This window comes from Musca vetustissima, unplaced genomic scaffold, assembly GCF_032173495.1.
Source record: "Musca vetustissima isolate MV318-11 ecotype Yass unplaced genomic scaffold, APGP_CSIRO_Mvet_v1 utg17160, whole genome shotgun sequence".
Classification (NCBI taxonomy): Eukaryota; Metazoa; Arthropoda; class Insecta; order Diptera; family Muscidae; genus Musca; species Musca vetustissima.
In genome coordinates this window covers 12,252-84,340 of record NW_026878655.1, presented here as the reverse complement: position 1 = coordinate 84,340, position 72,089 = coordinate 12,252, and the positions used below count along the sequence as shown (strand labels likewise).

At 34.1% G+C, this 72,089-nt stretch overlaps 1 protein-coding gene across 1 annotated transcript; it reads right to left on the bottom strand.

Moving 5' to 3' along the window:
- Positions 1-30,086: 30,086 nt before the first annotated feature.
- Positions 30,087-68,803, bottom strand: LOC133323431 (cullin-associated NEDD8-dissociated protein 1). Its single transcript, XM_061532357.1, has 5 exons — positions 67,434-68,803; positions 65,216-66,175; positions 64,903-65,146; positions 30,279-30,425; positions 30,087-30,214 (listed from the first exon to the last, which is right to left on the bottom strand). Exons 1-5 carry the CDS (start codon positions 68,712-68,714, stop codon positions 30,087-30,089), a joined length of 2,760 nt encoding a protein of 919 aa, XP_061388341.1. The 5' UTR covers positions 68,715-68,803.
- Positions 68,804-72,089: the final 3,286 nt, after the last annotated feature.

Sequence of the window (72,089 nt, the reverse complement as noted above, 5' to 3'; positions counted from 1 at the left end):
CGGCTGAAATGAAGCTCCCACTGAACATAGTGGCCGATGGAGAATTGATTCCGACCACCAACTACCCCAAGATACTGGGAGTAACGTTCGAAAGCCTTTTAAAGTCGTCTGCGCAAGCCACTGCTTTAGGCGATAAGCTGAGAAGTAGGAACAAGGTCCTCAAGTCGCTAGCCGGCAGCACTTGGGGCGCTGACCAAAAAACCTTGTTGACCTCTTATAAAGCAATAGGCCGGTCAGTGGTAAGCTATGCGGCTCCAGTGTGGTTCGCGAATGTTAGTGATAAGCAGTGGAAGAATATCTAGACCTGCCAGAATGCTGCCCTGAGAACTGCAACAGGGTGTCCCTCATGACTCCTGTGGACCATCTTCATGAGGAGAGGAATATCTTACCCGTCCATCGTCATAATTATATGTTGTCGATGCAGTACTTGACTGGGTGCTATCGTCAGGTAAGATCTTCATGATCTAGAGAGAGAGATCCAAAGGTACAAACGTGAACCCCTAGATCAAGAAGCCTATCAAGCAGGTCTGAATGGTATTCACACGGACGCAGTCGCTAGACAGTAGAGCAATATCGTGTGAATACCATAATTGGAGACCACCCCCCATCCATCGCAGCAGTGGAGAAGCACCTGCCAAGGCAAACACGAGTAGTCTTAGCTCAACTAAGAACCGCCTCAATTCATATTGGGCAAGAATTGACGGCACGATACGTTGCACCTCTTCAACTGCCCAGCCGACTCATCTATCGCCGAATTCACTTTGGACGCAACCCGTTGAAGTTGCAGTTGAAGTTGCAGTTGCAGGTTCGAATTAAAACAAAATACTAAACTAAATTTTTTTAAACCGAGAATGGGGGGTCCCCTTAAAGTTGCAAAAACCAAATGGTGTATGCAACGGTTTAAAAACATAAGACACCAATGAATCCAAGTCTGCCATGCCATTTTTTATATGCAATTTTTCATTGATTTCAGAATGGTATGTGTATGTTTTTTAATATGTACAACTATCTATATTTTAGCATCTCTTGTATGTACCTAAAGTGGCGAAGGGTAACGTCCGACATTTGAATTTTCCTTACTGGTTACTGTTTTTTTTTTTTTTGTTCTTGCAATATGTACAAAAAATATAAATAATATCAAATTAAAAATGCAGTCTGAGGATGCCAGAATGCATGAAGAAATTTTTAAGTCTTTAAAAAATGACAATATATGCACTTGTTGGTCAATTGTGACTGAAGTCAAAAATGAACGAAACGAAGATGTTTCCTTATACGGTCGACTCCGCTTTACTGTAAGTCGCTTAACTGAAAAATATCGGATAAGTGAAATTGATTTCCTGTATATACATGATCTATGGGTCGTGAGGAGTGTTTCTGTGTAGTTTGAAGTTCATCCGAAAGATGGCGCAATATTTAGTATTTTTGTGTTTTTTTCACCGTCACTCAGGAACTACTGCACCGATTTTGACCAAACTATATATATATATATATATATATATGCTCTATGGGCGTGATGAGTGTTTCTGTTTAATTTTAAGTTCGTCCGACAGATGGCGAGATATTAGCTTCTTTGTATTTTGCCCGATTAGAGGTTGGGTGCTTAATCGACGTTTGCCGACGTTAAGTATTCCTACACCGATTCATACATAACATGTTTTCGTGAAAAGCGCGTGGGAGTCAGACGAAAAAAGTATAATTAATAAGTTAGTAAGTAAAATTAACCTTAATCAATTTACAAAAATTATGTAAGATGATATGATGAGACCGATTTGAATCCAATTTTTCTCAGTTATCTGTAATTGAAGTGGGAAGGTTTTTATGAATGCAAATTTCGAGAAAAAAAACATATCTTTAAGGAACGGCTGGACCGATTTTCAATGGTAGACAATAAAGTGGTACTATACCGAAAATTTACAGAGAAGTTCTTTACCCTACAAGAAATGCCGAATTAAAGACAATTTATTGTTACTACTTTCGAAATACCTAAAATCAGACTATGCCAAAATATAGACCGAAGATAAAGAGGTTTAAAACGCCAAGTAATGGTGAGCCAATTTGCCTACGTTATAAAACCAACACATGACATATATCCACACGATATCTGAATCATTGTCTGAAACTTGAACGTCTTCTAAATAGGAAACGAAACCAGCTTTGTTTGTTATAAAATGTCAATACATATACATACGTTGTTATGTCCATGAAAAATTGGCTCCATAAGATTACAAATACCTCTACAATTTAGCTACCTATGGAAGGTATTATTGAACATTTTCTTATATTCGGGAAGTATATATATAAATTCGAATCCTACATGGAGACGATTGCGCATTAGATGCTCTATGTTTCTAATTTATATGTGCCTTTATTGTTCCTCAATTTATTTTTAATTAGAATCACATTTTCGTACGGTTGTTTTTAATTGCAGTGGGAAGAGTTGAGAAAAACATAAAAAGTCGGAGATTGGAGTATCAAGTGTTGTTTTACATACACCTTTTATAACTCAAGAACGTCTGCACCAATTTTTATGATTCAAAGGACTTATTAATCGTATGTGATCAAAATAGGAAAAGTAATTACGTCATCAATACTAAATTTTGAGATAAAAGTAGTTAGATCAAAACTTGACCTTCTCCTGAAAAATGTTTGGTGGAATAAGTTTGATCAATTGATAAACTGATATACCACACATACTGACATAATTTAATATTTAACAATATTACTTAATATACTGGAGTATCAGTAAATAAAGGTTTACCGTCGTTAGGAAAATATTATGCATTTTTTTAACTGTGGAAATTCGACGTACATTGTTCGGTACAGTCGACTCCGCTTTACTGTAAGTCGCTTAACTAAAAAATATCGGATAAGTGAAATAGATTTCCTGCACCATTTCATTTTAGGTTAATCACCCACAATTTACTCAGGATAAGTGAAACTTCGCATAACTAAAAATATCGGATAACTAAAATAACTTTTGGAGACAAATATTGCAATTTCCTTTGAAATCACTCCGCATTACTGAGAGTCATGAATATGAAAAATAATTACAGAGTAGTTTGCAAAGCCCACCATTACAGATATTTTTCTGCAATTATTGATTATTACCGACATATGGAACGTGTGTGTCAACTACATATAAATTTGACGTCGAAGAACGTTAAGTTTGCCCATCCAAACTTCGAAAGGAACTCAAAAACACCGTTCCACATTTCAATAATTTAAGAAAATAGGAGTCGACTGTAAATATTTTCTGAAATATATTTTCCATTAATTCGTTAATTTTTACCAACCCAATATTGATGCAATTCTGATAAGGCAAAACAACGTTTGCCGAGTCTGCTAGTAAAAAATAATTGAAAATATTAAAGTTTTTTAGAAATTTTGTATTTGCCGAGCGTCCTCTAGTGGTGAAAGATAGTACTACAAATGAGCACAGGCCAAGATGTTACGGAATGAAAAACGCGAAAATGTATTAAAACCAAAGGCAAAATTTTATATTAATCAAGGTCACAAAAATATATAACTTCATTACTCTTAACCCTACGGTCATTTTTATTTTTTTTATATTATATATATTACTTTAATGTATATGTAATTTTGAGTTCCTACATCTAGATCAGATCCGTATATTTAAAACAAAAATCCTCACGATAGTCCAATTTTTTAATGAATTACAGAACTATCTTTGGATGGGTACAAATGTACCACGGTTATTGATCTTCGTAGGTAATAACTTTAAAAATTTGTAAAAATTATATATGTATATGGAAAATATTTATAATTTCTTTCTTTGATTATGTGTGAAAATACCTCAAAATTTGTTCCAAATATTTCCATTATTAAAAATTTTACAGCATTTTTATTCAAAAACAGTTACAAATGTACCCGGTTATTGATCGTAGGGTTAATGTAATGGGTAGGGGAGACTGGGGCACCTTCGGCATCGGGGCACCTTCGGCAATCGCGTTTTCGATATGAAGCTCTCACCGTACATCACTAGTTTCGATACATAGGTATCGAATATCGAAATAAATAACTGACACAAAGTTTGAAATTTCTAGCTAATAAGCTTATTTAGATACATAGGTTTTTGTATTTTTATAGATGTTTCTGCAATATTTCAATTCCATTTCGTATGTATTTCGTGTATAAAACTTTTTAAATTTTTAAGACAATATTATTAAAAAGTTTTTAACTACGATGTGTATTAATATAAAAATATTTAAAAATATAATGTTTTTACAAATCTGATCGAAAAAAATGAAAAAACCTATAAAAAGTACATTCAAAGTACATTCGGCATTTTAAAGTGGGGCACATTCGGTCATATACAGATTGTGCAATATTATTTCCTTAAAATGTTTTTGAGTTTGTCTTTAAAACTAATCCTTTAATATGGCTCGAAATTGCATATATAAGATCAAACGTGCTTGTATTGACGAAAATGTGATAGAAACCCCCTATTTCTGATGGTGTGTGCGACCTTGAGATGTAAACGTCCGCCGCTAGAAAATAAAGCCATATAATTCAAACATTGTGTGGCGTATTAAAACCAAACAGAGCCTTTAGAGGATCAGAATTTCAACCAGACTGATAGCGATGACAATTACCCGGGTATACCTATGGTGCCGAATGTGCCCCATCAAATGCCGAAGCTACCCCGGGTTGGGGCACATTCGGCGAATTTGACTTTTTTTACAAAACTGTAAAAATTTTTAACTAATACTATTTTTTATATCTTTTTGGTACTATTTTTTTATAATTAAGAGTCAGAGGGCAATAATCAGCCATAAAGTTGTTATATATGTTGAATAAGTACTGAGATATAGAGCTCTAAAAAAAAGTGCCGAAGGTGCCCCAGTCTCCCCTATATATTAATTGTATTAAAGATAGTACTACAAATGAGCACAGGCCAAGATGTTACGGAATGAAAAACGCGAAAATGTATTAAAACCAAAGGCAAAATTTTATATTCATCAAGGTCACAAAAATATATAATATTTTAATGTTTCGGGAGTTATGAGGTGCCGAACCTCAGCATCAAGGAATTTGAAACACCGTGACTGGTTCTATGTACCGGATTGACTCGGAGATGGACTCCGACCAGAGGCTGCCACCTCAACAATTACATGTACGTGTACGTCATTTTTGTCTTGGGAGCGGCATTATATCCCGGAATACCTGCTCCGAACCCTACTGGTCCGCGTAGGGATTGAAATTAATCCCGGACCTTGGTTCTGCAGTGTTTGCAGAAACCGCTTCCACCATAGATCAATCTCGATGAGATGCAATGGATGTGGAGAATGGGTGCATTTTCGAGGTTGCTCTGGAATGAACAGGATCCATGAGTACTGCGAAAAGAGTTACGTCGCTTCATGCTGCGCTAGCACGTCTCCCAGTGTGACTCAGGAGTCGTCGTCCGATTCATCATCTGAATCGTCGGAGTACGAGACACCCCCGCAGTCTCCTCAACAGCAAAATGCGCAGCATTTAACACCACATATTGCTGTTCCGCGCCCAGAAAATGCGTCGTTTTTGCAGTTCAACTGCGATGGTCTTCGCAACAAAATCAGCGAAATTGTAGAATTTATGAGTCGAAGGAGAATAACGGTCGGCGCGCTCCAGGAAACCAAGCTAACCGATAACTGTAGCTTGCAGCGTTGCGATGGTTACAACGTTGTGCGGAAGGACCACCATACATCATTCTGTCCACTACAGACCTATCTCGCTTGAGCTAGACTCTAGTGACCCATATATGGAATGTATGGGGGTAGCAGTCATGTGTGGAACTGCCGAGGTAGAGTTGCTCAATGTTTTTATACCGCCGATGAATAGCTGTACGCCGCGTTACTTACCGGATATCAGTTCGCTTCAAGAAGGTAATAACCGCCTGGTACTAGGGGATTTCATTGAAGTCAACAGATTAGTATGCGAGCACAAAAGGAAAAAGTTGCAAGACCACCTGAAGCAATGTAGCAGTGCCACCGGAACAAGTAAATTGTGGGCAACGGTCCTTCCTTTAAGGAAGGATGACAAGACGGCTGTTACATTCAACGACGTAACTTTGACAGACCCGAAGAGGTGCGCGAGTTATTTTAACGGGAATTCATAGAGCACCCCGAGAGTGACAGGGCGAAAAGGAGTGTGCTACGTCGCATAAGGGCACTCCATGTTGAGGAGGATCTACCACAATTTACGAAGGATGATGTTGCAGATGTCATTAATAACGCTAAATCATCCAAAGCGTTGGGACCGGACAGAATTTCCATGGTAATGCTTAAGCAGCTGGATGAACCCGGAGTTGAGTACTTAACATCAGCCCTCAATTTGTCGTTAGCCACCCACATAGTTCCTGAAGCCTGGCAAGGATGCCAGCAAGGGTGAATCGTACAGGCCGATTTCACTCCTGTCACCGGTAGCGAAGACACTTGAGGCGGTTACCCAACACCAACATGGATTCCGTAAGATGCACAGCACAACAACAGCATTACACGCCATTTTCACCCATATTAGCAGAGGACTCAGCCAGAACAGGCCGTGTAACCGAATAGTTAATGTTTCACTTGACCTATCGAAGGCCTTCGATTGGACAAATCTCCGACCGTGTTTGAAACGTTGGATAATCGACTATATGTGTGGACGCCAGTCGTATGTGAGTTTGATATTCCAAAACCACCGGACGGCATAGAGATCGTAATGTATGCGGATGATTGTACGATCATGGCGTCGGTCCCATTATTGATGATATATGTGAGAGGCTAAACGTCTACATAGCCGATCTTGTTAATTTCTTCCATCTGAAGAATATGAAAATATCCGCCACCAAATCAAAAGCCACACTGTTCACCACTTGGACGGCTGAAATGAAGCTCCCACTGAACATAGTGGCCGATGGAGAATTGATTCCGACCACCAACTACCCCAAGATACTGGGAGTAACGTTCGAAAGCCTTTTAAAGTCGTCTGCGCAAGCCACTGCTTTAGGCGATAAGCTGAGAAGTAGGAACAAGGTCCTCAAGTCGCTAGCCGGCAGCACTTGGGGCGCTGACCAAAAAACCTTGTTGACCTCTTATAAAGCAATAGGCCGGTCAGTGGTAAGCTATGCGGCTCCAGTGTGGTTCGCGAATGTTAGTGATAAGCAGTGGAAGAATATCTAGACCTGCCAGAATGCTGCCCTGAGAACTGCAACAGGGTGTCCCTCATGACTCCTGTGGACCATCTTCATGAGGAGAGGAATATCTTACCCGTCCATCGTCATAATTATATGTTGTCGATGCAGTACTTGACTGGGTGCTATCGTCAGGTAAGATCTTCATGATCTAGAGAGAGATCCAAAGGTACAAACGTGAACCCCTAGATCAAGAAGCCTATCAAGCAGGTCTGAATGGTATTCACACGGACGCAGTCGCTAGACAGTAGAGCAATATCGTGTGAATACCATAATTGGAGACCACCCCCCATCCATCGCAGCAGTGGAGAAGCACCTGCCAAGGCAAACACGAGTAGTCTTAGCTCAACTAAGAACCGCCTCAATTCATATTGGGCAAGAATTGACGGCACGATACGTTGCACCTCTTCAACTGCCCAGCCGACTCATCTATCGCCGAATTCACTTTGGACGCAACCCGTTGAAGTTGCAGTTGAAGTTGCAGTTGCAGGTTCGAATTAAAACAAAATACTAAACTAAATTTTTTTAAACCGAGAATGGGGGGTCCCCTTAAAGTTGCAAAAACCAAATGGTGTATGCAACGGTTTAAAAACATAAGACACCAATGAATCCAAGTCTGCCATGCCATTTTTTATATGCAATTTTTCATTGATTTCAGAATGGTATGTGTATGTTTTTTAATATGTACAACTATCTATATTTTAGCATCTCTTGTATGTACCTAAAGTGGCGAAGGGTAACGTCCGACATTTGAATTTTCCTTACTGGTTACTGTTTTTTTTTTTTTTTTTTGTTCTTGCAATATGTACAAAAAATATAAATAATATCAAATTAAAAATGCAGTCTGAGGATGCCAGAATGCATGAAGAAATTTTTAAGTCTTTAAAAAATGACAATATATGCACTTGTTGGTCAATTGTGACTGAAGTCAAAAATGAACGAAACGAAGATGTTTCCTTATACGGTCGACTCCGCTTTACTGTAAGTCGCTTAACTGAAAAATATCGGATAAGTGAAATTGATTTCCTGTATATACATGCTCTATGGGTCGTGAGGAGTGTTTCTGTGTAGTTTGAAGTTCATCCGAAAGATGGCGCAATATTTAGTATTTTTGTGTTTTTTTCACCGTCACTCAGGAACTACTGCACCGATTTTGACCAAACTATATATATATATATATATATATATGCTCTATGGGCGTGATGAGTGTTTCTGTTTAATTTTAAGTTCGTCCGACAGATGGCGAGATATTAGCTTCTTTGTATTTTGCCCGATTAGAGGTTGGGTGCTTAATCGACGTTTGCCGACGTTAAGTATTCCTACACCGATTCATACATAACATGTTTTCGTGAAAAGCGCGTGGGAGTCAGACGAAAAAAGTATAATTAATAAGTTAGTAAGTAAAATTAACCTTAATCAATTTACAAAAATTATGTAAGATGATATGATGAGACCGATTTGAATCCAATTTTTCTCAGTTATCTGTAATTGAAGTGGGAAGGTTTTTATGAATGCAAATTTCGAGAAAAAAAACATATCTTTAAGGAACGGCTGGACCGATTTTCAATGGTAGACAATAAAGTGGTACTATACCGAAAATTTACAGAGAAGTTCTTTACCCTACAAGAAATGCCGAATTAAAGACAATTTATTGTTACTACTTTCGAAATACCTAAAATCAGACTATGCCAAAATATAGACCGAAGATAAAGAGGTTTAAAACGCCAAGTAATGGTGAGCCAATTTGCCTACGTTATAAAACCAACACATGACATATATCCACACGATATCTGAATCATTGTCTGAAACTTGAACGTCTTCTAAATAGGAAACGAAACCAGCTTTGTTTGTTATAAAATGTCAATACATATACATACGTTGTTATGTCCATGAAAAATTGGCTCCATAAGATTACAAATACCTCTACAATTTAGCTACCTATGGAAGGTATTATTGAACATTTTCTTATATTCGGGAAGTATATATATAAATTCGAATCCTACATGGAGACGATTGCGCATTAGATGCTCTATGTTTCTAATTTATATGTGCCTTTATTGTTCCTCAATTTATTTTTAATTAGAATCACATTTTCGTACGGTTGTTTTTAATTGCAGTGGGAAGAGTTGAGAAAAACATAAAAAGTCGGAGATTGGAGTATCAAGTGTTGTTTTACATACACCTTTTATAACTCAAGAACGTCTGCACCAATTTTTATGATTCAAAGGACTTATTAATCGTATGTGATCAAAATAGGAAAAGTAATTACGTCATCAATACTAAATTTTGAGATAAAAGTAGTTAGATCAAAACTTGACCTTCTCCTGAAAAATGTTTGGTGGAATAAGTTTGATCAATTGATAAACTGATATACCACACATACTGACATAATTTAATATTTAACAATATTACTTAATATACTGGAGTATCAGTAAATAAAGGTTTACCGTCGTTAGGAAAATATTATGCATTTTTTTAACTGTGGAAATTCGACGTACATTGTTCGGTACAGTCGACTCCGCTTTACTGTAAGTCGCTTAACTAAAAAATATCGGATAAGTGAAATAGATTTCCTGCACCATTTCATTTTAGGTTAATCACCCACAATTTACTCAGGATAAGTGAAACTTCGCATAACTAAAAATATCGGATAACTAAAATAACTTTTGGAGACAAATATTGCAATTTCCTTTGAAATCACTCCGCATTACTGAAGTCATGAATATGAAAAATAATTACAGAGTAGTTTGCAAAGCCCACCATTACAGATATTTTTCTGCAATTATTGATTATTACCGACATATGGAACGTGTGTGTCAACTACATATAAATTTGACGTCGAAGAACGTTAAGTTTGCCCATCCAAACTTCGAAAGGAACTCAAAAACACCGTTCCACATTTCAATAATTTAAGAAAATAGGAGTCGACTGTAAATATTTTCTGAAATATATTTTCCATTAATTCGTTAATTTTTACCAACCCAATATTGATGCAATTCTGATAAGGCAAAACAACGTTTGCCGAGTCTGCTAGTAAAAAATAATTGAAAATATTAAAGTTTTTTAGGAATTTTGTATTTGCCGAGCGTCCTCTAGTGGTGAAAGATAGTACTACAAATGAGCACAGGCCAAGATGTTACGGAATGAAAAACGCGAAAATGTATTAAAACCAAAGGCAAAATTTTATATTCATCAAGGTCACAAAAATATATAACTTCATTACTCTTAACCCTACGGTCATTTTTATTTTTTTTATATTATATATATTACTTTAATGTATATGTAATTTTGAGTTCCTACATCTAGATCAGATCCGTATATTTAAAACAAAAATCCTCACGATAGTCCAATTTTTTAATGAATTACAGAACTATCTTTGGATGGGTACAAATGTACCACGGTTATTGATCTTCGTAGGTAATAACTTTAAAAATTTGTAAAAATTATATATGTATATGGAAAATATTTATAATTTCTTTCTTTGATTATGTGTGAAAATACCTCAAAATTTGTTCCAAATATTTCCATTATTAAAAATTTTACAGCATTTTTATTCAAAAACAGTTACAAATGTACCCGGTTATTGATCGTAGGGTTAATGTAATGGGTAGGGGAGACTGGGGCACCTTCGGCATCGGGGCACCTTCGGCAATCGCGTTTTCGATATGAAGCTCTCACCGTACATCACTAGTTTCGATACATAGGTATCGAATATCGAAATAAATAACTGACACAAAGTTTGAAATTTCTAGCTAATAAGCTTATTTAGATACATAGGTTTTTGTATTTTTATAGATGTTTCTGCAATATTTCAATTCCATTTCGTATGTATTTCGTGTATAAAACTTTTTAAATTTTTAAGACAATATTATTAAAAAGTTGTTAACTACGATGTGTATTAATATAAAAATATTTAAAAATATAATGTTTTTACAAATCTGATCGAAAAAAATGAAAAAACCTATAAAAAGTACATTCAAAGTACATTCGGCATTTTAAAGTGGGGCACATTCGGTCATATACAGATTGTGCAATATTATTTCCTTAAAATGTTTTTGAGTTTGTCTTTAAAACTAATCCTTTAATATGGCTCGAAATTGCATATATAAGATCAAACGTGCTTGTATTGACGAAAATGTGATAGAAACCCCCTATTTCTGATGGTGTGTGCGACCTTGAGATGTAAACGTCCGCCGCTAGAAAATAAAGCCATATAATTCAAACATTGTGTGGCGTATTAAAACCAAATAGAGCCTTTAGAGGATCAGAATTTCAACCAGACTGATAGCGATGACAATTACCCGGGTATACCTATGGTGCCGAATGTGCCCCATCAAATGCCGAAGCTACCCCGGGTTGGGGCACATTCGGCGAATTTGACTTTTTTTACAAAACTGTAAAAATTTTTAACTAATACTATTTTTTATATCTTTTTGGTACTATTTTTTTATAATTAAGAGTCAGAGGGCAATAATCAGCCATAAAGTTGTTATATATGTTGAATAAGTACTGAGATATAGAGCTCTAAAAAAAAAGTGCCGAAGGTGTCCCAGTCTCCCCTATATATTAATTGTATTAAAGATAGTACTACAAATGAGCACAGGCCAAGATGTTACGGAATGAAAAACGCGAAAATGTATTAAAACCAAAGGCAAAATTTTATATTCATCAAGGTCACAAAAATATATAACTTCATTACTCTTAACCCTACGGTCATTTTTATTTTTTTTATATTATATATATTACTTTAATGTATATGTAATTTTGAGTTCCTACATCTAGATCAGATCCGTATATTTAAAACAAAAATCCTCACGATAGTCCAATTTTTTAATGAATTACAGAACTATCTTTGGATGGGTACAAATGTACCACGGTTATTGATCTTCGTAGGTAATAACTTTAAAAATTTTTAAAAATTATATATGTATATGGAAAATATTTATAATTTCTTTCTTTGATTATGTGTGAAAATACCTCAAAATTTGATCCAAATATTTCCATTATTAAAAATTTTAAAGCATTTTTATTCAAAAACAGTTACAAATGTTCCCGGTTATTGATCGTAGGGTTAATGTAATGGGTAGGGGATACTGGGGCACCTTCGGCATCGGGGCACCTTCGGCAATCGCGTTTTCGATATGAAGCTCTCACCGTACATCACTAGTTTCGATACATAGGTATCGAATATCGAAATAAATAACTGACACAAAGTTTGAAATTTCTAGCTAATAAGCTTATTTAGATACATAGGTTTTTGTATTTTTATAGATGTTTCTGCAATATTTCAATTCCATTTCGTATGTATTTCGTGTATAAAACTTTTTAAATTTTTAAGACAATATTATTAAAAAGTTGTTAACTACGATGTGTATAAATATAAAAATATTTAAAAATATAATGTTTTTACAAATCTGATCGAAAAAAATGAAAAAACCTATAAAAAGTACATTCGGGGTACATTCGGCATTTTAAAGTGGGGCACATTCGGTCATATACAGATTGTGCAATATTATTTCCTTAAAATGTTTTTGAGTTTGTCTTTAAAACTAATCCTTTAATATGGCTCGAAATTGCATATATAAGATCAAACGTGCTTGTATTGACGAAAATGTGATAGAAACCCCCTATTTCTGATGGTGTGTGCGACCTTGAGATGTAAACGTCCGCCGCTAGAAAATAAAGCCATATAATTCAAACATTGTGTGGCGTATTAAAACCAAATAGAGCCTTTAGAGGATCAGAATTTCAACCAGACTGATAGCGATGACAATTACCCGGGTATACCTATGGTGCCGAATGTGCCCCATCAAATGCCGAAGCTACCCCGGGTTGGGGCACATTCGGCGAATTTGACTTTTTTTACAAAACTGTAAAAATTTTTAACTAATACTATTTTTTATATCTTTTTGGTACTATTTTTTTATAATTAAGAGTCAGAGGGCAATAATCAGCCATAAAGTTATTATATATGTTGAATAAGTACTGAGATATAGAGCTCTAAAAAAAAAAGTGCCGAAGGTGCCCCAGTCTCCCCTATATATTAATTGTATTGTATATTAAAAAATAATCCGTATTACAAATCAAGTCTTATATTTAAAAATATATATATATTTGTTATGTAATTTATGCATAAACATAAGATCGTTGGCTTTGCATTTGATACTTTTTTACTACACGTGGGGGAGAAAAACTTCTTTCAGCTGATGCTGCGGTTTCCGGTATCGTTATTAAGATTTGGAACAATATATCTATTCAGTCGAGTAAGAAATTTTTCATACAAATTTATGCTCGTATAGCGAATTACGGATATAACGAACTATTTATACGGTCCCAACTTTTAATTTTCTTAACGATAACAATCCGCACAAAAGTTAATTTATAGTACGTTTACATTAATTTATAGTACGTTTACATTTGTACAATTCCATTACATATTTGTCAAATAAATCCTCATAAAGTTGGTTAACCCTGCAAAATGTTTTAATGTACAGGTCGTTTTATACTCTAACGTTTGTAATCGTTACAAAGAACGTAAAGTTTAGTCGTCTCTCAACTCTCGTTGACTTTAGACTACGTGCGCGCCGTTTCGCTTTCTTTTTTATGCTTTTTGTTTGTTTTGCTTTGAACACTAATACACACACAAATACACACATTCCTTCCATCTAACCAATAACACAAACATTATTTTATTTGGTGATTTTGCTAAAATTTAATATTCCTAATTTCAACAGAATATACAATTTTCTGCGAAAATGGGTGATGAGGAGCCGCCTCCTCGTCTAGACCCGAGGAAAAGATTTGAGCTTTTTAGCAACCCTGGAAGCAAAAAGTTTAAAAATAATCAGCCATCTATGCAAAATAAAATGCCGCAGTGCTCTGCAAAAACAACACCAGCAAAAGAAAACACCACTCTCACACCATATGAAAATCAATATTCTAATGATACAAAGTCTATCTCCACCAACACAACTAACAACAGTCACTCCAACAATAACAATCCCTCCAATCCATCCAATATACCCATAAACACAAACAAAACAGATATTTACAGCTATGATTATTATGAAAACCAAACAATTCTTTACAGCCCAGCCCATCCAGGTCCATATTATGTACTTCTTACTTCTGATGAGCCCATTTGCCCTAGAAGAAAGAACTCAGAACTACATTTGTATGCCAAATTAGCCAGTGCCAACATAAATGCTCATTTTGTATCAAAGAATATTGCATATAAAACCTTCCGCCTGAGCTTCAACAATTATAACTCGGCAAATAATTTTGTTTTGGATCCAAATGTAAAATCTATTGGTTTGAATGCTTTCATTCCAGATAGATTTGTACAAAAATTTTACGTTATTAAATCTGTACCAGTAGAATTCACTGGCAAAATGATATATGATCAAATCAACAGCAGCGACAATGATTTCAAAGCTATATCAGTATATCGTTTCAAATACAAAAATGAAAATGGACAGTATGTACCGTCGCAAACCATTAAAGTTGGTATTGTAGCGGACTACGTTGTAAAAGAACTAAAAATGTTCAACTCTATAGTGGAGACGGATTTATATATTCCACTTGTACGCTTATGCAAAAATTGCGGTCGTTTAGGTCATATAGCCGTAAAATGTAGAGCCAAAAAAAGATGCCTTCTTTGCGGGATAAACATTGAATGTCCCATAAACTGTACAGAGCCAAAATGTGATACATGTTTGTCGACAATTAAATGCAAAACGTACTGCACTCTACCCAGATGTATACTATGCAACATGGAAGATCATAATGCCATGGATGTCAAAAAATGCAAAAGATACAATAATGAAAAAAATATTCTGGAGGCTATGGCAATCACCAACCTTTCAAGGAAAGAATGTATCCCTAAAGTTTCAAACAATTACTTTGAAATTTTAGATGAACCGAACTATGAAAATCAATTTCCCCAAATTTCGAGGACAAGCAGAAGACCAGTTACCTCCTTTAATGATGAACTCAACAGAAGGAGAACTAGAGTCAATTACAATAAAGTAGCAGCATCAATACCTCGTAGAGCACATATTATAGCTGAACAGGAAACGATTGTACCCTCTAAACCATCCTTTGAATTCTCAAATTTTTTCAAAGTTTCTGAGTATGAAAAAATATTATCCAAAATATATTATTCAAATGCCTTAAAAGCACCAGCAATAGATGGAACTTCCAGTTCTAACCAAACCGAACATGATAATCTTACAGCACAACATACAAAGTTTGAATAAAAATAAAAATTATCTAGAACTTTACTTAAACAAATTTTCTGTCGATATATGCATCTTAAGCGAAATTTTTAATGTAGATGAAAATGCATCATCATCTTACGTAAACAATTATGGATTATTCTGCAAAAAAAGAATCGACAATTATGGTGGCGTTGCCATCTTGCACAAAAAAACTATCAAAATGAAAAAATTACCTTTTGCATCGAACTTAGACATCTTAATATGTCAAACTACAAACCTGTCTCAAAATTTAACGATTGTCTCAGTGTACTTTCCGCATTCTGTTAAATCCAATGTTTTAAAAACTGAAATATCAAAACTACTAATTTTTCTAAATGGAAAGTCAAATGTTATAATTGGTGGAGATTTTAATGCAAGATGCAAAGCATATGGTGACGTTTTTGACACGGTTCGAGGATCCACTGTGCAAACTTTGATGGACAGTTCGGCATTCCGATGTGTAAATGATGGCTCAGCAACTTTTAAAAAGAATCTTTTTGACAACTCCTTCGGTTCCGTGTTGGATCTAACTTTTACAAATATGTCTTCAACCTTTAATTGGAATGTAAAAAACACAAGCATTGGAGGGAGTCATCACATGCCAATCCTTATAAACGTAGATAATTTTTCATCAAAGGAACAATACTTCCTAGCAAAAAAACATCTCTTCAAAAACTTATCTAATCTCAAAATTGATTCCAATATGAATGATATTCAATCTAAATTACAGTCAACAATTAAAAATTCTACTTTTCCGATTACTACCGAAAAAAAATTCAAAACTTGGTGGAATGATGACATTACTATACTCCTACGTAAAAAGGATGCTGCAGAACAGAAATTCAACAGATACAAAACCACTGAAAATGCTTTATGTGCTATCAACGCTATATCTAATTTCAAAAAAGCTGTAAAATGTGCCAAAAATCGCGCAAAACGTCGCAAACTTTCAGATTTAAGCCAGTTATCTAATTCAAAATCGCTTTTCCGTTACATAAAGAGCTGTAAATCAGTGTTCGAACCCCTATGTGGCTCTAAGTGGAACACAGACAATAATGAAGCCTTCTTACGCCATCTGTGTGAACAGGTTCCCATTAATAGACAAACTATATCCGTTTCCATTTACAATAATCAGTCTACAGAATTCTCCATGGAAGAACTAAACAACGTTCTAGCGCAAAAAACTAAGCCGTCTGCAGCTGGTCTGGATGGAATCACATATGAAATGGTCAATAAACTATCCCATGAGAGTAAACAGAACCTTTTGAATTCTTTTAATAATTTATGGAAAAGCTGCGAGTTTTTTAAAGAATGGAGAAAAATTAAAATTGTTCCCATACCGAAAAAAGGAAAAAATCTAGATATTTGTACAAATTTTCGGCCAATTGCTTTAATTTCTGTTTTGGCAAAGATCGTAAACCTCATGGTCAAACAAAGGCTCAACACATTTCTAGATGAAAATAATATTCTTCCACCTAGATCATATGCTTACCGCAAACATGTGTCAACTTCAACATGTATAAATGACATACTACATACAATAAACACCTCAAAAGAAAAAAATTACAAGGTTCTTGTTCTCTCGATGGATGTATCGAAGGCCTATGAATGTGTCGATATAAATTACCTGCAGATGATCCTAATAGAAATAAACATTCCGCTACAGATTAGATCATGGATTATAAATTTTCTCTGCAAAAGGACGCTTTGTATGGGTAACTCCACACTAAATATATACAATGGGATTCCTCAAGGCAGTTGCTTAAGCCCAACACTTTTTAACCTATACACATTAGGTCTTCATGGATTGGCTGACGAAAACACCAACATTTTTCAATATGCGGATGATTTTATTTTGCTGGTGGCAAGCCCCGACTTCGAGAGCGCCAACAATATTCTACAAATAAAAACTAATAATATGGTATCCTTGTTAAAAAAACTTAACCTCGATGTGAATGCTGATAAAACTTCCATAATGTATGTGGCTAAAGGAGGTCGGAAAAATCCTCATATTTTACTAAATGGAGTCCAAGTAAACGTTGTTAAGTCCATTAAATTTTTAGGAAGGCATATTAAAAACAGCCTATCACTCAAGGAACATTACGAAGAGGTGATGTTATCCTGCAGAAATACTGTTAATGCATTAAAAATGGTCACAGGTCCAAAAAGTGGAATTCATCCCGCAAAAGCTGTAAACCTGTCAAAAGCGCTTGTTTTTTCAAAGACCGAATATGCAATATCATCAATGGCTCACAGGCCAACGTATATAAACAAGAAGCTAACAAGTTTTCAAAATCAGTTGTTAAGGAGAAATTTGGGTCTAGTACCTTCCACTCCAAATCATGTTGTATGCGCTCTTGCTGGTACTCTACCAACCGATCTAAGAGCTCAACATTTGGCGGCTAAAGAATTAATAAGACTTAAAATATACAACTTCTCTTTGTACGAATACTTCACTTCAAATATATCGAAAAAAACCAGTCTTGGATATGTTTATACAAAGTTTCGCACAGTATTTGATAATCTCAAAATTGGTTACAATCTAAATCCGACCAACAAGGTGGTTTTCATTTTGGACATTTTTAACACTAAAAAACACAATACACCAATGGAGTACATTAAAGGTCACTACTACGAATTAATTAACGGCTTCAGATCGGAAGGCGTATCTATTTGGGCGACTGATGCTGCAGTTTTCAACAATAATACTGGTTGCGCTGTTTGCAACATATCCTCCAATCAAAATTTCGTTTTCAAAATTAATGAAAAACTTTCTTCTCTTACCGGTGAGCTATGTGCAATTGAAAAGGCAATAGATTTGATGATTGAAGACGGTGTCAGTACAGCTGCTGTATTTACGGACAGCAAAAATGCTTGTCTTTTGCTTAAAAATAACACATCACACAATTTCACTGTGTACAATATAATGAATAAAATCATAAATTCGCAATTAACAAAAATCTCATTCGTCTGGATACCTTCCCATGTCGGCATACCAATAAATGAAACTGCCGATTATTTCGCGAAGCATGCTGCTAATGCTGGTTCACCAATAAACTTTTGTCTGTCGGTCACAGATGCGTCGAAACATATTGAAGTACTCCTGTGGAACGAATTTATAGAAAATTACAAGGATATCTCACGTACTAAAGGAACTTACTTTTACCAATACTTCCCGGCGCCTGCTAAACAGCCCTGGTTCTTATCATCCAACATGAAACCTGAAAACATAAAAATTGTTAATCGATTGCTTACTGGTCATACTTACACCAAGAAATATTTCCACAGAATTGGAATTGTTGATTCAAATCTTTGTGAAACCTGCAACGAAATTGAAGATGAAAACCACATTATTTTTTCCTGCAAAAAGTATCAGAATCATAGGAACGATTTTGGATTGTTCAAGAAGTTTAACAACTTACCAGAAATCCTGATGTCCAAAAACCAAAAAAATATAGATGAATTAATCAATTTCATTGCGCTTTGTAAAATCGAAGTTTGACTCTTTTGTAAATAATCGTCATCTTTGCTTAAATTTCACTTTTATCTATTTTGATATTATTCTTTGCTTTTGTTTTTGATTTCTTATTTACGCCATTTACATTATTATACCTTTGTAAACACACACATACTGTAAACAAAAAGAAAAAAGAAAATAAAAGAGTACTGATACTTTGCAAGTAACCTATAACCGGTCATGGTGAATGGGCACGAAAGTGTTCTAACCACCAACATACTTGACGACGTAGAAGTACAAAAAAAAAAAAAAAAAGAACGTAAAGTTGATCAAAGAAGGGGAATCAGCTTAAGTGTTGTCAAAAAGGACACAAAAAAATGCCAATTTCGGAACTGAATTTGTATTTATTTGATTTTTGCCTGTACGTGTGATGATCGTTTGAATGATTTTTAAGTTTATTCTCATTCGAGTCGAGCTTAATAAATGCAATGAAAAGAAAATCCAGGGAAATACGCGATAAAAAAGTCGTATGTTGATTGATGCGAAATTGAATCTGCGAATTTAATTGAAATTGTCAAAGTTCGAGTAACTGAGTATTTTTTGTTTTCTTTGCATATAAGTTTAATATTCACAAAAATCAAAACAAAAAAATAAAATAAATAAAATTAATTAATTTTTGAATTGTCACAAAATGATTTTTTTTTTATTTTTAGTATGGTTAAGGGAATGCGCTTTTGCATTATGCGACGTTTTCTTCTACAATTTGTCTTATTATTGTTAAATATTGGTAGATTCCTCTGATAAGAGTTTCGAGTCTAAAAATTACCACATATATTGCAGTTACATACCTTAAAATTATCAACATTAAAAGGTATGCCAATCACGTATTCATTGAAACCAGTTGTTGGGCATGTGGTTTTCACATAAACCGTCTCAATCACTTTTTATAATTATGAATTTGTAAATGTCAAAGTGTGCCGCTCGTTGGACCTTACTATGCAAATACTTTTAAAATGGCTAGAAATGATGCAACATGCGACTTTTATGCGCATCCGATTTCAGTTATACGCATCTAATTCGCCGCATAACATGACACATTTTTTCGTGGATCCACGAATATGTCACGTAAGTTTAAAGCTCAAAAAACTGATTTTTTGTAACAATTTACGCATCAACGTTTCGTCTTTGGTCTGCAGTTACTAAGAAGCTACGGTGAGCACGTTTGAGATATATATATATATATATAATCCTACATTAAGTTTAGCTCATTAACTGGTTGCGCGTCCCCATTATAAGAAAAACTCAAAAAAGTATGTATGTAACCAAGGTATATTTAATAAGGTAGCCGCATCGGCCCAGCTGTTGCACAAATAAATTTCAAAAATGTTGTTGTAATGTTGAACCAAAAAATTAAAAAACAAAATTATGAATGAAAATCTACGAATTTCGAAGACCTTTTTTGTCAATACTTTTATTAACATTTTCTACAAGAATTTGTGTAAAAAAATCGTGTCAATCTGTTTGTTTTGGCAAAATATTTTTGACATTCTGCTGTGTTTGCAGAAACCGCTTCCACCATAGATCAATCTCGATGAGATGCAATGGATGTGGAGAATGGGTGCATTTTCGAGGTTGCTCTGGAATGAACAGGATCCATGAGTACTGCGAAAAGAGTTACGTCGCTTCATGCTGCGCTAGCACGTCTCCCAGTGTGACTCAGGAGTCGTCGTCCGATTCATCATCTGAATCGTCGGAGTACGAGACACCCCCGCAGTCTCCTCAACAGCAAAATGCGCAGCATTTAACACCACATATTGCTGTTCCGCGCCCAGAAAATGCGTCGTTTTTGCAGTTCAACTGCGATGGTCTTCGCAACAAAATCAGCGAAATTGTAGAATTTATGAGTCGAAGGAGAATAACGGTCGGTGCGCTCCAGGAAACCAAGCTAACCGATAACTGTAGCTTGCAGCGTTGCGATGGTTACAACGTTGTGCGGAAGGTTGAGGCTTGAGCTAGACTCTAGTGACCCATATATGGAATGTATGGGGGTAGCAGTCATGTGTGGAACTGCCGAGGTAGAGTTGCTCAATGTTTTTATACCGCCGATGAATAGCTGTACGCCGCGTTACTTACCGGATATCAGTTCGCTTCAAGAAGGTAATAACCGCCTGGTACTAGGGGATTTCATTGAAGTCAACAGATTAGTATGCGAGCACAAAAGGAAAAAGTTGCAAGACCACCTGAAGCAATGTAGCAGTGCCACCGGAACAAGTAAATTGTGGGCAACGGTCCTTCCTGGAAGGAAGGATGACAAGACGGCTGTTACATTCAACGACGTAACTTTGACAGACCCGAAGAGGTGCGCGAGTTATTTTAACGGGAATTCATAGAGCACCCCGAGAGTGACAGGGCGAAAAGGAGTGTGCTACGTCGCATAAGGGCACTCCATGTTGAGGAGGATCTACCACAATTTACGAAGGATGATGTTGCAGATGTCATTAATAACGCTAAATCATCCAAAGCGTTGGGACCGGACAGAATTTCCATGGTAATGCTTAAGCAGCTGGATGAACCCGGAGTTGAGTACTTAACATCAGCCCTCAATTTGTCGTTAGCCACCCACATAGTTCCTGAAGCCTGGCAAGGATGCCAGCAAGGGTGAATCGTACAGGCCGATTTCACTCCTGTCACCGGTAGCGAAGACACTTGAGGCGGTTACCCAACACCAACATGGATTCCGTAAGATGCACAGCACAACAACAGCATTACACGCCATTTTCACCCATATTAGCAGAGGACTCAACCAGAACAGGCCGTGTAACCGAATAGTTATGGTTTCACTTGACCTATCGAAGGCCTTCGATTGGACAAATCTCCGACCGTGTTTGAAACGTTGGATAATCGACTATATGTGTGGACGCCAGTCGTATGTGAGTTTGATATTCCAAAACCACCGGACGGCATAGAGATCGTAATGTATGCGGATGATTGTACGATCATGGCGTCGGTCCCATTATTGATGATATATGTGAGAGGCTAAACGTCTACATAGCCGATCTTGTTAATTTCTTCCATCTGAAGAATATGAAAATATCCGCCACCAAATCAAAAGCCACACTGTTCACCACTTGGACGGCTGAAATGAAGCTCCCACTGAACATAGTGGCCGATGGAGAATTGATTCCGACCACCAACTACCCCAAGATACTGGGAGTAACGTTCGAAAGCCTTTTAAAGTCGTCTGCGCAAGCCACTGCTTTAGGCGATAAGCTGAGAAGTAGGAACAAGGTCCTCAAGTCGCTAGCCGGCAGCACTTGGGGCGCTGACCAAAAAACCTTGTTGACCTCTTATAAAGCAATAGGCCGGTCAGTGGTAAGCTATGCGGCTCCAGTGTGGTTCGCGAATGTTAGTGATAAGCAGTGGAAGAATATCTAGACCTGCCAGAATGCTGCCCTGAGAACTGCAACAGGGTGTCTCCTCATGACTCCTGTGGACCATCTTCATGAGGAGAGGAATATCTTACCCGTCCATCGTCATAATTATATGTTGTCGATGCAGTACTTGACTGGGTGCTATCGTCAGGTAAGATCTTCATGATCTAGAGAGAGAGATCCAAAGGTACAAACGTGAACCCCTAGATCAAGAAGCCTATCAAGCAGGTCTGAATGGTATTCACACGGACGCAGTCGCTAGACAGTAGAGCAATATCGTGTGAATACCATAATTGGAGACCACCCCCCATCCATCGCAGCAGTGGAGAAGCACCTGCCAAGGCAAACACGAGTAGTCTTAGCTCAACTAAGAACCGCCTCAATTCATATTGGGCAAGAATTGACGGCACGATACGTTGCACCTCTTCAACTGCCCAGCCGACTCATCTATCGCCGAATTCACTTTGGACGCAACCCGTTGAAGTTGCAGAATTTGGAGGTAGAGGAAGCAGAACCAGACGATGAATGACAAACTATATGTATTCTGTTGCTACAACAACAACATGTTCACACAAAATTTTAGACATCTAACGTCAAAACAGCGATCTAATTAAATAAATTCAAACGGACGTAACTACAATAACTGCAAATAGACGTAACTACACTTCTGTAAAAAACTAATGCACGCAATATTGAAGATAGAAATTCTGAACATATATTAATGTTACTTCTGCGATGTTTGATATTGAAAATAAGCGGTACCCCAAAATGCGGTATTTTAAAGATTTTCTTAATTTTTTTTAATTAGGATTTTTTCCACTGGGTGGAGAGTACCCTGTGCAAAGTTCTATCGCTATCGGAGAAATATTTAATGTCTTTAGTCCAACATTATATAAAATAGGTCGAAACTGTATATGGGATCTATCAGGCATGCCACAGAAATTAATTCCGTTCGGAAGTGGAATTAATTCCGTATTTAGCTTCTTGAAAAATCGAAAAACGAAAAATTTTTTCGGAATGAAACCACTTTTGATTTTGAAAGTGGAATTGAGAACTAGTCACTTTTAAATACTCTGAAATTACTTTAGTAATAAATATATTGTTTTTAATAGTAATAAAAATATTATTTTTAGTAATAAATTCACATAAAAATTCACATTTTTGGGTTTATTATTTCAAAATTTTGTAAGTTTTAGTTATCAATAAATGAAACAACTTTTTAACAAAGTGTTGTCACATGTTTTTTCTTGAAAACAACCACCCTTTTTCTTTAATAATTTGAATAATTTTACAATCTGGCACTACGAATGATATACTAAAGTAAAATTAGAAAAAAGAAAAACAAAACAAAAGTTGTCATTCAAAGCATTTTGTACAAAATGTAAGTATTTTAAAATGTATAATTTGGAAATGTAAATTAACTATTTGTTAATTTAGGGGAAACACTGGGATGTAAAGACAAAATTTTTCCCGATTCTCTTTTACGTTGTTTTTAATCATATGGTTTTGTTTTGATTATAGCAATGTTGCCATATTTCAACTAAGCAAAGCGATTTGTTTCAGTTTTCGGAATCTGTGACATGCCTGTATATCTAAATCTGAACCGATTTAACGAAACTTAACACACCACTCTGGACTCAATTCAGTACGCTATGCAAAATTTTGTGCAAATCGAAAGAAATATAGGGGCTTTAATGCACCATTTACACAAAAACGGACAAAAATATGTGTGGGAGCTATGTCTAAATCTGAACCGATTTCAACAAAACTTAACACACGTCACTCCGGACCTTATTTGGTACGCTGTACATATTTTATCCTCAATCGGATAATTATTACTAGCTTTGTTGTACTACAATGTTTTGTCAACAGTGATAGTGTGGACCGATGTTCTGATTAGTTTCTTCTTATTGTATCGTTCAATATGTTTTTGTAGTCAAAATCGATCCCTGGATATGTTATGTGAAATATTGGATTAACCCCATACCAGGAAAAACAGTTTCACGCCGTTATCAAGTCACCTCTGCCTCCACCTCCGTGTTTTCAGGTGGCATTCATAAAACGACAATGAAACTTGGAAAAAATTTTGTAAAGCGACCTTCTCACGAAATTGGAATAGCGACAAATGCTGAGGCATTTCATTTGGCCTAGCCTTCGAATATTGTTCCGAGAAAATAATAGCTCGATTGAAATCCGAAACTATAACTGCAAATTCATTTGCGACTTCATACTATTATATGTCGTGTGTTAATAATAGCTCGATTGAAGACCGAATCTGTAACTGCAGATTCATATGCGGCTTCATAGTACATATTGTCGTTATAGCGGAGTTGGATACCGAATCTGTTACTACAGGTTCGTTTGCGTTTCCACTCCATACATTTTGTTGAAATGTTCACACTGCACAATAGGGATGCAAAAGTTGGTACAATTGTACTAATTTTAATTTTTTTGAGATTTTCACTTGGAAATTTATAGGGACATTCTTGAATTAGTGTAGGTTCGAATTAAATCAAAATACTAAACTAAATTTTTTTAAACCGAGAATGGGGGGTCCCCTTAAAGTTGCAAAAACCAAATGGTGTATGCAACGGTTTAAAAACATAAGACACCAATGAATCCAAGTCTGCCATGCCATTTTTTATATGCAATTTTTCATTGATTTCAGAATGGTATGTGTATGTTTTTTAATATGTACAACTATCTATATTTTAGCATCTCTTGTATGTACCTAAAGTGGCGAAGGGTAACGTCCGACATTTGAATTTTCCTTACTGGTTACTGTTTTTTTTTTTTTTTTGTTCTTGCAATATGTACAAAAAATATAAATAATATCAAATTAGAAATGCAGTCTGAGGATGCCAGAATGCATGAAGAAATTTTTAAGTCTTTAAAAAATGACAATATATGCACTTGTTGGTCAATTGTGACTGAAGTCAAAAATGAACGAAACGAAGATGTTTCCTTATACGGTCGACTCCGCTTTACTGTAAGTCGCTTAACTGAAAAATATCGGATAAGTGAAATTGATTTCCTGCACCATTACATTTTAGGTTAATCGTCCACAATTTACTCCACATAAGTGAAACTTCGCATAACTGAAAATATCGGATAACTGAAATTTCCTTTCAAATTACTCCGTATAACTGAAAATTGTGAGAATGAACGATGACAGAATATTTTGTATTGAGGAATACACATCTTCAAAGCCCATCCTAATAGATATTTTTCTGCAATTATTGATTTTTGGACGTATAGAACGTATATATAAATTTGACGTCGAAGAATTTTAAGTTCGTTCGGCCAAACTTTTAAAACCATTTCGGAAATTAAAAAAAAACTCCATTCCCCATTTCTATATTTTATATACAAGTCACAAAGATGTACGAAAATACATTACCCAATGGGGAAATGCCAAAACTATGTTATTATTAAGGCCTTCAAGATGATAACCAAATTTTAAATAGAAACAATGTAAAAAAGAGACTCTATAATGAACAAATTTTGCAAGGAAGAATGTTACTCATTTACAGCCCCATATTACAGGCAAGTCAGCTATATTAAAAAATCTTAAATCGGCTAGTATGAAACTTTACACATAAAAAATACTGTTCATAATAAAAATCCTTTGAGCAGTGAACATGTCAACCAGTTTCTATTTCTATCGTATATTTTCATAAAATTAGAGTCCTACGAATTTGATATAAAATATGAATTATTGAAATTCCTAAAACTTGAAAATGTTTCCCTTATGAGAAGTTGGGATAACTGAAATTATTTTCAGTTAGCCGAACTCCGCTTAAGTGAAAACATCGGATAACTGAAACAAACATCCATATCCTTTTCAATAAAGCGGAGTCGACTGTATATCACAAATTTTTAGAGGGTAATTATATATTCCACATTCATCTACAAATGTGGAAAGAGTATTTTCATATCAAAATATAATTAAAACCAAAGAAAGGAACAGAATACATGCTTCGACTGCTTCAAATCTTAATTATTTTTTTATGTATGTTTTTATTAATTGTTAATAACAACAAAAATTTTATTAAAAAATATATAAAAAGTACAATCGGACTGAAAAAAGTACACTTTTTATTGAGAAGCCAGTACAGTTTGAATAATTTCATTTCGCATCCCTGATACACTTTTTATTGAAAACCAGTACAATTTGAATAATTTCAGTTCGCATCCCTGATACACATATGGTACCTATTACTTAAAATTGTATACTCCTTTCGTACCTATTATATACTTTTTTTGATCGTTCCCACGCCACTCTTACTCTTGAATTGTTCTGAAACAAACCTTACTTTTTCAAGGGAGTTGGAATGTTTAATTGAGAATTGTACTGAATTACTACTTTTTATTATTATTGTTTTGGTCTTTAATTATTCGTTAAATGTATGCGCTACTGTTTATTGCAACCATGGGTTAGCGTTTTTTACGTTTTAACGAGGAATTAACTGTCACTTGTTTTACCGCCTGCTTTAGCCATCAAGGAGTATCAACCTGTCATTAGGACAGACAATATGCATATTGTTGAACAGAGGCATATCGTTGCCAAAAGGTAATTTCGTTAACACCGATCAACCTACCACATAAACATTGAATTATTATTAAGAAAACTCCTGTGTTTTATTTGTTTCTTTTACTTTCCCGAACACGGCTCAACGTACAACATTCCCTACGGTCCACTGCTCGTCGCATTCGGCGTACCCTCAACTAAACACTCATATAAACCGAATGACTGTAGGTTGTCCGTGTGTCTTTAAAGACAACAACGAAGAGTTATATCACTGTTGAGACAGCAGCAATTTAATACTTTTTGTGCTGACTGAGCAACCAAACGACCCAACAAGCAGTATTAGGATATATGTGAGTATTAACAAACCAGTTCTTGTAATAGGAAGAGAAAATGATAATGTAAATATGATGATTTAGTTTGTGGCATATAACAATAATGTTTATTTATTTAGGTTTTCGTATTGGAACGACCGCTTACCAAGGGAACAGATATGGTTGATGTTGTTAACAAGTGTTTTATTTAAAAGACAATCTTTCTTCAACACTCAGTGGAATATTAAAATTAGAACATAAATAAAGTTACCAGGGTGGGAAATCGAAAGTTGTAACGTACTTAAAGAGTTTAATTATTTTATTTATTGTCAACTTTATGACTACATGGTTGTTGAATTGAAAAATATAAATTGAGTTTCGTGACACTATTGGCCGGTTTCAGAAAATACAAAAATTAGTGTAAATTGTTTTTGAATTGATAATAGAATCAACAGATATATTAACGAAGGTCCACGAATATAACAAATATAATAACAGTGTGTCAATGGTATGTCGCTAAACCTCATAATTTTAGATAGCAAATTCCGTTTTCATTTACATATTGAATCTTGTGTTAACACTAGAACGCCGAAGGTGGTCATTTTGACCGCTTTCCAATTTCAAGTACAAAAGCAACTGTGCATTTAATGACACTTTTTTTTTAATTTGGTAAATTTTTTATAATAAACGTAATTCTAAGAGGTACAAAAAGTCACCACATTTTAAAAAAAGTGTCATTAAATGCACAGTTGCTTTTGTACTTGAAATTGGAAAGCGGTCAAAATGACCGCCCTCGGCGTTCTAGTGTTAATAAAGCTAGGTATGATCCGTATATAACGAAACGTCAAAATGACCTCATTCTGAAATAGTCTTGGGCAATCTCGTTTAGTTCTGTGATCGAACGAAGTAGATCCTTTTTTAAAGTGAACTAGGTCGTTCACCTATTTCAGTTGCATATATCGTTCAAATAGTTACCTAGTTCAATTAGCATGGCAAAGTATTCCAATTAATTTCTGGCAGTTCAATCAACCGTAAAGAATGATGACCATTCATAATCATTCAAAGGACTTTCCTATCTATATTGGACACTTTTTAATGGGTGGTGTTCGATGGCATAACTTCATTGCACAATTGTTTGCACTGCAGTTTTTATTTTCGGACACCCTTGTCTCTTTTCCGTGGTTTCTAGCTCCACTGTTTCTACGGGAGTGCTTTGCTTTTAAATGTCGCTTCATATTTTTTATTGACCCTCCAGCTATACGTAACACATTACTGCAGCATTTGACATTTTAAGCACCGTATTCCATGAAATGGGACAATAATATATTACACGTACCTTCATTTTTAACAGATTTTATACGAAACTGTTCTTATTTGACGCCGTTCAATTGGTCTAAGTCAGAGCACCGGTGAATAACACTGAAGGTGTAGAAGAAAATACAACGTCATGTCCATGAAATGGGACAATAATATATTACACGTACCTTCATTTTTAACAGATTTTATACGAAATTGTCCTTATTTGACGCCGTTCAATTGGTCTAAGTCAGAGCACCGGTGAACAACACTGAAGGTGTAGATGAAAATACAACGTCATTCAGTGACCGACGGCGTTCAGTGAGGAACGTCTTGCAGAGACCGACTGCGTTTAGTAAACAAAATCGTTCAGTGAACGACAATAATACGAACGGAACTATGTCATTCACTCGTTCAGTGGACTGACTCGTTCAATTGAACTAGATCGTTCACGAACTACACAAGCTTATTCTGAAAGAATTTTTATTGTATAAAGAAATTATTTTTAAGTTATTTTTTATATTTTTACATTATCTACAATCATACAAAACGTTGTTATTATTTGTTTTCGGTGGGAGGACTCTCGAGTTTCCCTTTTTGAAAAATAAGAGCGCGGACAAAATGTTCCAAAAAGTGAAAGTGTTTTACTCTAAGAGTGAAATCGACTGGAAATATAAAAATTATTTTTTCCGATCTGTGTGTTCGTTTGTGTATCTAGAGTAGCAAACGGTTTTCGATGTTGTTGTAGTAATCTGGTAATATAAGAATTTACTTTATACAATAATAAAAGTAGTTTGATTATTTAATATTTCAGAAGAGGTCAAAATGACCGATTTTAGGCAATATAGGTATAGTACATGTGAATACGGTGAATGAAAGAAGGGGAAATCAGCTACAATGATTAATAAACGTAGTTCTATGTGGTACAAAAAATCACCAAATTTTAAAAAGCTGTGTCATAATATACACAATTTTTTTGTACTTGAAATTGAAAAGCGGTCAAAATGACCGCCTTCGGCAATATAATGTTAATATGGGTAGCCATATATTGCCATGTAACAGCTTTCTATAAAGTAATATTTTCATTACAAAATTAACCATAAATACACAGTATACAGCTCACTGCAGTTAATTTTTTGCGTAGATATGTACCAAAATTTGCTATTATTGACATGTAATTTTACTGTGATCAGGAATATACATAGTTTCTGCAAAAATATTTTTTCTAATCATCTATGGGAAACCAAACCTGAAATACAAAATTCCTGTAGTTCCATTACATTGGAACTATGTGACATAGTTTCATATATTTCTGGAACAACAACATTCTCCCAGAAGATACATTGAATGTTAAAATATGGATATACATTGAAAATGTTCAATTCAATTACTCGTTTTCAAACATTATAAATTACATTTTGCGATTTCAGCAGACAGATGGCGGCTAGAATTTTACCTGAACATAGTTCGAGGTGTTGTATACGTAATTACTTACTGATGTCAATATACGTTATAATTTAATACAAACTATTAAATATTAATGGGGTTTATTACATTTACTGAATTATATTTCATTTAAACCCATAAGATGACTTTTAATTACTAAAAAAGTAAGTTAGTATATATAACATTTAGCTTTCATCCATTGAGAAATCCATGTTATTGGAAAGAGAGTCCTTCTGAACGTATTCGTATATTTTACTCAGCTCTGGAGACTCTTTTATTGATTTAAGAAAATCTGTCAGTTGCTGATTTTTTTCTGAAAAATCGACAATAATAAAATCTTACATCCAATTCAAAAAATATATAAATTATCACCATACCTGCTTTTGGTATTTTTGACAGCGCCCACACAGCACGTAGAGCAGAACGTTTTAGCTCATCTTGTTTTTCATATTCCTGTTTCACGGAATTAGCCTTCACCTTGTGTGTGCATGTATCCCGTAATTGTTGTATAAATTGATCTAGTCCTACAATTAACAAAATTAGAAAATATGTTGAATATATACGTTAAACGGCAATATTAAAAAAATACAAACATAATTATATTGCAAAAAACAATTAGATGATTTTGCTTTTTTATAAATTAAAGAAAATATAAATATATTGCGTTACCATAAACAGGAACAGTACATAATTAAAAAAAAAAATTAGTTTACCCATGTTTCCTATAAATATATTACGGATATTTTAAGCAATAAAATAAAATTGCATATGTAATAAAACAAACAATTCCAATTACTACTATCATAATTTAAAATTAAATAAGTACATAAATAATATTAAAGAACCAATATAAAGTGCGTCGAAAGAAGCGCATCGTAAATTTATGTTATTGTTCAAAAACGATACATAGCTTACGGGAATTTAGTATCTCATTATCTGCATAAAAGGGGTTATTTGGTCATTATTGCCAGATAATTAACCTGTTTAAAAAATCATTCCAATGGAAGTATCGTGAAGTTTAATGCTCTCCGCTTATGGAGTTGTAGGAACCAGGGCTTACAATGCAACTTCATTATCTGAATAAAGGTATCTCATTATCTGAATAAAAGGCATTACTGCGAGATAATTAACGAGTTAAAAAAGTCATTCTAATGCAAGTATCGTGAAGGTTAATGCACTCGGGTTATAGAGGTGAAGGGATAAGAAATATTGACATTATGACTAAATTAGCAAACGATCTGAATTTTTCGTCAGGAGCTTTTGTGCTGATCACGTAATTTACATGCGATCTTTTTTGTTAATACTAATCTGCAATACGACAACCTATTCATAACTCGTTGCAGACGAATAATCAGCCGATGGAGGTTTTTATGTTTGAATTTATGAAAAAATAATATTTTTAAAATTTTGTTAATTTTAATGTGTGATTTCAACTGGCAACGCCACTGAAATTAAACTTAATATAATTGGTCTGTTCCCGTACTGCAAGAATCTACTAGATTTTACTATTTTCTTCGATAACATAAAGGAAATTTCGTTATCGTAGTAAAAAGTAGTAGATTCTTGCACTACGGGAACAGACCATATGAATATAAACTTTATTCAGTTGCCGTCGATAAGACTGTTTTGACACTTCTTCAACTATAAATATTAGTTCCGTTCCAGAACCTAAAAGAATCTACTCATTTTACATGTTTTGCAACTTTTTACTCGAAAACCGTTCCTCATCCCACAAAACTGGTAAAACATTGAATCAAATTTAAGAGAGCACAAAACAAAATGGCGTTCTCTTTGTAAACTTTTTACACGAGAAATTTGGCCGAGCAAAAATGGTAAACAGGAATGCCTACTTCTGATTGGCTGTTACGTTGATTTTGAAGTATTGCCATCTAATTTTGGCATATTTACTAGATTTGCGTTCCCGAACTTTTCGAATTATTTTGTACTCTGAGAGCAATTTTGAAATGTTTCCCTTTTAATAGATTTACTATTAAAAAAGTAGGGGAGACTGGGGCACCTTCGGCACTTTTTTTTTTAGAGCTCTATATCTCAGTACTTATTCAACATATATAACAACTTTATGGCTGATTATTGTCCTCGGACACTTAATTATAAAAAATAGTACCAAAAAGATATAAAAAAATAGTATTAGTTAAAAAATTTTACAGTTTTGTAAAAAAGTCAAATTTGCCGAATGTGCCCCAACCCGGGGTAGCTTCGGCATTTGATGGGGCACATTCGGCATAGCCGGGCAATTGTCATCGCTATCAGTCTGGTTGAAATTCTGATCCTCTAAAGGCTCTATTTGGTTTTAATACGCCACACAATGTTTGAATTATAGGGCTTTATTTTCTAGCGGCGGACGTTTACATCTCAAGGCAGCACACACCATCAGAAATAGGGGTTTTTATGGCATTTCCGTCAAAACAAGCACGTTTGATCTCATATATGCAATTTCGAACCATATTAAAGGATTAGTTTTATAGACAAACTCAAAAACATTTTAAGGAAATAATATTGCATAATCTGTATATGGCCGAATGTGCCCCACTTTAAAATGCCGAATGTACCCCGAATGTACTTTTTATAGTTTTTTCATTTTTTCCGATCAGTTTAGTAAAAACATTATATTTTTAAATATTTCCATAATATTACACATCGTAGTTAACCACTTTTTAATAATATTGTCTTAAAAATTTGGAAAGTTCTATACACGAAATACTTACGAAATGGATTTGAAATATTACAGAAACATCTATAAAAATACAAAAACCCATGTATCTAAATAAGCTTATTAGCTAGAAATTTCAAACTTTGTGTCAGTTATTTATTTCAATATTCGATACCTATGTATCGAAACTAGTGATGTACGGTGAGAGCTTCATATCGAAAACGCAATTGCCGAAGGTGCCCCGATGCCGAAGGTGCCCCGATGCCGAAGGTGCCCCAGTCTCCCCTACTGGAACAGACCAAACAAAAAATTGAATAGAATATTTCAGAAAAAGTAATTATCAGCCTTATTCTGGATATTCGTTGGGAGATATCTCGCATGTAAAAAAATTTTCGCTTACACATTCTCGGCTTATTCTAAATGCATAGGGAGACGCAAAAAATGCGAGATGCGGATTCGAGTTTTCGAAAATGGTGGTTGAAAAAAAGATTTGTGTGGCCACATTTGAATTTAAGTAGCAATGTGTGTTGCCCCATTGTAATTTAATTGTGTAATATATTTCAATATTTTATTTATTGATTTTTAATTAAAAATGTTTACTTTTTATTGTTATTTAAACTTTATAACAATACAAATGTGAAATATCAATAATCCGCTGTATAAATGCCTTGTAATTAAAAGAAAATAAATTAAAGTTTAAAAATATGGCAACCTACAATATGGCACAGCTGTTCATTGTTTTGATGCAACAACTACAATAGATTACAAATAAAAGAACATTTTTATGATGGCAATAACACAACGAATAATGGGAAGAAATCTGCGATTGAATTAATTCACAGTTTATTATTTCACTACATACTTGTATGCCTTTTTATTTAATTTCGATATTTATCTCCCCAAATTCCTTAAGTGGCCAGTTATGATTTGCTCCTACTCCTTTATTTCTTCCTTCAAATCATGCACACGATAATTTTGAAAAAAAATATATATTTTTTGTTGCTTTATTTTTGTTCTTTCATAATTCTTATTTTTTTCTTGAGAAACAGATCCTCACCCAAAAAGTCTGTATTTCGCCTCCAAATGCATCAAACTCGACTTAAATATTCCTTATTACCTTCATACATTCCTTGGCAATATTTGGTTCAGCATGCATCGTTATCAATAGGATTTCCAATGACATTTTATTCGTTGTTTTCCAGTTAAAAAATTGCTTACTATCATTTATAATATTCTAAATCGTCATAGAATAATAATACCAAATACAGACGACAGCCTTAATTTGAATTAATATTTACCCCTGACAGACGATAGTTTCTGCATTTATGAATCAGTTTTTTGTTTCAAAACTATTGTTTGTCTGTGTGTAGAAAGAAAATATTGGCATTTGTTTACATTATTTTTTAGGATTACATCTTTATGAAAAGGATATATGCCAGACAGGAAGAATAACAGCTATAATGATGATAAAACTGCGCCCAATTCGACGGAATGTTGTATTTTGCCTTTATTTCTAATTTTTATTTTCATAAACGTTAACAAATTTGACAACAATCAATTTATTTTCTACAGCATTGCCATATTGAAATTGGTTAATTCAGTATAAATTCGGTTTGATTTTGTGCATTTACAACACATAAAAATGAGGATAATGTACAAGTTAATTTGAATTAAGGCTGTTAATGCAAATTAAGGCTGTCGTCTGTCTAGGCTATAAGTATTGTGTAAATATTTTTCATAAAAATATTTATTACTTATGTTTTTGTAGTCAGCTCCCTTTGAATTTATTCAGAATACCTAATTTTTCCCCAAAGCGGATTTTTTCGCTTTCGAACTTCATTCAGAATAAGGCGAAAGCGAGAATGCGAAAAAATTTCAGGAAAATGTTGTTCAGAATAAGTCGATGGGGAAGAGCGAGTAAATTCACGTGGGATTGACATAAGGCTGTATATCTTACAAGGTCAGTGAAACTATTATTTGATAATGAAAATGATGTTAAAGGTGTTAATAGATGCCATTAGATGGCATTTAAGAGATAAATCCATTGGAACTACCATCAGTTATGTGAGTAGATGCTTATGTTTAGAGAAATGTTCAATCAACTGCTCATTTTAGCTTGAAGGCGTATTTACGGCTACTAAAAGATGCCGTTGTGTACTTATTTGAAGCCTTAAACCCTGCTTTCCTAAAAGCCCGGCGGTCAACAGCAACTCCTCATCTCTCAAAAGTGTGTGCAGCTCTGACGTTTTTTGTGGAGGGAAGTTTTCAAAAGTTCCATGGCAACGACTCCAACCCTGACATGGCTCAACCCATAATGTCGGTGGTTTTGGCCGAAGTTATCCGGCTAATAGAGGAAAAAATGTGTAAGATTTGGATTGTTTCCAAATTAACAGAAGAGGAAAAAGGGAAGAATACAATTTTTTATTCGAAAACAAAGTTCCCGGTTGTTGTCGGATGTATTGATAAAACACACATACATATCATGGACCCAAAAAAAGATGTTCGCCACTCTCTGCCATTCATTTGGAATGCGTGTTGGTTGGCCATAGCAGTTAAGGTCTTCTGAAATGCCCTTCCACACATCATCGATAGTGGCTTTGGTTTGACCGAAAGTCCGCACGCCGCGTGCTACATTTGGGTGAGCTTCCATCCGGGCAATTAAGACCTTAAATTATTCTATTGTAGTAATATTAGCCATTATGGAAGCCTACAATTTTCAGTTATTATTTTTAAACACTAATAAGCAGCAACCAGAAATAAATGGTTGCCGAAAAATTTTATTTGAAGCAACTGAAGTTGACAACAATTGCCATTCATAATTCAAATTTGGCAACTGGCAACGCCACTAAACTATGGTTACCATACCATGTGTGTTGCCCCATTGTAATTTAATTGTGTAATATTTTTCAATATTTTATTTATTGATTTATTTATTATAAATGTTTACTTTTTATTGTAATTTAACTTTATAACAATACAAATGTGAAATATCAATAATTCGCTGTATAAATGCTTTGTAATTAAAAGAAAATAAATTCAAGTTTGAAAATATGGCATGTGAAACAGCTGTTCATTGTTTTGATGCAATTTGGTGCAACAACTACAATAAATTACAAATAAAATAACATTTTTTATGATGGCTAAAACACAACACACAATAAAGGGAAGAAATCTGCGATTTAATTAATAAATTCACAGATTATTATTTTACTACATAATTGTGTGCCTTTTTATTAAATTTCGATATTTTATCTCCCCAAATTCTTAAAGTGGCCAGTTATGTTATGATTTGCTCCTACTCCTTTATTTCTTCCTTAAAATCATGCACACGATAATTTTGAAATATATATATATATATTTTTTTTTGTAGCTTTATTTTTGTTCTTTCATGCAGCCTTATTCTGGATGTCAATTCCACGTGAATTTACTCGCTCTTCCCCATCGACTTATTCTGAACAACATTTTCCTGAAATTTTTTCGCATTCTCGCTTTCGCCTTATTCTGAATGAAGTTCGAAAGCGAAAAATTCCGCTTTGGGTATTAGGTATTCTGGATTACAGGGAGTAGGAGAATGAGATGAAATGTTGTGCGAAATTTTTCGCTAATAAATTCAAAGTGAGTTGACTACAAAAACATAAGTTATAAATATTTTTATGAAAAATATTAACACAATACATATTCTATGACGATTTAGAATATTATAAATGATAATAAGCAAATATTTATCTGGAAAACAGCAAATAAAATGCCTTTGGAAATCCTATTGATAATGATGCCTGCTGAACCAAATATTGCCAAGGAATGTATAAAGGTAATAATGAATATTTAAGTCGAGTTTGATGCATTTGGGAGGCGAAAAACAGACATTTTGGGTGAGGATCTGTCTCTCAAGAAAAAAATATAGAAAAACCAAATTTGCCTAATGAGCCGCTTAACAGTGAAAACTTAAATACAAATTATGAAACAACCCAAAAAAACTACAAAAAAATATATATTTTTTAAATTATCGTTTGCATTATTTGAAGGAAGAAATAAAGGAGTAGGTAACTTTAAGAAGTTGGAGAGATAAAATATCGAAATTAAGTTAAAAGGCACACAATTATGTGCCTGTGTTTTTGCCATCATAAAAAATGTTCTTTTATTTGTAATCTATTGTAGTTGTTGTACCAAATTGCATCAAAACAATGAACAGCTGTTTCACATATCATATTGTAGGTTGTCATATTTTCAAACTATAATTAATTTTCTTTTAATTACAAAGCATTTATAAAGCAGATTCTTGATATTTCACATTTGTATTGTTATAAAGTTTAAACAACAATAACAAGTAACAATTTTTAATAAAATAATCAATAAATAAAATATTGAAAAATATTACACAATTAAAATACAATGGGGCAACATACATTACAACTTAAATTACAATATGGCAACACACATTACAACTTAAATTATAATATGGCAACACGAATCTTTTTTTCAACCACCATTTTCGAAAACTCGAATCCGCATCTCGCATTTTTGCGTCTCCCTATTCATTCAGAATAAGGCAAGAATGTGAAAGCGAAAATTTTTGTGCATGCGAGATATCTCCCAGCGAATATCCAGAATAAGGCTGATAATTTTTATTTAGGTTTTTCACTGTTAAGCGGCTCATCAGGCAAATTTGGTTTTTATTTATTTATAATATCAATACAAAAAGGAAGCCTAAGAGGCCTATTATACATGTATTGTTAGAAAAGATTCTATGCAATCAATAAGGAAATTCATAACTTAACTTAATTTAAGGGGACCCCCCATTCTCGGGGTCAAAAATTTTTTTGATTTTATTCGATTCTACACTAATTCAAGAATGTCTCTACAAAATTTCAAGTGAAAATCTCAAGAACTCTTGAAGATATAGCCGATTTATTCTGTCAGCATCAGGTGACGGCTAAAGGGCTTCTCAAACTTTAAATGCGTTTTTCTCTTTTGCGAATGGCGGACACGATAACTCAAAAACTAATAACCCAATCGATTTCAAATTTTTACACGTTTCTCTGTGAGTGTATAGCTATCGTATGAACTAGGATAAAGCCAATCGGTGAAGATCTTCCTTATTTTTTAACTTGGTTTTTGGTAAAAAATCGGCGATTTTCCAAAAATATTTTTTCAAAGTTCCGCCATTTTGTTAATTTTAGAGCGAAGTCAATAATCCTAGTTCATACGAGAGCCAGACATGTACTCTTTCTAACACCGTTGGAATTTTCGGATTCCGATGTTCCAGTGAGGAGTTATCATGCCCGCCATCAAAAATAAGGACTTTTCTTTAATTACAAAAAACAACAAAGCAATAACAAAAATTTTTTGTAAATTATTTTTCTTATTTTTTTAAATCTTCAAATATATATGTGCAAAGTTACAAACCTTAACAAGAATTGGTGTTGATTTACCAGCCCATTGAAAATCTTGAAAAATTAAAATGGGTGGGGTTCCCTTAAACGAAATTAAATCAAAATATAATATTTATAAGTGGCTCCCCAGCCATATGAATATTGTATATAAATTATTTTTAATCATGGGATAGCCCTATAGCAATCAGCCATTTATATGATTTATTTCATTGTAATGGGACCTTAGTTTTTGCTTAAATGTATGATAAGAGTATGAAAATAGTTTAAGACTGTTAGGAAGATAGTTCCAAATGCGATAGACACTAACAAGATATGAATGTTCATAAATTGAAGAGTGAACCAAAGGAATATCGATTTGAATATTACGCGTAGAACGAATAAAAGAAAACGAATTTGATAACATTTCAGGTTTTTGGGTTTTCATATCTTTATAAAAGTGCAATATTATTCTTTGGCAAAGATAAACTCTAAAGCTACAACCTAAAAATGCATAAGAGTACTCAATTGCACTAACGTAATCATATATATGCAAAGAGTACACATATCTTATAATTTTTCTGAATATTCTTTCTATTTTATCAATATTATATGACTAAGTTCCTGAATAAATTTCAATGTCGCAATCAATTAATGTCATCATTCAGGAAAAAACCAGTAGAATCCTTACAAATCTGGGGGTATATGCTCTAAGGCTATAGAGTCTTCTCAATATAAGACAAATTTTGTTTGAGAGAGCATTTATATGACTGCTAAAATTAAGGTTGGAGTCCAGTATAACTCCAAGACATTTCAGGGAATCAGTAAATTCATACAGTGCAGAATAACATATCTGACGATTTCTGGAATGGAAAATTATACATTTTTTTTACGGATTTATTTGAAGTTGATTGCGAACCATCAGATTATATATATTACATAGGTGGGAGTTAATGCTATATTCAGAAGAACCAGATTCAAATAATAGAAAAATGTCATCAGCAAAGACAAAGGGCTGGCGGCAAATCTGACTTTTTAAAAGATTTATTATATCATTGATATAAGAAAGAAAAAGTATGGGTCCCAAAACTGAACCTTGTGGTACTCCCGATGTCACACACCCAACACTAGAGCAGAATCCGTTTGTAGACACATATTGTCGCCGATCAAATAAATAAGAGAAAATTAACTTGCACGCAGTTTTTGAAAAATTAAAATTATCAAAAGCTTTCGTTAAATCCAACGAAACCATTATACAGCTTATATTATCATCCAACTTTTTTCTGATAGAGTCAGACAAAGTAAATAATGCAGATGTTGTGCTGTAGTTAGATCTAAAATCAAATTGATGTGGGCTAAAAGAAGAAAATAATCGATAATCGCCCATGTGACATGTTCCAAGAGTTTTTGAATTCCCATACTTTTTTAAATTCCCATGTTGTGCAAAATGGTGTGCTCAATTTCGAGCGAAAGTGCGGCTCGAAAGCATAGCTGTGTTCAATATGTTACGAAATGTGTTCAATAAAAAACATATGTTTCACTGGAATTTGCAATTTGTTTACGAACAAAATTAAGAAAAAATATGCCTGCTGGCTTATTAATTGCTCTGGTTTCTACCAGAAAAAGTATAATGATACTGGAACGTGTTAAAATAAGCATTTATGAATATTTTGAGAGAAGTGGGTCTATTCATAAACAAGGGTGCCATTCCCGAAAGCCTCCAGTTAGCAGGTACCTTAAGATTTCTGGCTGTTGGTGGGTTTCAGAGGGTAGTGACAAATGATTTAAATATAAGTGTTGATCGCACAACAATGTATAAAATATTGTGGAGAGTAATGAAAGTCCTGGAAGACAAAGTGTGTGCAAGCTGTGGACAGCTGCAGACCAGGATCCAGCCATGATTCTTTTATTTGGCATATGAATGCAGCTAGGCAGCATTAACAAGAGACATTTTCTGACGCCCTATAAACAAGTGGAGCATGGATCTTGTCGACATCGATATAATAAAGTGCACACATCTGCAAGAAACATTATTAAAAGGACTATTGGAAATCTTAAAAGTAGATTTTTTATAGATTCTATTTTTATTTTGATCATATGGTGGTTGAGTTGTCAGATTGATCTCAAAAATGTTACGCGCTGTTTTTGATAAAAGGAGCCCTTTTTTGTTTTCTTTAATTTTACTTTAAAAACTAATGTAAATACTGTATTTTTTAAATAAATATTGTAAAAACACGTTAAATATTACTTCAGCGTTCTTTTTCAACTAGTACGTGCTCAGAAAAACACGTACGATCTCATTTCGTTTTCAATTCACAAGGCTATATGTGCTCGAATTGTATTCCCAATATTTTTTTTGGGAATTCGGAATGGAGCACACCAAATTTGGGAAAATGTTTCACATTCGAGCAAACTCGAAATGCAGCACATGGGCGAATGTTCCAATATTTGACTTTTCATAATATTTTCAAGAATTTTAGACATTGAAGGAAGTATAGTAATTGGTCTAAGATTGTCATGATCAAAACTGCGATCTTTAGGCACAGGAACAACACGTCCAAGTTTCCAATCTGACGGAAATTCAGAAGTAGTAAGAATTGTATTTATGAAATGTAATAAATACGCAGAAATTAGTGGAAAAATAATTTTTATAAATTTTATAGGAACTAAATCATGTCCAACAGATTCAGATTTAACAGCGTTAGTGTACATAATCAAGTCTGTATGTGATATAGAGTTAAAAAAGAAGGAATTCTCACTTTCAGCAAACGTTTCAAAGTTGAAAGAATAATCATCACTAGTATTCATATTGCTAAGAAATTTATGTGCAATTCATATTGCTAAGAAATTTATGTGCAATAGCTTCAACATCAGCCTCTTCTAGCGCCACACTTTCGTCTCCGATACAACCTAACGAACGAATTTTCTTCCACATCTGAGAGTTGTTAACATTAGAAAAATGCTTATAGCCATATTCATAACGAGCTTTTCTGATGGTAGCCTTGGCCTTATTTCGTAAACGACAATATTCTTTCCAATTTTCCTCAGACGAATTTCGAAGAAATTGTCCGTATGCTTTATCTCTGGCTTTCCTTGCGTTTATTATACTTCTACAGTTCATCCAGGAGTTAAGTATGATTGTTTTTATTCTTATATTTGGAACACTGTTATGAAGGATGTTTATTGCACGATTTAATTCAGACAATTGTAAATCAACATTATTTGTGTGATAGATAGGCATTAAATCAATACCATCAAGCTGTTCAGACAAATCATCATATGTAAGGCGATTGTAATCTTTTATCTCGGCACATCCATTATTCAAGGTTGGAGAAAATTGAACAGACATATAAATAAAACTGTGATGGGAAGAGAAGAAAGGAAGTTGTAATTGATTTTTATGGGCAACACAGCATGGATCACTAACCAAAAAAGAATCTAATAATGAAGTACTTTTAATTGGTATATGGATATGTGTCGGTAAACAGTTATGTATAGGATGTAGTCCACATCTTGATGCAAGTGATCGGAAATTGTATGATTTGCTAGGATTAAAAAGATTATAGTTAAAATCCCCCATAACAACTATGTTGGAATAACGACCAAAAATATTAGCATGAGCAATTTCAAAATCTTCAACTGAACCATTAGGCAAATAAACAACGCCAACGACAATTGATGAGTCTTTTCCAAAAACCTCCACAAACAATGATTCGCATTTGCCGTATTGTACACCACGGAAAATAACTTTAAAACGTAAAGCATTGGATATATAGAGACATACACCACCAGCTCTGTGAGGAAACAGCTAATTCGGTCATTTCTGATTAGTTTATAATTAGGTATCATTAACGAGCTTGAAAAAACATTGGGTTTAAACCACGTTTCAGAAATTCCAATTATATCCAATCCACAATCATGAAAAACATTCTTAAACTCTTCTAGTTTAGCATTAGAATATGATGGGCATAAGCTTTGAGCATTAATATGACCAATATTGATATTGTTAACAAAAGACAAAGATACGTTTTTAAGAATTTGATTATCGCTCGCTATAGGGCCAAGGTTTGCATTATGGTTCATTATATTTTATACAATATTCATATTTTAGGGGGAGCCAAAAACTAAAACATTTCTTGAAAAAGCAAAAAATATACATTTTTATACAGAAAACAATTCATTAATTTTTCCACCTGATTGAAAATAATTCAGAAAAAGTTATAAACAAGTGAATAAGATCATATATGTAATATTTGAAGTTAAATCAGATTTAAGGATTATTTTCAAAAAGATCCACACATTCTTTATAGTTGACTATCTTTACGTCCTTATTTGAAAATATAACTTTAACTTTGAGACTTTCTCTAAATATAATACTAAAATTCGTTATTTTCTTTTCATTTCTTAAATTCATACAAAACTTTAAGAGTTTGATAGCCATGTGTGAATAGTTTTCGTTTAAGGAAAACTCTGTCTTCACATGAACCTCCAATTATATCAGATACCTTTAATGATTTTGATTTATAATAAGCAGAAATAAGGTGATCACGTTTGTTAATATTATTAAATTTAGTTAAAATTGAATGTCGAGCCTTAATATATAGGACAGTATGAATGTCTACAGGAACAATGTCAACTTTTAAGAAAGCACAAAGTCTGCTTTTCCACAGGCAAATTTTTATTTGGCAAATACTGAATTTGTAGGCGAGAGGAGTGCGAGAAAGAAAAACAAAAATTTGCCTGCTTTGCTCTGTTCGTTGAAAACAATTTTGTTGACATTTCCTTTTGAACCTATTCGCTTTACTGACACACAGCCGGCTTTTGTTTACAAACCTGTTGCTTTAATTTGTGCAAGTGAAATTTAATTTTTGCAATTTATATAATAAAATATATAATAAATAAAATATTAAAAAAATCTTTAAAATGCAAACACTTTTGACGTTTTTTTTTTCTTTCTTTCTTTTGTATTTTGATTCGCAAATAAGGCAAAGAAAAATTTGCTAATGGAAAAGCAAGCGAAAATTTCAAAGGAGAAAACAAAAAAATTTGCCAAATAAAAATCTGCCTGTGGAAAAGCGGACAAAGATAAGTGACAACATCTTTCAATTTTTCAATGTTTCCAGGTAAACCAGTTATAAAGATATCGGATCTATTCAACTTATATTCAATCATATGATTTTGTAGCTCCAGCTGAAGAAACTTATTATTGTTGGAATTATCCTTTGTGACAACAAGCTTTCTGCAACGACGTACGCCATCTCGAATGTCTTGCAAACTCGCTGATGAACTCGCTCGAACGAACCTCTTCCAATACAACCTCAAAACTTTTCTTTATTTCTAGTTGTTCCTTCGTCACATCAATTCCAAGCATCCGAAGAGAATCGCTAAGAGCAGCAAATTAATTTCTTACTTCAAGCTTAAATGCACCATCTAAATTGTCCGGAGGGTTCTCCATACAGCTTACACATGTATATGCCAGATTTTTATCCAACATATTAAACACAGTTTTAGAGACATTTTCGCAGTCTGGTTCCAGTAGTTGAATCACTACAAATCCCACATGGATAACTCATTTTAATATATTAGACTTAAAAGTCTTTACTTTTTGTTTCTTTAGATCTTATGTTCAGTGGAAAAAACAACAGGTTGGCAATTTTAAATAAAGACGGCTTTAACTTCGAATGAGTGGCACAGTATTATGTATCCTAATTACGAAGCGATCACCAAAAGGACAGCAAAAAAGCACAGTATGGCACGGCCAAAAATGATTAATGTACCGCTTTGCAACAACAATAACAACAGCTTCAACTCGTACAAAGTGCATGGAAAAAATTATTGCTTTATAATGCTTTGCAATGCCTGCCAACAGTAAATTCCATATATTTGGCTTAACAAATGTTCCAATATATTACTTTATAACCACACTACATTCACTCTTATTTTTTTTAGCTTAATATTTAACTTTCAATCAGGAGGATTTTTAATGCACGTTTACAACTGCATAGCGTTGCCGTAAAATACCACAGGTGGGGCACCTTTGAACATACCCAGTAAACTCCAATAAAAAACGGAGTTTTTAACTTTTCAAAAATTTCAAATGGGCTAATAAGATTACGAAATTAGCTGTATTTTTCACCATATACATTTTCGTTTTTAAGTAATTTTAATTTTTAACAAATTTTGATCAGGATTTTTTTTATTTTCGAATATTATTGCATATATTTTTTAATAAATAAATGCATTTCTGATATATATGAATACAATACATATATATTTGAACATAAACACTGTAAAAAAACATGCCGTTCCAAAATACCAATACCAGGGTGCCCCCCCTAGGGGGGGGGGTGTAGTTTTAAACACTTTGACTTCGTCCATTAAAACAGTATTAAAATATGTATATCAAGCTTAAAGTATGTCATATGTATATTCATTTTAAAAGTTACATATGTACCTATTAGTTAAAACATATAAAAAACCAAAAATTATAACATTAAACATTTTATGAGGCTTGAAAAAAAGTGTTCAAAGGTGCCCCCTCTCCCCTATATGTTTTTATAAAATTAGTTTCACTTTTAATGTTGATCAAATCTGTTATTCAAATAAAATTTACAAGTTTATATAATATTGAACCTTTTTGGGGGAGATACCAGAGAGAGCAGACGGGTCCCACTTTCGAACTTGATCTAGGCCTACTAAAGCTAATAGTTTGTGCAAAATTTAGTTCTAATCGGACATTCCATTCCCCTGATATTACATTTATAAATATTGAAAAATGTGACCCTTTGTGTGGGAGGTTTCAGAAGGAGTAGACCAATGGGTCCCATGTTTATAACTGATCTAGGCTTGGTAAAGGTAATAGGTTGTGCAATGTTTGGTTCAAATCGGACATTCCATTAGCCTGATATTGGATTTATAAATATTGAAAATTTTGACCCTCTGTGGGGGAGGTACCAGAAGGAGTGGACCAATGAGCCCCATCTTCCTTTCGTTATAATCGGATAGACCGTTTGCATGGTATTATGAAATTAATTTTTTTTTTGCATAATTTTGACCATTTTGTGGGGGAGGTGCCAGAAAGAATGGACCGATATTCCCCCTCTTCGAACTTAAACTAAGTTTGGAAGAAATATTAAGATGTGCAAAGTTTGGATGAAATCGATTATTCCATTCGACAGTTATCGTGCTCATCAGACAGGCAACGGACGGCTATGTGTAAATCGACACCAAATTTTCTGAAACGGATTTGGTCCAAAGAAACATGGAGCCTAAAACCAATATTTCGATGAGGCACATTTTCACCGTATCAAAGTGTATATACCCTCATTAGCCATAAGGCTGAGGGTAGAATGAAGACATCTTCATTAATATTGAGCTACGGTTACGTGGAAGTCTTATAAATGTATTGAAGAAGAATTTAATTAACACTAGATTGCCGAAGGCGGTCATTTTGACCGTTTTTTCAAGGACAAAAACAATTGTGTATATTAACACAGCTTTTTAAAATTTTGTGACTTTTTGTACCACATAGAACTACGTTTATTAATCATAATTGCTCCTCCCTCCCCTCTTTAATTTCCTGTATTCATATGTGCTATACCTATATTGCCTAAAAGCGGTCATTTTGACCTCTTGGGAAATATTAAATAATCAAATGACTTTTATTATTGAATAAAGTCAATTTCTTAAATGACCAGATCAGTACAACAACATGAAAACCCGTTTGTTACCCTAGACACACAAATGAACACACAAATCGGCAAAAATCAATTTTATATTTCCAGTCGATTTCACTATTAGAGTAAACACTTACTCTTTTTCGAACATACTCTTATTTTTCAAAAAGAGAAACTGGTGAGCAAACAAATAATATCAACTTTTTATATAATTGTAAATAATGTGAAAAGTATTAAAAAAATGTTAAATGCTTATCATATCGATCCATATTCGCCAAAAAAAAAAAACGTAACCCTCAAATTTGAAATTGTACAGTAGAAGGTTTCTTTTAATAAATTCGGATATAATAAAGCTATTATTTTGAAATTTAGAACTATAGTTTAAAACAAAACTAGTTTATAACAAAACTATAGTTCTAAATTTTAAAATAATAGCTTTATTAAATCCGAATTTATTAAAAGAAACCTTCTACTGTAAAATTTCAAATTTGAGGGTTACGTTTTTTGGCGAATATGGCTCGATATAATTTTCGAGAATTCGACAATAGTACGTTTAATTTTATTTACACGAAAGATTTACAACCGAAAACCATGTTTGACGAAACGGTAATTGCATCAGTCAAGAAATAATCGTAAAAATGCACGCACCTTTTTCAATAATAAATGAATTAATGTTCTATAGGAACAAGGCTCGGTTATACACAAAAAAAAATCTTCAATACTGTAATGTTATTTAATGTGAGATCAATGCCATGGTATTGCAAACCATTTATTTCAGACGTTTCCTTCCATTCATCTATTAAAACCGATGTCCGTTAAATTCTGCTCAATACCGGGAAAGTTGTCGTATAAACATATATCAAAGAAATTGATGAAGATATTCCCAATAATTGGCGCAATATAGGCGTCAAAGCATTATATCAATATTGGTTTGCCAGAATAAGAGCGCGTTTAAACTACTAAATCCACTCGATTTCGAAAATCAATTCCATAACATATACATCAATTTAAATCCGTTTACAAATCCAGTGGATTATATTTGACGTATATGACAAAGTAAAACGAGTGGATATTGTAAATCTAAACGAACTTTAAGGAGAGTTAATGTTTTCATCGACAACAGCAAAGGTACATTTGGAGCCGTCCCATCATAACGGAATCGTTGCGGGAGAAGACTTTAAAAATGTTGCATGATGCCCATTGGGACATTATTAAAATGAAGCAACTTGCTCGAAAATATGTTTGTTGGAACAATATCGACTTAAATATAACAAAAATTGGTTCTGATTGTGAAATATCCAAATACAAAATCAAGCTCTCAGTAAAAATAGAAATGCGTGCTTTCATTAAATATTTACATAAAAAATGTTTATCGGGACAAGAAATTCATAATGATATGGCGAATGAGTGGGTGAAAGTGCTCCATCATATGCAACAGTAAAAAATTGGGTTGCTGAATTTAAACGTGGTCGTACAAGCATTAAAGATGAACCGCGTAGTGGACGTCCAAAAACAGCAACAACAACAGAAATTGTAGCCAAGGTGCACTATAGGTATTAAATGATCGACGAATTAAAATGCGTGAAATTGCTAATACATCATGGGCATCTCAAATGATCAAATCCATTTAATTTTGCATGAATTTGCGGCATTTGTTAGCAGCCGATCAAAAACGCATAAGAATGAAAGCGGAATTAAATGGATTTTAAGCGTCGTTTCATAATTGTTGGTGAGACATGGACAAAAGAACAATCCAAACAATGGACTAATTTTTCATGAAGACAACGCACCAGCACACAAGAATGTTTTAACAATGGATGAAATCAACGAATTAAAGTACGAGTTGCTTGATCACCCACCATATTCTCCTGATTAAGTGACTTTTACTAGTTCACAAATCTAAAAGAATTCCTTAACCTGAAATTGTGTTTCCCTTCTACGTATATTCCTCCGGAGAAGATTTTGACAAACAACAAACGCTTTATAGAATACTTGAATATATTATTCAATTATTTTTATTTTATCGAACGTTCCCATGCCTCACATTCCCACCCCTGCCGACCGAAGGGCCAACCTCCCCTTTCGCAGGGATCGAAAATCAGCTACAAAAAACTAATTCAACAGCCAGTTTGTTATTAAGTTATATTATTCATTTAAAATACAATTATATTAGATTTTATTAGTTCTATATTTATGCAAAAATCTACGTTAGAATATACAGAATTGAAATCAATACACATTTTACTAAGTGGATCTCCCATAGAATAATTTGTGCGATGAAAGTGATATAATAATATCTACTGGATCGAAAGGAAACATTTATTCTAATAGATGAAATTAGGAAGTCTGAGGGTATATTACCGTTTAGTATTTTAACTACCATCAAAGTGTTCAACATAATACGTCTACTTTACCTACATTAAGGTAATCGAAATTTTACACAATTTTTTGAGTTAATTCGAATTCCTGCTATATGTACTCCGGAAGATAATCATCATCCAACATTATATATAACCATGAGCCATAATTCTACAATTAACGAAAGTTCATGTAACTCATTTAAAAATATTCTTAACTATAAAAAAGCAAGTTTTCGAAAGCTTAATTCTCTTATTTCATCTGTAAACTGGACAACTGCATGTCAATGTAAGAATCACACCGATTTTGAATTTATAATAGATAAATTTTATAATACTTTAAATAAATTTATTTCTGAATGTGTTCCAACTGTTACAATTAGAAATTCTGACAGATATCCATGGAGTTGAAACATTCGTGGATCTTGGTATTTTAATGGATCCAAAGTTAAACTTTAACAATCATGCTATTTCTATGGTAAAAAAGCCTCTGATATATTAAGTTTTATAAAACGGTGGGCCAAAGAATTCTCGGATCCTTATATAACAAAACAACTATACACGTCTCTAGTTAGACCTATATCAGAATATGGTTCTGTTGTATGGGATCCTCAATATGCAATATATTCCGATAAAATCGAATCAGTGCAGAAACAATTCTTACTTTTTGCACTGAGAGGTTTACATTGGAATTGTGATTTTGTGTTGCCTTCTTTCACTAGTAGGTTAAAATTAATTCGGTTACCTACATTAAAAAGTAGACGTATTATGTTGAACACTATGATGGTACTAAAAATATTAAATGGTAATATACCCTCTGATTTCCTAATTTCACCTATTAGAATAGATATGTAGACTTTCATCGCACAAATTATTCTATGGGAGATCCACTCAGTAAAATTTGTATTGATTTTAATTCTGTGTACTCTAATGTTGATTTTAGCAAGAATGTTGAACTTATAAAATCTAATGTAATTGTATTTTTAAATAAGTAGTGCAACTTAAACAGTGGTTGGAGTAGATTCTGTAGCTGGTTTTCTATTCCTTTCTCACATTCCACCATAATGCGGATTATGGTGTGTACGCGATCCCTACGAAAGGGGAGGCCGCCCCTTCGGTCGGCAGGGGTGAGAAAGTGAGGCGTGGGAACCTTCGTAAAAAAAATTATTTTTAACCTGCCAGTGTAAGAAGGCAACTAACTCTGTAACCGGCGTTTACCTTAGACATGCTGAATTAATAAAACAAGCTTCAAACTCAATGCCATCTAACTTTGAAATTAGTTGTTTTGGTGACTTCAATTTGTCAAATTTAACATGGGTTCTAGGTGACAATAATATCGATTATGTACCTACTTCATCAACATTATCTACTTCTTCTGACATGGCTATGTTCTGGGAAACAATATTTGATCAATGTTTATTCCAAATAAATAATATCCCCAACGTTAAATATAGAATATTAGATTTAGTATTTTCATCAATGAGAGTAGATATAATATTGTAGTCCTTGGCCCTACGTGCTAGGTTTTTGAAGAACAATGGTTATGAACCCCTCCAACTAAATAGACGTTAAGATATTATTAAGATAATACATTGTTAGTTTTAAGCTTTTGGAGTAGTCTATATTTAGTTGTTGTTTTTGAATCGCTCTAGGCCCTTTGGTCTAGATTTTCGTTTATGAAATAAATTGAAATTGAAATATATCTATATGTAGATTTTCCCCGTTTTCTGAACCTGATAATAAATATCACCCAACTCTTAATGTGAGTCTGGAACTCCAGCATAAATGAACTAATGTTGATCTTGCAGATCAAAAAAGCTTAAATTAAATTTTAATAAAGGCAACTTTGATATTTTACATTGCATTTTATTCAACACAAGTTGGGATTTTAAGGGTGATATGGACTCACGCATTTCTTCTTTCTACATAACCTTAAATGAAGCGTTATCATTATCCATTCCCTTCATAGAATACAATCCTGATTGTGAACCATCGTGGTCATCTTCTTATCTATGGCGCCTGCGTAATGTAAAGAGTAAATTGTTTAAAAAGTTCAACAAATATAATTCTCCAGTGAATTACAGAAATTATTGTTTGGCTAGATATAAGTATAATACTGAAAATATGAAGTGTTATTCAGAATATCTAGTAAAAATTAAAAGTAGATTACAAACTAATCCGAAAGATTTTTTTTAAATTTGTTAATACTAAACGTAAAGTTTGGTCATTTCCCAGCTATATGAAACTTGGTAGTATGGGATCACCTAATAACTTTGATATTGCAAATATAATCTTAATTATAACTACCATATGGATAAGATAAACCATTTTCCACATTTTTTTTTTTTCGGGGGATGAGGTATTAAATGCCCTGAAATCACTAAAAACATCTAATTCTGCTGGTCCAGATGGTGTCCCATCATCAATACTAAAGTCTTATGCATATGAATTGTACTTACCACTAACAGATTTATTTAACTATTCCTTATCTCTTGGCTATTTTCCTCTTCACTGGAGATCTAGCTATATAATCCCTTTACACAAAACTAGTAGTCGATTCCAAAGTTATTCGAACTTTTGGTTTCTCGAAGAATTTCCCACTTTGTATCGTCTATAGTACCCCCTTCCAACATGGCTTTTTATTGACTAATTGACTACATTGACTAACCTAATGGAGTTTATGTGTCATGCTCACAATGGGTTTATCAATTAACTGCAAACTGATATAATTTATACAGATTTCTGTAAAGCGTTCGATACTGTTGTTCACAGTTTATATAATTTTTAAGCTTGATATTATGGGTTTCCCGACAATCCTTCTTAACTGGATTTCCTCTTATTTACAAGAACATACTCAAAAAGTACATTTCAATTCACTTCTCTCAGATGATATCAGTGTTTCATCTTGTGTTGAATCATGTGTTAATAAAGCTAAATCGTTGCTTGGTTTTATAAAGCAATGGTCTAAGGAATATGATGATCCGTATATAACTAAACGTTGTTCGACCCACATTGGAATACGGCTGTGTACTTTGTAGCCTATTTTATAAAAATGATTCTAATAAAATAGAATCGGTTCAAACCCAGTTTCTTTTATTTGCTTTTAGGGGCCCACCTTGGAATCCACTTGAAGCACTTCCACCGTACGTTAACCGTCTAAAACTGATTGATTTTCCAACTCTTGAAAGAAGGTGATTAATGCTTAGACCAATATTTATATAATATTTGTAATTGTTACGTGGACAAATTGACTCAAACTTTTTAACCGGTGAAATAAAATTTAATATTCCCGTAGAACACGTAATTATTTACCTCTTAACTTATCCCTTTTAATTATGAACTAACTAATCCACTTCGCGCTTTATGTGAAATTTATAAAACTAATTTAATATTCCCTATTGTGTTATTGTTTAACACGTAATTATTTACCTTTTTCTTAACTTATCCCTAGTTAGACATAATTATGAACTAACTAATCCACTTCGCGCTTTATGTGAAATTTATAAAACTTTATATAACAGAGTATAATTTTCTGACCCCATTCATGAAATAAAAAATTCTATTATTCGTCTATAATTGTGGTATAGTCGCCAGAAAGTTGTGTATGTAATGTATCTGTTTGCATGTTTTGTCAAAACTATTGTTGTTTTGTATATGTAAAACTAAAACTCTTTCTCTCACGCATAATTTACGCACTGCTGGTATATGTTTGGTTTTTGGAAATTTACTTGTTGGTAATATTGCGTCCAATTTAATTCTTATACGGCGAATGAAATACATTTCAGCTGGATTTTTTCCACATAAAAGGGGTGTTGCTCCTTACCTTTGTAAAATTTAACTTTGTTTAAAATTTAACATGTGTAGTTTACATCGTTCTGTCGTCATTGCTTTCAATTTCCGTTTTTGGGTTTGAACATTTTGCTCTGCTAAATAACTGGTGTTGGGATGAACAGGAGCTATGAGCTTTTGAAAAATTCCATCTATGGTACAATATTCTTTGAACTGGTCACTATTGAAAATATTGGCATTGTCCGATACCACAAGACTCACATTCTCGTACTTTCAGTATCGCGGTCACGCCCTTTACATGTGCAGTACCTTCGAGCGACTTGCTTGATTTTTGTAATTCCAGCGTGCGGGTGGTGGAGTTCTCTTTGTCCTTTAGAAATAATGTTGTCGTTGATCGTATAAATTTCATTGTTGTTTCATTGCAAATTTTGTAATTGTTGTAACATGCTGGATAATTATTGATCTTTTGCAGTTTCATTTTCGCAAGAAATTTGAAAAATTTATGTTAAACAAAGCTGATTGACTTTTTCGTTGATAACTTGATCTGTTGATTGACTTGTGTAGCTCTTTAAAGGCAATCTGTATATGAAATTTCTGTACTTTTTTCGAAAATAATTTCGTAATCCAAGTTTGACAAAAATTTATGATTTTGATTGAATATCCGACATAAAAAACGATTGTCTGTGTTTAATTTTCTGGGCTGCTGTTAACGACAATAGTTAATTACAGTAGTTAATTGCAGACTATGAGGATAGAATATGAAAAAAAACGGCATTTACATTTGAACTCTTTACCGGGTTAACCTGGTCTATGTGGATTTATTTGGCATTTATAAAATGAAATTGACAATTAAAACCCACTGGGTTAACGAAATCCGGTACAATGTACACGTATTATACGGAATTGTATGACATTCCATTTATAGCGTTGCCACTGTTTTGTAATTACTTATAGCTGCCAATACACATTCATTTACCCTTTATATTATTATATTTTGGTATAATTTTTAAATAAAATCAGACAAATTAACTAATGTTGAACTAGTCATATATAATCCCGGAATGAACAATTCCCTACTGCCTAGCGCATCCCCATCTTAAAATAGTCCTTTGGCATAAAATATGTAATCATTAAATGGATTTTTATAATATCATCCCAACAAAAATTTTATTTTTCTAATATGATTATTTCATATGTAATTCATTTATTTATTTAGAAAATTAAAAGTATATTTTTATTACAACGTGTGCTTACATCGATCACTAATTTAAGAAGAAGGAATCAGATGCATCTTGACAGCTAATGATACTTTTGCATAGTTGCAATTTTTAGTACTGGCATATTTACACTATACTACAGTTCCTCCCCCACCACGTAGTCACCATATCTCTGAGGAGCTTTCCTAGTGCGTACTGGATGATTTCGGTTTGGTGTTTGCTCGGGTCCTTGGAATGTTGCTGGTGTAGTGCCTATTATAGTTGTTGTATTTTCAAGTGGCAAACTGTCTGCATGTTGTTCGGTCTCATCTGGCGTATTTTCTTGTTGTCCAATAGAATCAGTTGTCAAAGGTGTTGTTGTTGTTTCGGGTAACCGGGTATGCAGCTGGTCTATGTGCCTTGACTGCATATTGTTTCCATCTATAATTTCATAATTCCTCGAACCGGTAGACTGGACCGTTCCTGGCAACCATTTTTCCCCATTACCATAATTCCTGTACCAAACGTTATCACCTGTTCTAAATTTCCTTACCGTCGTCTGTGGTATGGTTTGTTCCATTTTTCAATTGGCTGGATGTATGTGATCCATTAATGTCTTTATCCTCCTCCCCATCAACATTTCGGACGGCGTCATGTTGTTACAGTTTGGTGTTGTGCGAAGTCTCAACAGTATGTTGGCTATTTCCTTCTTTAAATTCGTTGAACTTACATTCTTCAGAAGAGTTTTAATTGTCTGTACAAACCTCTCCGCTTGTCCATTTGAAGAAGGGTGGTATGGTGCAGTTCGCAGGTGGTAAATTCCACTTCTCTTTAAGTATTCAAATTCCTCCGATACAAAATTTCTCCCATTGTCCGTAACGACTGTGTTAGGTATGCCATGTGTCGAAAATATATCGCGTAACATTTCAATTGTCTTACTTGATGTGATTGAATTCGTAATCTTTACCTCAACCCATTTTGAATGAGAATCAACCACAATTAAAAAATTTGTTCCCAAAAATTAACCTGCATAATCTACGTGTAATCTGGACCACGGCATTCGAGTAGCTGGCCATTGTTTCGGCTCTGCTGCTGGAGGATTCTTGCTATGTTGGCAACACTTTTCACATCCTCTTGCTAAGGTTCCTCCCCCATCACGTAGACACCATATCTCTGAGGAGCTTTCCTAGTGCGTACTGGATGATTTCGGTTTGGTGTTTGCTCGGGTCCTTGGAATGTTGCTGGTGTAGTGCCTATTATAGTTGTTGTATTTTCAGTTCCTCCCCCATCACGTAGTCACCATATCTCTGAGGAGCTTTCCTAGTGCGTACTGGATGATTTCGGTTTGGTGTTTGCTCGGGTCCTTGGAATGTTGCTGGTGTAGTGCCTATTATAGTTGTTGTATTTTCAAGTGGCAAACTGTCTGCATGTTGTTCGGTCTCATCTGGCGTATTTTCTTGTTGTCCAATAGAATCAGTTGTCAAAGGTGTTGTTGTTGTTTCGGGTAACCGGGTATGCAGCTGGTCTATGTGCCTTGACTGCATATTGTTTCCATCTATAATTTCATAATTCCTCGAACCGGTAGACTGGACCGTTCCTGGCAACCATTTTTCCCCATTACCATAATTCCTGTACCAAACGTTATCACCTGTTCTAAATTTCCTTACCGTCGTCTGTGGTATGGTTTGTTCCATTTTTCAATTGGCTGGATGTATGTGATCCATTAATGTCTTTATCCTCCTCCCCATCAACATTTCGGACGGCGTCATGTTGTTACAGTTTGGTGTTGTGCGAAGTCTCAGCAGTATGTTGGCTATTTCCTTCTTTAAATTCGTTGAACTTACATTCTTCAGAAGAGTTTTAATTGTCTGTACAAACCTCTCCGCTTGTCCATTTGAAGAAGGGTGGTATGGTGCAGTTCGCAGGTGGTAAATTCCACTTCTCTTTAAGTATTCAAATTCCTCCGATACAAAATTTCTCCCATTGTCCGTAACGACTGTGTTAGGTATGCCATGTGTCGAAAATATATCGCGTAACATTTCAATTGTCTTACTTGATGTGATTGAATTCGTAATCTTTACCTCAACCCATTTTGAATGAGAATCAACCACAATTAAAAAATTTGTTCCCAAAAATGAACCTGCATAATCTACGTGTAATCTGGACCACGGCATTCGAGTAGCTGGCCATTGTTTCGGCTCTGCTGCTGGAGGATTCTTGCTATGTTGGCAACACTTTTCACATCCTCTTGCTAAGGTCTCAATATCTTTATCTAATCCCGGCCACCAGAAGTAACTGCGAGCGATTGCTTTCATCGATGTTATGCCTTGATGTATTTCATGTAGCATTGTCAACATTTTCCCACGAAGTTTTTTTTTTTGGAATTATTACTCGGCTTCCCCATAGCAAACATTGACCTTCAATTGAAAGTTCATTTATTCTTGTGGCGTATGGTTTGATTTCTTCTGAATCTGCTAACAAATCGTTGTGCTTTCTTTGTATGTGAAAAATGACTTTGGATATTACTGGATCGGTTCTTGTTGCTCTCGCAATCTCCTTCGATGTTATTAAAAACTATTCCTCACCTTCAATGTGGTATAATACGTTTAAATTCACTGGAACACCTTTATCAACCACCAATGGCAACCTACTAAGGGCATCTGCGTTTTGATTTTTATATCCCTCTCTATATTTAATTTCGTATTGATACGCTCCAAACATCAACGACCATCTTAACAATCTAGGTGATATGTGCTGTGAAATTGATTTTTTAGGATTTAAAAGCCCTAGTAGTGGTTTATGATCCGTATAAATAGTAAAATTTCGACCACACAAATATTGATGAAATTTCGTCATCCCAAAAATAATGGCGAGCGCTTCTTGGTCGAGCTGAGAATAGTTTGTTTCTGCTGGTTGCAGTGTCCTCGAACCAAAAAAAGCTATTGGTGCCTCTCTTCCAACTGGCATCATATGAGCGAGAACGGCTCCAACTCCATATGGTGATGCATCTCCCGATAATATAAGTGGCAAGTCTGGCGAGTAGTGTACCAACACCATTTCAGACTTTCTGGCACTGCAAATACACGTTTTGTTTTCTTCAATTTGAGGCCTGCATCTCGTATGCGATGAAGTGTTTCTCTTGTACGTCTCCACATTTCTTCCATTGTTGACTCTCCAATCAAAATATCGTCTAAATAAACAACTACTCCTTGAACATCGCCTAATATGCTTTCCATTAGCCTTTGAAAAATGCTTGGTGCTGTGGATATTCCGAAAGGCAATCTGGTTACTCCAAATAATCCCTTATGAGTATTCAATGTTAGAATTTTTGTAGATTCCTCATCAACTTTTACTTGGGTATAAGCTCTGTCGAGATCTAGCCTTGAAAACCACTTACAGTTGGACAGTGTTGCAAAAACTTCAGTGTTGGTCGGAAGGGGGTACGTCTCATTACACAGAATTTGATTTACCGTACACTTGTAATCCCCGCATATTCTAATACTACCATCTGGTTTCACCACTGGAACGATGGGTGTTGCCCACTCGCTGTACTTTACTGGTTGAATGATGTTGTCGTCAATCATTTGTTGTAGAGCCTTCTCTATTCTGGGTTTAAGGGCAAATGGCACCGGACGAAATCTATAAAACTTTATCTTACCACCTTCCATTACGTTGAGTTTTACTTTGTCTCCTTTATAGTCTCCTAGACCCTCACTAAACACTTCGCTATACATTTCAATTTGTTCTGGAATATTGGCATCGATCCGGTTACAACTGCTCACTATTTGAATTCCTAATTCATGAAACCAATTTCTTCCAATCAATGACGGTCCATTCCCTGAGACAATTAGCAACCACAATTTACCCATAAATTCCGATGTACATACTGGAACCAGAATTTTTCCAATTATAGACAGCTTTCTATCATAACCCCATGTACGTAAGTCTACATCACTTTCTTCGAGCGGCATCTTTCCGAAATATTCGATGAATTTTCGCTGGCACATAATAGAATGACAGGCCCCGGAATCAATTTCCATCTTTACTGCACGGTCATATATTTTTACCTCTCGTATAAACGATGATGTATTTTGACAAGAGACGGACAAAATATACTCCTCGTTGTCTCCTTTTTGATCCGAAACCTGATTGACGTTTGAGCGGCGATTATGTTTTTGTGACTTTTGCTTTTTTGTTTTGGTTATGCATGCTCTCTCTATGTGCCCCATTTTCTTACAGAAATAACATTCTTCGTTTTTAAAACGGCATTTATCAGCAGAATGTCTACCATGACATCTAAAACATTTGTTTGTATCTTTTGCGATTTTGCTATATATTAAGTTTACAGCTTGTACGTTGTTAGTACCTTTCAGCGTTGTTAAACTTTTCTGTGCTTCTTCATTTGCTATTGCTTCATTCTCCGCAATCTCTAATGTCAGCTTTTCGTTAGCTAACAGCCTTTTCTGTACATTCGTGTTTCTCATTCCACAAACCAATCTGTCTCTCAGCATTTCGTCCAAATCTTTAAAATCACAGCTTTGACATAATTTCCGAAGGGCTGCTAAATACTCTGGAATCGATTCACCTTCAAGCTGGTCTCTTCTGTAAAACTGAATTATTATATTTGCATGTGGGCAAAAATGTTTTCTCAATAGCGTTACTGCTTTTACGAACGTGAAAGATGTATCAATGATGTTTTCTGGTGTCGCAATCGACTTGAGCAGAGCATATGTCTCTGTTCCGCACGATGACAAAAATATAGCCTTTTTCACTTTATCATCGACCATTCCATTGGCCATGAAGAAAAACTGCATTTGTTCCTCATAAACCTGCCATTTACCGGCAGCGACATTAAAAGAACACAAATCGCCAAATTTTGTAGCCATCCTTTTTGTTTCTGGTACAGATGCTCTCTCCTCTTCCTGCATTTGATCCTCGTCGCCAATTAATATGATTATTTCATATGTAATTCATTTATTTATTTAGAAAATTAAAAATATATTTTTATTACAACGTGTGCTAACATCGATCACTAATTTAAGAAGAAGGAATCAGATGCAACTTGACAGCTAATGATACTTTTGCATAGTTGCAATTTTTAGTACTGGCATATTTACACTATGCTACATTTTCGATTTCTTATTGCCACATTGAAATTTTTATATATTTCACACGATTTTAAGTGGTTATTTTAACTCCTTCGAGTCGAGCTTGATGATCTAAGTTTTGCAATGAAAAGGAAAGCCAGGAGAAGAACCTACGTACCCACCATTATGCGACGCGTTTCGCCGTTGGTTAAGAGGCTCATCAGGCATATTGGGCTATGTCGCTTAACAAATGACGTACGTTGATAACTTGTATTTATTCCGCCCTGATGCGAAACTTGCATATGTGAATTAAATTCAAATTTGTCAAAGTTCGACATTTGTCTTCATTCTAGGAACAGTCCTTTTCAAAGCAGATTTTTGTTATAGCGATGGATAATTAATCCACACACCTACAATTGCTTCCTGGTATACACATGTTTTTGCGCAACCGTTTTTGGAAGTGTTGATGGCTCAGAACGTTAAGCGGTCTTGGCAACATTTGTGTTGCTCTGAGGACCTAGGTTCGAGCCCTAGCCGTGCTCGGCTGAAATTAATTTTTGTTATTTGAATTTTGCCTTGTAAGGGCAGTGATTATTTGAAAGTAATTTTAAGTGGTTATTTATACTCTTTCGAGTCGAGCTTGGTGATCTAAGTTTTGCAAGTTTAATTATCCATCGCTACAACAAAAATCTGCTTTGAAAAGGACTGTTCCTAGAATGAAGACAAATGTCGAACTTTGACAAATTTGAATTTAATTCGCATATGCAAGTTTCGCATCAGGGCGGAATAAATACAAGTTATCAACGTACGACATTTGTTAAGCCACATAGCCCAATATGCCTGATGAGCCGCTTAACCAACGGCGAAACGCGTCGCATAATGGTGGGTACGTAGGTTCTTCTCATGGTTTTCCTTTTCATTGCAAAACTTAGATCATCAAGCTCGACTCGAAAGAGTATAAATAACCACTTAAAATTACTTTCAAGGCAAAATTCAAATAACAAAAATTTCACACGATGAATTTTATTTTCCAATATTTAACCACTTAGTCGGACGGGGCAATTCTACTACCACTGGACTTCAATTTTTTGAAAACTAACTGCCGTTTCAGTTAAAAATTCTGCGAGATATCCACCTCCTGGTGTAATAATAATACTATCAAACAATATCAGAGTATCCGTATATATAAATTAATATAATTTTAATAAGTTTAAAGGTCAACATTATTGCTACTGATTGAATTTCTTATGTTTTTTCTATATATTAGTATTTATTGTAATGTAATTATTAGGCTGTTAACCACTTTTGCATTATTTTGTATGAAATAAAATAAATATATATATATATATACTTGTGTAAATACTATCCATTTTAAATCAATTTGATAACAGAAACCCGGAAATAGGGTGGGTGTAAGATGTTGTATTGCCAATTCAATATAGTAAATACCCAAATAAATACCCGTAAATAAGTATTTACCCACCCCTTGGGTATTTGCCCGGTAAATAGCATGTCTAGGAATGGGCATTCACTATACGTGTACCTTCATGGAGACGTTTAATAAGGAACAAATACATGTAAGCAGACACATTTATGATTGTCATTACCCGTAAATAAGTATTTACCCACCCCTTGGGTATTTGCCCGGTAAATAGCATGTCTACGAATGGACATTCATTATACGTGTACCTTCATGGAGTCGTTTAATAAGGAACAAATACATGTAAGCAGACACATTTATGATTTTCAGTTTGCCTACCGTACCGCATTGCTTTTAAATATGATTTAACCAAAGCGTTGAAAAACGCGCTCAAGAACCCCAAAATACCGAAAATTGAGGATGTCTTTTATGGGGGCTACCCGAAATTGAGGACGTCTTATATGGGCCTATATTTATAATTTTTAGTGAAGAAATTGGGTACCCAATAAGAACCCATTGTATCAAATTTCTGCGAATTCCGTTTAAAAACGAGCTGTAAATTGAATTAAAATACGGTAAATTGGGGAGTACATATAATTATAATTTTTAGTGGTCGGAAATTAATATTTCGATGAGTTACAAACGGAATGACAAAATTAATATACCCTTCATACTAAGGTGGAGGGTATAAAAATCGAATTTTGAATCAAAATGATGATATAGGGAAAAAATCATTTTTTGAAAAGTGAGAGACTCGAAAATCGGGATAGAACTATGGTTCCTTCACCAAAGTTGCTTAGAATGTCGATTAAATCCAACCCCTAGGATGAGGTTGGATTTAATCGACAAAAAATTTGGCCCGCCATAATATATATACAGTCGAATTCGGATAAGCGAACGCCGGTTTATCGAAAAAATCGGTTAATTGAAATTAAAAATTATAAGCTAATATTTCAGATGAATTTTCAAACACTTTACTTCGCTTAAAAGAAATATCGGTTAATTGAAAATCCGGGTAAGAGAAAGACTTTTTTGTTGCAAGAACACAAATATATGTGAAACGAGCACCGTTTAAGAGAAACATATCATTTTTTAACGGCGAAGAAATTCATGAAATTTTTTTATGTTTAATTTCTAAAAATATTGTGCACATTTTTCCAGCAATGCAAGCAAAATGTCTACAGAAAAAGTAAGTTCTTTCTCAGTTTATTTTATTATTTATTAATTCCACGTTTTACAGATATTGATTGAAAATGTCGTTTAAGCGCATATTTTCGCTTATCTGAAATCGCTTATCCGAAATCCCTTTAATTGAAAATTTTGCATAAGAGAAAAAAAAAATTACTGAAATAACGCATTTTCGCTTAACCGAATTCGGCTGCATATATATGGACAATATTGCCAATTTTTGTAATATTCCATTTTCAAAAAATTAGCTTTTTGGTTTTTGTGGCACATCAATGATTTTTGGTACACATATAGAGAAAAATGTTATGACTCCGAAACCGTTCGCGAACAAATTTTTGGTTGATGCGCGCAAAAGTTATCGAGGTTTTAATTTTGGGCATAAGAAAAAAATCTTAAAATTACGCCGTTTATTATATTGACCAAAAACATTGATATAGATCCTCCTCCGTAAAATAAGAATATGAATATGTTATAATAATCGCGATAAAGTTGCATATCTTCCCAAAATATGAGAAAAATAAAAAAATATACCAGATTACATCAATATTTTCATTATATTTATGACATAAACACACCTAAAAATGAATTTAAAAATATCTACATAATCTAAACACCATGATGAATCAAATGATATCAAAATCACACAAGTCCGTGTAGCGGTTTGTAAATCACAGCGACAACAAAACCAGATATTGAGGAAAAATATTTGTTTTTGGTTCGGAAAAATAATGTCATCATATTTATTTCTTTTTTTAATTTTATACAAGAAATTTCAGAAAAAATGTTCGGGTTATTCTGCTATTTTACCCGAATTTCGCCGAAAAATTGACATACAGTGAGTGTAATAAGTATTTTGCCTCAATACAAATTTGACAAAATTCCAATATATACGCCTATGATGTGATATGTTTGTGGACATATTTAGATCTTATTTCTGCAAGAATCAGTGCGAAAGACCTATTGGTCTAGAAGAAATCGGCCAAAATCTATACCAACCCAAAAATGATTATCACAAAAAAGTATTTTGCTTTTTATTATTATTTTTGAAAAAAGCATTACATAACATACGCTTTGTCTTTTTATAGTTACCATTGTGGGTAACCACATACTAAAAGCGATTTGGCAACGATTCCAATAAACCACGACATTTTATCGCGAATATTTTCTCACATTTACGTTCATTACATTCTCCACCAATATTTCATTTAATATTTTGTAATTTCTCGTCCTAATCTCAAAATGAGAGTATTAAATATAGTCGTCGCGGCTTCAAAACATCCCAAATAAGTTTAGAATAATAAAAATGAGGTTTTGCAAAACATATCGCGAGGACAGGACCATAAAAAGTATTAAAAACAAAATCCGATAAAAAATAATTTAAAAAAAATATCGCGAAACCCAATTTTTCTGACTGAAAACTTTATGGTCCATTAATATGGATCTAGGAACCAATATATGCGATGAAAATAGCAATAAGGAGGTCAGATTCAATAGAAATACATCTTATTTCGAAAATAAATAGATCGACCAGTGTATTCACTGCTGCATTTTATTTGCAACTGCTGGTGTTAAGCGGATGTAAAATATTGAATGCGTCTTCGTCACCAGCTACCACAGTTTTTCAAAATACAATAGTATTTGACGAAGAATGATGTTTTCTCCCAAATTCATGTACTGTTTTGTAGTTTCTGTTGTTTTAGAATTGTTCATATCTTTGAATCTGACCTCCTTATTGTTATTTGCATCGCATATATTGGATCCTAGATCAATATTAAGGGACCATAAAGTTTTCAAAGTCAAAAAAATGGGGTTTCGCGATATTTTTTGAAATAATTTGTTTGTCGGATTTGGTTTTAATACTTTTTAAGGTCCTGTCCTCGCGATATATTTTGCAAAACCTCATTTTTATTATTCTAAACCTTTTTGGGATGTTTTGAAGCCGCGACGACTATATTTAATAGTCTCATTTTGAGATTAGGACGAGAAATTATCAAATATTAAATGAAATATTGCTGGAGAATGTATTGAACGTAAATGTAAGAAAATATTCGCGAAAAATGCCGTGGTTTATTGGAATCGTCGCCAAATCGCTTTTAGTATGTGGTCACCCGCAATGGTAACTATAAAAAAGACAAAGCGTATGTTGTATAATGATTTCTTTCAAAAATAATAATAAAAAACAAAATACTTTTTTGTGATAATCATTTTTGGGTTGGTATAGATTTTGGCCGATATCTTCTATACCAATAGGTCTTTCGCAGTGATTCTTGTAGTAATAAGATCTAAATATGTCCACAAACATAACCCATAATACATAATTCATTTTACATCTTTAGTATGCAGCCTTTAGGCGTATATATTAGAAATTTGTCAAATTTGTGTTGAGGCAAAATACTTATTACACTCACTGTATATAATAATCACTTTTTGTGTACAAGTACACGCCTTGCGGATTATATCAAGACCCTTCCGATAAATCTTAGGGTTCTATAAATAGGAATAAATCTTAAAATAAAATAATATTATGAAATATACATTTTAAATTGCGTCTAAATCGCGTAATTCTCAAAATCATTTGATGCGCATGCGGTTTCCAGGAAGTACTGAAGTTTATCTTCCAATCCATATATATTTTGCGAAATTTCATTTGACGGCTAAGTTGTGCCACACGTTGCATTGAAGTACCCAAAAAATCGTAAAACGCGAATAATTTCCGAAAACTCAATATGCCATTAATGCGCATTCGATTTCGGTGTGCACCCTAAAAAAATACATCGATCTATACCGATTTCAATGTGGTCCATTAAGAACCATGGATGTGCCAGCTCACACTATTTTTGAGATAAATTGGGTACATCTCTCTTTCGGCTGAAGTTTTTAAAGTTCTCTTTTCGAAAAAGAACAAAATACGTATGAGGTCATTTATTGAAGCGGAAATGATCCACAGAAAACGCAAATAAATCCGCGATATTTTCAAAAACATTTTTTGCCAAATTTCGTGTTTTTGGAAGGCCAGTTCCCGCCGTTCTAGTAGATGGATTTTCACGAAGAAGATTTTATATCATCCGAAACGTAAAAAACCTTATTGATGGCGGGTACTCATGTCATTCAGTTGACAGTTCTAAAAATTTGGCCCGAAAAATAGGTTTTTTAGAAATTTGATCGCACAAAATTTTCACCATCGGATGAGTATTACTCTGAAGCTGTGCATACTACATACATACTACTACATATCAAATTACGCAGGTTCGCGACTACAATAATGTTATAATCCATTTTTATAAATTCCTGTTTGCGTATTAAAGCTAGAAGAAAAATTAAAATTAAAAAAAAAAAAAAAACACTCAAAATCGAGCTTCAAAATGTCAGCATCATTTAAAGGTAGATGCAGTTAACATTTTGAAAAATGATACATAAGGGGCGTAGTCCCCATTTTGTTGGCTTCTAGTTTTACTTTGACACGAAGACCGTGAAATAAGTGGCTTAATCACAAATCGATAAAGAACATAAAAAACTGGTTCGCCTCAACCTGTTTTTACACATTTTTTTACATTAAAGTAGACACAGCTTCCACCAAAATAAAGTTTGGAGGTCAATATCATGAACAGTTTGCAACGACAGATCAATTAACCCCAAACTATTCACTTTTTTCATATACTTACGTAATTCCCGAGTTATAAAGGGGTGAACCTCCGCTTCAGCTATGTTAAAAAATTGGCGATATTGCCCATATATATATATAATATTATATTATCACGTAATTAGTACACACCTGAAGGTAAAAATGTTTTTATTAATTCTCGAGCCGTTTGAAATATTTTTAAATAATTTTCTATTCAAAACGCTTATGTGTACTGTACTAGATCGATTCAGTGTGAGAACAGAAAATTATCACGGTAAATTTGTGATATATAACGGTATTTATACACAAAATATGTATTTTGTATAAAATATCTTATAAGGATGAAAACTCCTTAAGAATCCAGAAGAACAAATTCGAAGTAGGTAGATTTTGTGAGTTAGGACGTCATGAATGTTTGGCTGGTAACATAAAAATATTATGCCCCTTTGGTAATTTTTCATAGTAAAGGTAAATCAGGAGGCAAACTTTGAAACATAAAAAACGTATAAATATTTCAAGATGATGCATGCGTATCAACTGTTTTCAAGAGATACGCGAATTGCATGGGTTTTAATGTTGGTCTTGCTTATGTGTTATGATTTCTAACATGTATAATATATACTCACGTAAAATAACAGCATCAGGGCACACAACAGCTAACCTAGCGGTCATTAAATACGTTAACATTTTTATGTCATAATGATCACAAAGACCAGCTTGGACATGATCTAAAAACTGCATAACATCTACTCGTTCCAAGCCCTGCTCCAGAAGAGTATACATACATTCAAAGGCTGCTTTACGAATGTCTAAGCCATCATCCACCGTATGTTTAAATGGTCCCATTTCAACTTCGCGTATTAGTTCATTCTATACAGTAATAATTTAAATTTATATATTAAATATAATTTTATAAAACATTTTTATAATCGTACTTACTTTAACTTTAGTCTCCGAATATAGCCATGGTAATAGGGTTGGCAATAGATCTCGTACAAGGCTTGGTTTATTGTGAACTGCAGAATTAAAAGCTACTAACGCTACACGACGAACTGAAGGTTCCGGATCTCTAAGTAAGAAAAGGAATTTTCCTATATTTTGCTTCAAAAGCAAATCGATTTGTTGTGGTTGATCAGAAATTGTGAACTTAACTGCTGAAACTACAACGGTTCTCATTAATGGACTCTCTGATTTTAGAGCTTCTTGTAACCTGGGCAAAAGTTCTTCAGGATTAACAAGAACTAATTTGCCTAGGCACTCGGCAACTACATTACGTGATCCTTCTTCTGGACATTCGCAATGCTTAAACAACTGTTCCCAGATAGATGGTACCGATGGAAGTAATTGTGATAATCCATTCGGTGTAACAGAGAGAGAAGATATTACTTCCTTCAATGAGTGGAGAAGCAAATATTGTCGCCTTGGTTGTGCTTCGATTTCGTTCAGAATTAACGGCAAAAATGTATCTAAGCTACCTACGGCAATAGCTCCCAGAGCATGACTTGCAGCAGCCTTAACATCTTCAGAACCGGCGCTAAAACACTCTATTATCGTTTGAGGCAGTGCTGGAATTGTGCTTAATGAAAAGTGCCTTCCTATTTCACCAATGGCTAATAAACTAAATACAAGTTGAGAGTCGGGAATTAAACTTGGCTTTTGTAAATCTTGTAGTAATTGCGTTGCCAGAGGTATAGCTTCGTTGGGGCACTGCTGTGTAAGCGCGGCAACACACTTGGCAAGGGAATGATAGGCCTGTTTATGAAGTTGATCCGAAGCCGCAGATGAAGGAGCAATAACAGGTTCCATTAATTTTTTAAGTAATGAATGATAATCAAGTCCTGGAAGATTTGTTTGTACCAGAGATTGGAATAAATCATGAGTACATATAAGTGCTGAACCCTGAAAAAAATAAAAATAAACGTGAATTTACCTAAAAATGTCAGTTTTATTAACAAAACGTATGATACGATATTTCTGTGGCAAATAACTTATCGTTCGTTCGTTACGTCAACATTTCAAAAAGTACCAAATTTTACATATGCTAAATATGCCGTTGCAAGGTCTAAAACTTTACAATCTTTATTTAAACAAGACTAAACATTATTTCAAATGCAATCCTAAATCCTTTTATGACTTTGTTAATATTAGGTTGTAGAAAAAGAAATCCATTATTTTTTCGGCAGATGGCAGATACTGATAGATTTCTCGTAAAGTACCGATCAAACAATTTCAGATTTGTGCTCATTTCGCAGTAAAACAATTTTTTTGAAAATTGAAGTGAACAAATAGAAAATTCGGTACATTTTACAGTTTTCCTTCGACAAGGACGAAAATTCAAGCCAACCGGCTAAAATTGTGAATGGTGTTTATGGTTCCGATACTGTAACAGCTAATTATGTGCAATTTTGGTTTCGTATATTCCATTCAGGAATTTTTGATGCTAAAGATGCACCTCGCACAGATAGGCCGTTCGTCGAAAATGTGGATAAAATCGGAAAAATGATCGAAGTTGACAAATTTCATCATATATAAACAAATTTCTTTGTATGAATTGTTAGCACTTTTTTCTAGCACTTTTCCAAAATTTTTTAATCAAAATTTTTCTTAATCATGTTTTGGCAACACTGAACTTCATAGACAAACCAAGTTTGTCTCAATTCGTACTGGGCACGGATTGATGACAACTTGCAAAATGTCTACCCAGCATGTAGTACAGGCCCAAACATCACGCTCCACTTATTCAATTGTCCAAGCCTACTCAACTTACTCCAGGAAGAATTACTACATATACAACTGAACCAACCAATCACCAACCAACTGCAAATGAAATATTTTTTTTAAGCAAAGAATTACTACAGGAAGAATTACTACATATACAACTGAACCAACCAATCACCCACCAACTACAAAAGAAATATATTTTTTCTAAGCTAATATCAATAATAAAAACTATACCACATCGTCCGATCGATCCGAAGTGGTGAAATTATATTAATTACCAAAATTTTCCATTTCTTTGAGGTTTTACTTTTGTAAATAAGTTTGGTTCTTAGTTCACAAATTAAATCTATTAATTAAATAAAAATTACAAAACTGGGTGACGAAAACTAAGCTGAATGAACACAATTCCAATATTTCATAATATGTTTAATATTACCTGTAACAGTGGAGAACGCAGCAGCTGAAGAACAGCCGGCAAAAACAGATCATGTATACCGACCAAAGCTTTTGGATGTTTTCGGGCTGTAGTTGTTAATAATATCAATGAGTATTGTGCAACGTGTAAGTCCGAATCTGATATAAGTGGTTGAATTTCAGAAATAGCTGTTTGCAACAATGGTGGTCCAAATATATCCAATGGATAATTATCAGCAAGCTTATTTAGTAAATCCAATGAATGTAGTTTTAAAGCGCGCTGGTTTTTACGTAAAAACGTTCCAAGTGCTGGCATTACTTCGTTCAATATAGGCGTTAAGTCGATGCGTAGTGGAGACCCAGCAATCAGAGTCAATGATTTCACACAACTTAGACGGGTAATCTCATTCTTCAGGCGTTCTAAAAATATTGGCAAACAAGTATCTAGTTGCGGTTGTAAAATATCGCCCATATTAGCAATTATCTGTCCCATGCAAGCAATCGCTCTTTCTTTTACCTCTTGATCGGCGTCGGTAGTTTTTAATTTCTGGAGTGTGGCTGAATACACTTGGTTTGCGACTGTTGTTATATCAAACATATTACTTGAAATAGCACCATTATCAAGAGGGCGAATGACTTGCACCAACTGCTGAAGGACAATTAATCCTTCAGTAGCAATTTTGTAAAAGGGATCAAACACTGCAGTTATTACTAAGGGGACCATAACTGGAATATACGGTGCGAATACATATGGCTGATGTGCCTGTAGCAAAGATGACATAAAGGAGAGAGCTTCAATTTTCATATTGCTTGTAGAGTTTTTATCACTTAACGAAAAATGTATCCCTGGAACAATGCTGTTTAGATGTGGCCCCAACGCACCAGGTACTGCATTTAAAAGCTCGCGCAGGAGGAGGAAGCAATCTTGCCGCGTTTTCATAGACTTTTCTTTCATCAAGGGATATATCGCTTTTATAATAGATGGAATTTGTTCCATTAAATTTGATACATGCGATGGTATCTGCTCCATGGAATCTGGGTCTTGAGAAATCTCGATTGAACGCGTATTCTTAAGTAAAGCAATGTAAGCGTGAAAAATATCTGATTTGACATTTTCCTCACGTTCCTTAAATCGTGAAATTAATGATGGACTCAAATCACGATAAAAGTCATCCAACATATCATGTCTAGTGGTAATTATAGATTCCAAACACTTAGCAGCGGCCCTACGTACTTTCCAACTCATGTCATCATCATCGCTATATTCCTCGCTGTCATCATAATCGTCTTCCTCCGTATCCATAGCAATATTACACTCAACGTCATCAGCTTCGTAGTTGTAGTTAGGGTCATAAGTTAAATATTTAAGACATAATTGCAAAATCTGAAAGCAAACAACACAAAATAATCTTTAAGTATAAATTAACAAATTTCCTTAACGTTTTAAACAACATTTATATTATATATATATATATATATATATTTATATATATATATATAGTATTAACATTGTAGTAAATACAATGCTAATAATAAAAGTATCTAGCATTGGCTACAATGGCCATCAGCTAAATCGGTTGACAATTCTTTTATTAAATAGTAAATTTAGGATTAAATATCTTATTAATATTGGCAGTAGTAGGTGATATTAAAATATTCGTTCCATCGTTGTTGAGGTAGTTGAGGCGGGCTCTGTCGAAAGCGTTGCAAGTTTCTAAAATATGTTGAGCTGTGTAGACATTTCCACATTTGGGACACTTGTTGTGTTAATGAGATGTTGGTGTGTGGCAATAGTATGACCCATTCGAAGTCTCGAAAATATGCGCACTTGCTTTTTAGGTAAATTGGTAGGATAGACGGGCACTATGCAGTTGGGATTTATTTTGTTATAGTGCACATGTTCAAATTACATGTGTTGTTGTTTAGCATTTTGTTTAAGTTTATGTTTTATAAATGTTTTTAAATCTATTTTTTCGATTATTCCATCTAACAACACTGGAGCGGTGCAGGCGTACTTTGCTGCTTTACGGCGTTTTCGTTTCCTTCAATTCCAACGTGACCAGGTACCCAGAAAAGTTTATTGTAGTTGTTCTCGGTTAGCAAATCCCGAATTTTGTTAATTGCCCAACTGTTGTTTGATGTGCATAACACCGATTTTAGAACCGATAAAATGTCGGAAATAATTATTGTTTCTTGTTGTGAATGGATTGCAATATTGATAGCTTCTATAATGCCAGCAGCTTTGGCCGTGAAGATAGGTGAAAAAGCAGCAAGGGTTTTAATGGATAGAGTATCGCCATTGGAATCAACAACTGCGTATGCGGAGACTGAGTTTGTTTTTGAGGCATCAGTGTATAAGAACTGCCAAGACGAGTACTGCGAGGAAAAAATCGAAAATGGTGTGCATATATTTCGTTTGAAGTTCCACTTTTTCCTAGAATGCTGAGAGATGTATCGCACGATTTGTTCGAAAAAAAACCATGAAGGGCATTTAGGTTTAAAGCATGTAACCTTATCCCTAAAGTTTACTATGTTGTTCCTAATAGAATAGTAAACAACTGATGTTTTTTAGGTTTTCGTTTTGCTTTTAAAATTTTCGATACATCAGTGTTAATAACGGAAGACATGGATGACAGGATTTTAGACAGTAACATATTCCTAGACTCGAGAATTCTATGCTCGATAGAAGGCAATCCAGATTCAATCAGTAAGGTTTTGATGGGAGTAGTTCTATATGCGTATGTGCTGGCCCTGATGCTATTGTGGTATACGGCTTTAATAAGTTTCCAAGTTGAAACAGGACTGTCCCCAAAAAGGTACAAACCGTAGTCAATTTTGCTTAGCACCAGATGTTTTGGCCCAAGTGTTGATATCATTTATGATGTTAGAAAATTTAATGTTGGCAGCATCGTTATCTTTATCAGAGCTCATAATGTATAGGTCGTCAGCGTAAAGGCAATGATATATTTTAGGATATTTGTTTATGATGTTGCTGATTTGATTAAAGGCTATTTGAAAAACCACTACCGACAGTGGTGACCCTTGAGGTATGCCATTATTCATAGCAAACTGGTTTGAGTAATAGTTATTGATTTTGACTTTAAAAGTGCGTCCAGTCAAAAATGACTTGATGAAATTTAAAATTTTTCTTCCAACTCCCCATGATTTCAGCGAATCTAATATTATATGTATACCGATGCGATCAAATGCAAAAATCCTTAGTCTATCGAAAGTACTGATGTGGGACTTCTTGCAGATATGGATTTGGATGCATAAAAGTCAATGTGTAAAAGTACGTCTGTACAATCTTGGTTTGCTTTATAAGCAACTTGATTAATAGAAATTAAATTACGAGCATTCAAAAAACATGATAAGCGGTTGGAGATTATCCTTTCCAACAATTTAGACAGGCAGGGCAGCAAAGATATAGGCCGGTATCTAGAAAACTCCGTTTTACTTTTATTTGGTTTGGGCAAAGGAACTATGACTGTCGATTTCCATGAATGGGGGATGATCCCGGTCTATCGAAAGTACTGATGTGGAACTTCTTGCAGATATGGATTTGGATGCATAAAAGTCAATGTGTAAAAATACGTCTGTACAACCTTGGTTTGCTTTATAGGCAACTTGATTAATAGAAATTAAATTACGAGCATTCAAAAACCATGGTCATTGTATTTCATCTACGTGAATAGGTTGAAGTTACCTTTTCTAGATATTTTGTTAATTTTATGCCACACAAAGCTGAGAGGTAGATCACGGCTGATAGTTTTTGTGAAATTATAAAAACACAATGCCTTTTGTTTTTTAGATACAAATCTAAATTTAGCGTTTAGCGATAGAGGCAAGCCTTGTTCTTGCGTAGGGTGTATAACTCCTTATTCCACCATGGAACAGATCTTTTGGTTGTATGTCTTGTAATTGGGATACTATTATTGGCTGCATTTCTAATTTTTTTGTGTAAATGGCATTCATTTTGTTGGGATTTCCGATAAGAGTGTTGGCATCTAGTGAAGTGTCAACACCCATTTTAAAAGAGTCCCAATTTGCCTTTTTGAAATTATGTTTATAAAATGGTTTAAACTTTGCGATTGGTGATTATTGGAAAATTATCACTACTGTAAAGGTCATCTAAAGTATGACTACTTGCCATGGATAAAAGCGAAGGCGAACAGCATATTATGTCTATGTAGGTATGTGTTCCGAACGTAGATAAATGTGTGGGTTTGCCATCGTTTAGTATACAAATGTTTTGTGCATTCAGGGCATTTTCCAAAATAAGCCCCCTTGAATTACTTCTGTTGGATTCCTAAATGATGTTCCAGCTATTTACATCGCAAAGTAAAATTATTGGAGTTTTTATGTTGATGAATAGGTTTAATATGTCGGGAACCGCAAAGGTTTCGTTGGGATGGATGTAAATTGAAATAATGGTAAATTTTATTTTTAAGGAAATTTCAATTGCAATATTTAATATTTTGGAGTTATTTAAAATTCGCTTATGAGGAATATTTTTATTAATATAGCAGCTCCGCCTTTTGCCAAGATAGTTTCCTGTTTATTTGCTGCGTATGGAGTGAAATTACGAGGGGCGATCGGTTGTGAATTGTATGATAAATGTGTTTCTTGTAAAGATATGAAATGGGGATTGTGATCTTTTAATAATAGTTTAAGATCG

Excerpts from the sequence above, each read along its gene's own strand:
- LOC133323431 (XM_061532357.1), bottom strand. The coding sequence starts at position 68,714 with ATGGATACGGAGGAAGACGATTATGATGACAGCGAGGAATATAGCGAT. Across the intron at positions 66,176-67,433 it reads TGCGTTCTCCACTGTTACAG|GGTTCAGCACTTATATGTAC; the intron begins GTAATATTAAAC and ends TATTTTTTTCAG. Across the intron at positions 65,147-65,215 it reads ATTCGGAGACTAAAGTTAAA|AATGAACTAATACGCGAAGT; the intron begins GTAAGTACGATT and ends ATTACTGTATAG.